The sequence below is a fragment of the Ostrinia nubilalis genome, chromosome W (genome assembly GCF_963855985.1).
Source record: "Ostrinia nubilalis chromosome W, ilOstNubi1.1, whole genome shotgun sequence".
Lineage (NCBI taxonomy): Eukaryota > Metazoa > Arthropoda > Insecta > Lepidoptera > Crambidae > Ostrinia > Ostrinia nubilalis.
The window spans coordinates 6,485,818-6,557,906 of record NC_087118.1 but is presented as its reverse complement, the minus strand read 5'-3'; the positions used below and the strand labels follow the sequence as shown (position 1 = coordinate 6,557,906).

General features: G+C 37.9%; 1 protein-coding gene and 1 long non-coding RNA gene across 2 annotated transcripts; one reads left to right on the top strand and one right to left on the bottom strand.

Moving 5' to 3' along the window:
* Positions 1-54,518: 54,518 nt before the first annotated feature.
* Positions 54,519-55,520, bottom strand: LOC135086420 (uncharacterized). Its single transcript, XM_063981149.1, has one exon. The coding sequence runs from the start codon at positions 55,518-55,520 to the stop codon at positions 54,519-54,521; it is 1,002 nt and encodes a 333-aa protein (XP_063837219.1).
* A 2,206-nt stretch (positions 55,521-57,726) lies between these two features.
* LOC135086373 (uncharacterized) lies at positions 57,727-62,853 on the top strand. Its single transcript, XR_010260453.1, has 3 exons — positions 57,727-58,126; positions 58,202-58,252; positions 62,134-62,853. It is a non-coding gene; the product is annotated as an uncharacterized LOC135086373 (long non-coding RNA).
* Positions 62,854-72,089: the final 9,236 nt, after the last annotated feature.

Here is a 72,089-nt window from a genome sequence, read left to right as displayed (position 1 = left end):
AAAATAATTATTATAGTATATTTCTATTCAGTTATGATCTGATTATTGCTATTATTTTATGGCAAAATTTATAAAGGAATTGTATGACAGTTTATTAGTAATAAGAACTTATTTAATAAAAATTGGCCCTTCTAAAAGAAAAGGAGAAATAATAAATAAAAAGCTTAACGAGGCCAAATTAATTGTTGATCAATATAATAATTATTTACATAATATAAGTAGAATCGAGAGATTAAACACAGATGAACAAACATTAATAAATACCTATTGTGACAATTTTATTAAATTATATAAGGAGATTTGTGAGTTGTGCAATCAAATCGATGCTATATGTGATTTAGCAAATATGGAGAATTTTGATTTAAAAGTTGCTTTGAGCTTATTGCCGGTCATGACGGACGAAATTACGGTGACAAGACAACTAATTGATGGCATAGAATATTATAGTTCAGTCATTAATAACGATTCCAAAAAGATATTAATTAATTTTGTATTTAAGAGTCGACTTTCACAAGGAGCGAAACTAAAGTTAGATAGCCAATACGACACAATTTCAGAGCTTTTGACTGATATGAAACATATTTTATTGCCACAGAAATCGGCAAGTTCTTTGCAAAAGCAATTACTTAATTTTCGGCAAAATGATATGTCGATTAACGATTATGGGAAAAAGCTTTCCGAAATGTTTGTTGACCTAACGGTTTCTCAATCCGATGGAAATAGCGAAAAATACAATGTTTTGAAAGAAATTAATGAAAAACAAGCCATTAGACAATTTAGTGACGGATTGCGAAATCGTAGGATCAGCACGATTATTTCAGCTCAGAGGTTCGGATCACTGAAGGATGCGATACAAGCTGCAGTCGACGAAGACGTAGCGGCCTCAAATACACAGCCCGAAATCATGTCGATGAGGTATACTCGTAATAATAATAATTTCCATTCAAGGCAACAATACAATAACAGGGGATTTGGAACCATGGGCCGAGGACGACAGCGAGGCCGTGGTCGTAATAACGACCGTAGATCGCATCCGTCCAGAGACACTCGGCAGGATGTTCAACAGCCTCAGTCGCAGCCAAGCGGATACCGATACCCTGCACATCGAGGAGGTAGAGGTAACTACCGAAATAATTATTTTAATAATAATTACAGGGGTAATAGACAGTTTAGAGGGCAAATCAGGACTGTCACTAATGATTCACAAGGTTCTCAGGCTTCACAGCCACAGCCCAGTACTTCAAGTCAGCATTATGAGCTAGAAAATGAGTTTTTTCGAGTCTAATAATTATAATATTTTGGCATGTGACAGTAGTTTTTTCGTAGAACTGTATCACAATAACAACTATGCGTTGACTTTCCTTTTAGATACAGGTGCATCAATTTCTGCTTTAAAATATAAACATGTTGCCCAGTTAGGTATTCCAGTGCATAGAGACAACATTATCATAAATGGAATAGGAGGCAAAGTTCAGGCAATCGGATACGTGTTTATGCAATTAACAGTACACGGGCAGTGCATTGAACACAAGTTTTATGTATTTGATTCCTTGCCTTGTAAGGCTCATGGAATTATCGGCCAAGACTTTTTAGGCAAACATAAATCTGTTATAGACTTTAATAATGAAACGTTGTAGTTACGACATAGCGATTCAACTGAAACTATCATTAAATTATTTAGTTCGAAAGACTTTTTAATGACTTTACCAGCAAGGTCAGAATCCATCCAATATGTAAACACGAACTTAACTGAGGAATGTGTTATATGAGTCGTATAAAACCAAAGGCGGCCATCTGCAGTTTGACTCATTGTCGGCAAAATGAAAAAAACGTTGTATACGCTAGATTTACTTTTTACAACAACAAGAATATTTTTAAAATAGTGCATTTTCTACGAATATTCAATGACACAACGTAAATCACATAGAATATTATAATTATAGACAAAAATCGTAATTATTTAATTCAGATTGCCGCCTTTGTCATTGAAAAATGAAGATTGCCGTATTTGGTACTGAACTAAGAGCAGAATGCCGTTTTTGTTACGAAGTTTTAAATAGGCAGCCATTTTGAAAATAAATAATATGCAGGGTTGTCAATCAAACGAAACAAGAAAAATATTACTCATTGTTTATTTAATAAAATAAAAATGTTTAGTCACATAAATGAGCCTCAAATTAGACTTTCTTACAAACAGTAATCAATTACTTTTCTCATTACAAATTTACTTATGACCACAAGATTTTAACTGTGAGTCGTATTTTCAAATACGCAGTTCGCTAGTATCAGCCAATAACTCTTCACAGTAATTAGTTTCAGTAGATGGAGCTGCTAATGCGGACTGTGAAGACAGCACATCTTTGTAAAATGATAAAGAAGCGATATCTACCCAGTCGTCTCCAAAATGTTTCTTTAACAACATTTTAACATCTTGTAACTTGTTTTTATTCAAAGCCTTAATATCACCGATTGTTTGTGGGATAATCATAGCAATATTTTTTTGCCTCTGACAAACGTTAACGGCTTTTCCTAGATCACTTTTGTAAAACAATTCCCCTCTGATAAGAACATTTCCCGCCTTTTTTGATCTTTTCAAAATAAACCTTTTGCATTCCTTAAATTTGATGGGCCAAGAGGTCGTATCTTTGACCACACTTTTAACAGAACTCCTCCAGTCTTTAACTGGACAGTCACTTCCTAGTTTGATTATTGTTGAAGTTTCAGAGATCACATCCATTATTTCATCAGGATGGACAATCGTTTCCATTTTCCTTAATTTTTTTTCAATTATTCCGAACTGTCGATCTGCTGGCATGTAGGAATGTCCAGTTACTGGAAACACTAATTCTATGCTCGATATATCTTGATTCTCTAATAGCCACTTACTACAAGCTCCTAAGACTATACAATTCTTATTTTGGCCTCCGCATCCGTCGGCGACCAAACGAATATTTCTGATATCTGTTTTATCAATTTGCGACAATCGATGATATAGGGCAGAAGCAACTAAATTCGAGTCCTTATTAAACTGATTTTCGGTGCAGCAATAAGCAAATACACGATCTTTTCCCAGTGAAGTATTTGACGATCCCACAACCATTGTGAGGTTAAAGAAGTATAACTGACGAGTGTAATAACTGATTTGATCCGGTAGTTTAGGGAGCGGCAAATTTTTTTGACAGTCAAACGAGATTGTTATAAGACCGTCACATTCTTCACGAAGTTTTTCAAAAAATGCTTTTGCTCTTAAGCAATGGACTCTCTTTTCGGTCATAAGTTGATTCTTTTTTCCTGTGTCTGTTTCAGCTTTAATCTTTTCAGACAATTGCAAGCATACTGAACACACGTCAGTTTTTGGAGTGCCGAATCCTATATTGTAACAGTTATTAAAGATATTTCTAAAATAAGATTGTTTTGTTCCAGGATAAAAATATTCACTTTTTACATACATATCGTATAGCTTTTTTATGTTCAGTTCTGAGGGTAGATATTTTCTTTCAGCAGATTTTGTCTTTCTGCAATAATGCGATTCTACGCAATTCAACTTTTGTATGAAGCTATGTATGGATTTCTTTTTATCTGCATATTTCAGAGATACCCGATCCCCTCCACGATGTTCTTTGAGCGATTCGCCTGTATAATAGAATCTATATAATACATAAGACACCCTGTGCTTCGTTATTCCAAAAATTGATAAGAAAAATTTTTGGCATATGGGGAACTTCTGGTGGTCAATAAATACAGAGTATTTTATGGTAGTTTGTTTCTTACCCTTATATCCTCGTTTTTGTTTAGCTGGCACAATAGAACAATGTTTCAAAATAAGAGCATCTTGATCAGCTTTTTTGTTTGTAATGTAAAATGCTTTGTGTAGCCTCATCAGTTGATTCATGTTTAGTTTACAGCACTGTAAGGACTTTGTGTCATGAGTGCATACTTTGAGTGGCAAACCTTTCGCTGAATACCTGTGGAGATTTTTATGAGTTCAAAAATAGCATGTAATTCTACAAAATAAAGCAAATAAATTATAGTTTCATAACAATAAAAATGCACTCTTAAAGATATTATATCGGACTTATCAATTTAAACCAAACAAGCCAAAACTCAAAAGGATTAAGAAGAAAGCTACTGAAAAGTTCCCCTTCTGGTTCCATGATTAGATCAGCTCGATTGTACCAAATTATTGTATTGTCATCCGATTTACATAGTACAATCTCCAAGTTTCAAATCGATACGATAATTAGGAGTAAGTTATAATCGATTTCCTAGATTTGTTTACATACTTAGTTAGTTACTTACATACACCGGAATTATAATAAGAATCTTAAAAAGCCCAGTTGTACGCGGACAACACGAATTTAAAATGGACAACCCTAGATTGAAACTAACCTCATTTTTTTGGCCACATTCTTCTTCCAGTTTTCTGTGTTTCTTCGCCGCTTTCTTGTGTATCTATTAGTCTCTGGTATTGGGTGACTCTCCATCTTCACTTTTATTATAAATTTAACTAAATGCAATGATTTAGACACCTATAATTCACTTTAAAAGGCACTGCAAATTAACGAACTTTCCGTAGATGCGCCATACTATCACGTGTAAATTGAAGGCTTCCTATTGGTTGAGAATACAATATTGCCATCTTTGTTTCTAAGTATCAGAAGATTGCCGGATTTGGTACTAAGGGCCATTTTAAACAGTTGTAACCATGGGAGATAGCCGTTTATGATTCCGAGAGAGTAGTTTATATAAATTTACTCAAGATTTCCAGTGTTGCCACTACCATAACTCAATTTTGACCAAAACGTCAGATTGCCACCTTTGGTTTTATACGACTCATATGCACTAATGAAATATCGGAAGGAGTTTTTGTTGCAAGTTCATTAGTAACTCCTCGTAATGGTAAAATACCCGTACGAATTTTGAATACGAATACTAAAGACATAACTTTATCAGAAATAAATCTCGATATTCATAGTTCTAAGGAGTATAACATTTGTGTTTTCGATAATAATGTGAAAAATGCATCGAGAGTCAAACAATTATTTTCCAAATTAAATTTAACTCATTTGAATAAAGAAGAAAAAATAAATATAGAGAGTTTGTGTGCTAAATATTCAGATATAAGTTATCAACAACAGATATTTACAGTCATCAAATAGAATTGAAACCAAACACTCAGTCAATTTATTCCAAACCATATAGATTACCTCATGCTTTACAAAAAGAAATTAAATGTCAAATTGATAATATGTTAACAGAAGGGATCATAGAACCTTGCCAAAGTGAATGGTCTAGCCCCATCTTATTAGTACCGAAAAAACAAGATAACAAAGGGAATAAAAAGTGGCGTTTGGTCATAGATTATAGAAAACTAAACAACGTAATTCATGATGACAAATTTCCGCTTCCGAATATAACGGAAATACTAGATTCTCTATCTGGCTGCATGTATTTTTCACATTTAGATTTACATCAAGGTTACTACAACGTGAATTTAGATCCAAACAGTCGCAAGTATACAGCGTTTTGTTCAGGTCAATTTCAAATGACTAGGATGCCAATGGGTCTTAAAACTAGCCCAAGTTCATTTTCCCGAATGATGACTATGGCTATGACAGGACTAACATATGAAAAATGTCTGGTGTATCAAGATGATTTAGTATGCTTTAGTAGATTTTTTTATTTTTGAAAGATTACGAAAGGTAAACTTAAAATGAAACCCACAAAAATGTAATTTTTTACAAAAGGAACTTCTTTATTTGGGTCATGTCGTCTCTTCAGATGGCGTTATACCAGATCCAAATAAAATAGAGGCAGTTAAAAATTATCCAGTGCCAACGAATGCAGACGAAATAAAACGGTTCGTTGCTTTCGTTAATTATTATCGTAAATTTATTCCTGATTTTGCAACAAAAGCATATCCACTAAATTATTTATGTAGAAAGAATGTAAAATTTAACTGGAATGAGGATTGTCAAAAATCATTTGAAATTTTAAAACAAAATGTTATCGCACACCCTGTATTACAATATCCCAATTTCTCAGAAAACAACGAATTTATTTTGCAAACCGACGCATCTGGTTATGGCGTCGGAGCAGTATTATGTAATGGCGATAGAAAACCTGTGGCATACGCTAGTCGCAGTTTAAATAAAGCAGAAAAAAGATATCCAACTATAGAAAAAGAGTTACTTGCGATTGTTTGGGCTGTAAAACATTAGTAGGGTAAAATTGGGGTATCTGGATCAAAAGCATTCAACACATCTAGTTTTCACTTTTCATTGATTCATGTATTCAACTATTCAGTTTTCATTTCTCATCGTACGAGGCTACGTACGATGAGTAATGAAAACTGAATAGTTGAATGAATCAATGAAAGAGTGAAAACAATGTGTGGAATGATTTCGATCCAGCTACCCCAATTTTACCAATTTTTTTAGTCTTTAGAGTTCAAAATAACATCACTAGTTTTCATCTTTTATTGATTCATGTTTCAATTATTTTCAACAGTTTTTATCATCGTACGATTTTCATTATCCATCTTTCAGTTTTAACTATTCATCTTATAAATTTCTCAATCTTAAAAAAAATATAATTTAGGTTTAGTTAAAATTAAACAGTTTGTTTTATTAATTACATTTATTTATCATTTAAAATATTCATAAAACAGTAACTAGATTCTATTAATTTACACAATATAATAATTAAAATAACACTACACTAAAATAATACAATAAAATCATATTGCTACATTTTTTTCATCGCACCATTTTTTTAAACATATTACATTTTTTAATGCGCAAATTTTCTCGTGGTTCACACAGTTGTATAATTTGGGATCATCTACACAATAAAGATTATAAAGAGTATTTAAAGGCGGGGCACCAAGATATGTTACATTCATAACATCATTTTGATTACATAAATTATGCACCCATTTAATATTTTCATCTCCTTTTACAAGAATATGTTTACCTTTTATATAAGGTACGATAATTCTTTGACATCGGCTCTGTACAATTTTAAGAATTAAAATTAATAATAACGATTAATCTTCATCCAAAGTGTTACAATTTTGTGAAGAAAAGCGCAAAACATCAAGAGTATTGTGTAACCAGTGTGAAACCTTCGAATTCCCAGCAAAAACTTGTGAAATAGCACGTAACGGTGTACACGAAAAAATCGGGTTAGATACAGATTCCAGAAAAGAACGATACAACAGTATAAATAGAAGGTCAGTCCAAATTTACCATAAGTGCAAAGAACTATTGGAAAACGATTATTTGCGAAATTGCAAAGTCTAACCTCAAAACTACAGGTCATTATGAATCATCCTACATTTGGAGGTACAATTAAGCGCCATCTATGAACGAGTTGCCGAACCACATCGTAACACTCATTCATTAGCAAATTAGACTGCCGCTGCTTGACAACAAGCATTACTATAGCTACTAATTAGGACACCTGCCACTAGAGGTCGCTTTTTCGCAAATAATTATAGATAACAATGGAAGAAATAATGAAAGTTCTGCAAAATATACAAAATGAATTAGCACAACAGAAGCAAGACATAAAGAGCATGGAGGAGAATATAAAAGAGGCTATAAATAAAAATATCGATGAAAAATTCTACCGCTTTGAAACAAAAACAAATCAACTCGAGCAAAAAATCGAAGAGCAACAAAAAACTATAGATTTTTTAGATAAGAAATTGAGAAGGAGAAATATAATTTTCTTTGGTGTTCCAGAAACAGAAAACAGTTATGAAGATCTGCTTAAGTCAATCCTAGACGTCATAAATAAAACAATGAAGATAGAATGCCCCAAATGGGAAATTGAAATAGTGGCCAGACTAGGAAAGAACAAAGGTAAAGTAAGACCAGTTGTTGTTACAACCACAACAACTAGCAGAAAACTAGAACTCTTAAAACAGAAGAGAACACTTGAAAATACAGGCATTTACATAAAGGAAGACTACTCACCAGCTGTTTTACAAAAACGAAAAGAGCTCCAAGAGGAACTCCAAAGAAAACGATTATCCGGAGAAAAAGTAATGCTTCGTTACGACAAAATAGTCCAGATAAAACCTCGAGATAAGCAAACCTATACACGCAAAGGTGCAAATTCAAATAAAAGATATTTATCAGAGTCACCGGAAGCTGTGCACACTCATGAAATACCAAATGAAGAACAGCCGAAACAAATACCCAAGAAAAATAAATCTCAGATTATAACGAATTTCTTGCGACCCTCACAGCTAAACCCAGCAGCGGCCAAAGCCTCTACAAGTCAAGATTATCAAGAACCTCCAAAAAACTAAGCAGCGTCCCCCCACCCCCACCTCTCCCAACACGGCTGGTCCCCGTGGGAGACGTAGACCAAAACCCTCTAGAGAAAACACATTATACAGATAATAATTCTGAGTACAGTAAACTCTACATAGCAACATATAATGTCAGAACGCTATTATCCTACTCTCGTCTTCTAGAACTAAGTGAAGCCTTGAAAGATATCAAATACGACGTCATTGGTCTTTCTGAAACTAGACGTTTTGGTAATTCTATAGAAGAACATGAAGACTTCATTCTCTATTACATGGGACAAACACCGGGGTTGTACGGAGTTGGATTTATTGTAAACAAGCGCCATAAGAAGAACATTGTATGTTTCAAGGGAATATCCGAACGAGTAGCTCTACTTCAGCTAAACTTCAACAATACTGAAATAAGCATAATTCAATGCTATGCACCTACAGAGTCAGCAAACGATAGAGAGATGGAGTGTTTCTATGCCACAGTGAACAAAGCTATAAAAATGTCAACAAAAAATATTATAGTAATGGGAGACTTCAATGCCAAAATTGGCCAACCAAAAACTGATGAATATTTAATAATGGAAAAGTATGGTTATGGTAGCAGAAATGACAGAGGCTCTAGACTCATAGAATTTGCCTATGAAAATAATTTAGCAATAATAAATACTTTCTTCAAAAAGAAACCCAGTAAAAGGTGGACTTGGAGATCACCAAATGGCTCAGTAAAAAATGAAGTAGACTACATATTAACTAATCTCCAAAGATATACCGAAGATATGCAAGTAATAAATGCGAATTATCCTAGCGATCATAGAATGGTGAGAGCGACATTACAGTTGCAACCTGCTAAGAAAAGCCGAATATCTTATGGGAAAAATACAAATAGTAATTTGAAAAACGATAAGGAAATACACGCCTATAAGGAATCCCTTCACGACAATTTATACCATCTCATTGCTTGTCAACAGAGCTACACAGTTCAACAAATCTACGATGAAATCGTATCTGCAATAAATGACAGTCTAAAAAAAGCTCAGGGATCTCTAAAACACAGAAGTAAAGAGTCTGTGTTATCAACTAACACAAAAAAATTAATTTCGAGACGAAAAGAGCTGCAAAAAATCAAACCAAAAACAAGAAGTATGAAAAACGAACTAAAAGCTCTATACAAGCTTATAAGCAAACGCATTAAATTTGATTATAATACCCATCGTCAAAGAACTTTTGAAAAACATATTACACAGACTCGAAGTTTAAAGAGAGCTCACAAAGAATTGACTTCCCATAAAAAGTGGATAGAGGGACTTGAAGCATCAAATAAAACAACCTACAATAGAAATGAAATACTTCAGGTAGCTACAAGTTTTTATAGAGATTTATACAGGTCCAAAAAACAAGAGTCTGCTCTAACCTTACCAAGAGAAACATCATCAAGAATACAAGATATAGACGTAGAAGAGGTAGCCAAGGCGATCAGTAAATTGAAGTTTGATAAAAGTCCAGGACCAGATAAAATAACAAATGAAGCTCTGAAATTGGCGCATTCCAACTTAATAATCCTTTTGACACAGCTCTTTAACTTGGTATTGAAAACAGCGACTACACCAAAACAATGGTCAGACTCAGATACAATTTTATTATACAAGAAAGGCGATCCAAATAATATAGGAAACTATCGTCCCATAAGCCTGCTACCTTCAATATATAAATTGTTTGCATCAATTTTAGAAAAAAGAATTAGAAACACTATTGAACAGCACCAACCCATAGAACAGGCAGGGTTCAGAAGAGGTTTCTCTACTGTGGATCATATCCACTCTATCGAAATGCTAATAGAAAAGTATCAAGAGTTCCAAAGGCCGCTCTACCTCGTGTTTATTGACTACCAGAAAGCTTTCGATTCCGTGTACCACCACTCAATATGGGAAGCTCTACAATCGCAAAATATTGAAACTGAATATTTGAAGGTTCTACAAAATATCTATCTGAATTGTAACAGCAGAGTGAGACTAGAGACGACAGGACCTCCAATAGCTATTGAAAGAGGAGTCAGACAGGGTGACCCTTTATCACCAACAATTTTTATAGCAGTGCTGCAATGGGTCATCGGAAATCTGGACTGGGGTAGAATCGGCTTAAACATAGATAACCAATACATTAGTCACTTGAGATTCGCCGACGATATTGTCTTAGTGTCCGAAAATACAACAGAATTGCAATCGATGATAAATGCTCTACACGCGGCAAGTCAACAGGTTGGCTTGGAAATAAATCGTAGCAAAACCAATATAATGACGAACCACAACAAAACTCCAGTTTACCTGGGAAATGAAATGCTAGAGTATGTTGACACTTATATATATCTGGGCAAACAAATGTCATTTCATAAGCAGAGAAACGAACAAGAAATAGAAAGAAGAGTTGCAAATGCATGGAAGAAATTTTGGACGTTAAAAGAAATTATGAAAAGTGAAATGCCAACTAAGATTAAACAGATAGTCATGGATACCTGTATTCTCCCATCGCTAACATACGCCAGTCAAACTTGGAAATTTACAAATAGAGTAGAAATGAAAATCAGAACCTGTCAACGGAGTATGGAGAGAAGCTTATTAAAAGTTAAAAAAATCCAAAAAATACCACACCAAGATATTAGGAAAAAGACAAAAGTCACAGATGCGCTATGTTATAGCAAGAAACTGAAGTGGCGCTGGGCCGGCCACATAGCTCGTCTGACAGATAATCGTTGGACTAAGCGATTAACTTCTTGGCTGGGTCCATCGGGTACAAGAAAGAGAGGAAGACCAACTACGCGATGGGCTAACGACATAGTGCAAGTGGCTGGCGAGCAATGGATGAACGTGGCAGGCGACAGGGACACTTGGCATTCTCTAGAGGAGGCCTTCACCTCCAACTAACGGGGGGTTCTTACTTCTTTTTTTGCTCAATAATAAAGTAACTTCTAAATATTAGTATGTTAATTATTAGCATGTTTATTAGTTTTATTAGCATGTTTATTAGTTTTATTGTTAATTTTGTGTATAGTAAGAAATAAAAGGCTTTTTTATTTTTTTTATTTTTATTTATTTATTTTATTTAATTCTTTGAAACTCTCTATAGTCAATATATCCTTCATTCCACCGATACCCTCTATTCTTTTCAATCCAGCAAACTTGCTTTTTCTCTTCAAGAGTCAGTGAACTAAATGGGTATGGAGGCTTGATCAAAAATAAGTGGGTACACTCTTGTGTAGCTATAGCAAATTCTTTTATTATAAATTCATTTCTATTATTTTTAAATCCTTGCAGATCTACAACTATATTGTTATTCATGTTTGTTTTGTTAAAGTATGACAGGTATGTCTTCCTTAACTGTTTGATAAATTCTGTAACTTAGTACTAGGGCACTATTTAAGTTGTGAGCCTCGACAACATAACGTGTTGTTAGACGACATCTGATACTTTTAATGAAAAGTTTGACATTTTTGACTACAACCTTATTCAAAACTTTTTATCATTTGAGCACGTTTTGTATTATTAACATTGAATTGAAAATTATCTTGACTACAAAAACATGGAATTGACTTGCGGAAATTTTTGCGCGAAGATTTATTATGACTTTCGACGTGGTTAATCAATACAAAACTGAAGCGTTCAGCTAAATTTCACTATTGGTGATAAAGATCTGTCCTTTACCATTGTAAAACGCTAGTTTAAGAAGTATAAATATTGTATGTCATTGGCTCACCAGTGAACTTTGCGAAAGTCGTCCAAAATGACTAATAGTGGCGGAAAACATTGATGTTGTCAGAAAAATGGAAGAGAAACCTCGTCATGTGATATATCGTAGGATTGAGATAATCCCAGGCATTAATTCCACTAGCAGTAATAAAATATTGTATGACCATATTATGGTTAATACGTTTTTTTCTCGCTGGATGTCACAAAATTTTTCAAACGCTCAATAGGACGCTTGTGTCGTTTATTCCTTGGAAATGTTTGATAAATACGTTTAAAAAGCTTTAAAAGCCGTTTTTAAAATTGTGACAGTTGACGAATTAAGGATCTATGCATAATGATCCTGAAAATAAACAGCTATCAAATATGGAGGTGTTTTAAGATGAACCAATTCCAACAAAAGTCCCATGCGCTCGGAACACTTTGAAACTTACGGTCGCCTATTTTTCCGAAATATCCGATTATATGACAGAAACGTCACAAGAGAAATTTAGAATGGTTAATTCTTAATAGTAAACAGCCACTTTTTTTCCAAAAGTCTTCAGTTTAATAAGGGAAACTGACCAGCATAGTCGAATCGCCATTCGTGACGAAAATGTGAGCTTTTACACGTCTCGTCAAACAACTGACTATTTGAACACTCAAAATATGAAATAAACAGGTCCAACGCTACAAAATTCTTGCTTGAAATCTAAACACTTCTTTTGGTACCCATATATTAAAATTAAATGCGTGAACAGCGATTTATGTAGCCAGAAGCAACTGTTGGTGCGGTCAAAAACCATGCTTTGGAGGTGCCTCAAGCTGAGTGGAAAAAATGCTATGAAAAGTGTTTCGGACACATTAAAAAGTACATAAATCATGAAAGACAATACCAATAAACGCAATCAATATCATTTTAATAATAAAGTACTTTGTTTTCATAGTTAGGCTTACAACTTAAATAGTGTCCCACGTACGATGTTATACTATCGGCTAAACACTGCCTTTTACTGAGCATAAATAATGCGTTTCTGTCTTATATAGTAAAGCAGGGAGGTAATTTGTGTAAGTACTAGCTTTTGCCCACGATTTCAACCGTATGAAATTCAGTTTGTCGTAAAAAAAAGACTATTTTTCAAAAATACATTTATTTAGGTACTTATAAAATATTATTTTCTTTACACCATTTATTTAGTAAAAATACATTTTTCAAAGCACATATATTATCATGAAATATACAACTTATGTTATCTGTTGAATCAAAATACTTATCATATAATGTTACTAAACTAGGACAATTTTTGTCTTCTAAATTAAAAATATAGTTACAATTAAACATTTCTCTTAGCCAAATTACTTTTTCACAACCTTTTACGAATATACACTTATTGTTAAAAAAAGAACCAATAACATTGCGATAATTTGCATAAGGAATAAAACCTTCATTCCAGTGAATACCTCTATTTTTTTCTATCCATGTTACTTGTATTCTTTCTTTTTTAGTTAAGTAATAAAATGGGAATGGTGATTTTATAATATGCATTACAAAAACTTGTTTATTCCATAAAATTGCAATTTCTTTGGGAATAAAATGATTTTGTTCATTCTTAAATCCTTGAACATCTACTATAATATTCATGATAGTTTTCTAACAATGTTGCTCAATGGTTTATATTCGAAGACGCGATCGTTTATAATCAGACAGTAAGCTGTTGTATTATTTGGTATCTCTTCAGAGCATTCAATTTCTAATCGTACATCTACTGGACCTGTTTTTATAGAATCATTTTGTCGAGAACAGTCGATCACAAATAATGAAGCTTTATCTTTAAATTGTTTTAGACTGAGCAAAGGCTCGATAGCGCTGTTGTAATACGACTGACGAAAGTTTGCATACATATCATATAATATACTATATTTACCCTCATCGAAATTCAAATTTAGCAAGTCATAGGGATAATATTGAGAATTTAAAAATAGCTTAATGTTGGTTACTTTACAGTGGTCAAACATAGATGAACTTAGAGCTGCATCATGTTTTCTATTTGTTTGTAAGCCAAAAATTACAAATCTAGGCTTTTCCAATTGAGAGGCAGTTTTGATTGACCATGAGTGCTTAGTAGTTTTCGGTAGTAGTGGATACTCATACAAATCCCAATTTCTGAATGCTAATTGCACTGCACGATCTTTTTCCAATTGTTTAAGTAATAACAATTTAGTACGATCTGAAACTTTTATATGAGGCATACGCCACTGAACTTTTCGAATTTCTATTTCCATATGATCATTTTTTTCTAAGATAACACAGTTTACAGCAGAACTGCTTCGTTGTAATATAAGTTCATGTCTAGAATTAATAATAATTTTATTGTAATCTTCAGCAAATCCTAAGAGTTTGTTCAATGGGATAATTACATTGAAATAGCCTTTTTTTAAAGTCGAACCATTCAAATTCTATCCCCAAACTGCTGCAGCTTTATTTTCACCATCATTCATAGATATGTATGATTTTATCGATGTAGTTATTCCAGCATTTTTAATACGATCAATTTCTACACCATTTAATTCATATCGTATATCTTGGAACAAAAATGTTATAGGATTGTTTATGAAATTAATATCCTTTTCTACTATTTTCCCACTCAGATCTTTTGAATACACTCTAACATAGCCTTCTATGTAGACAGAACTACTTGAAGGTAGCACATAAATATCTTGCTGATGGATTGGTATTCTAATTTCATCACCATCCTTAAAGCTGTTATTGTAAGGATTATAGCTATGAATTTCATAGCTCTCTATAGTATTATCATTATACGGAAGGTCGGTTATTTGCAACATTTTTCAATTTTAGTCCAAGTTCTTTTAAGAATGTTTTATTCTCTTTGCTGATTATTTTATTTTTTGCGAACCTCACACGTCTATTCTCTTTCACTTTAGGAACTGAAGTATTGTGCTTGATATTATGAGGCACATTTTTATAATACACAATCATGATTAAAGAGTACACAAAAATACTATTTATTTATTCAGAATATGTCTTTTATTATACTTTACTTATAACCATGAACTGTAACTTATTTACAATGAGTAATATTATGTTTAAAGTCTAAGGTGAAATGACATCAATACGCTTCTTTCTTATATTATATAAGGTGTTATTTTTTGTACTGATCATACTTTACCAACGCATCTAATAAAATCATACAAATACAACCCAAGTGTTTTTAAAAAAAAATTCAGGCTAGTTTTTGTTTTTACTTTTCCTAACAAAAAAAAGATATTATTTTTACAACCATCCTGTCTTCACTCACTGCCTCTCTCTCTTTCTTTACTCATTTCATTCATACGAGTACGAACAATGGCCGCGCGCATTCATTCAACGTTCACACACATAAAGGTTAGATTACACTAAACCTACGTTACCAAAAATTATCACTCGTGAGTATGTACGATGTTACGTCATGTTAATAGGTACTACGCGCTGGGAGAAACAAAATCTAGCTACATAAGTAGGTAAATAAGTGTATTTTCATTAGTGTAATAGCGGGGGACTTTTCCAACGAACCGAGGCGAATCATCCGCGTTAAACTAGAAATTTAGAAAAGGATAGAAATTGGAATTCAATATCTACGGTTTCGTAATGCCTACGCAATTTATTTAGAGACGTAATAAAAAATTGATAGGTAGGTACATACCTATCACTACTTCGCTTCGCGTCAGTGGAAATGCACCCTAATATTGAATATGATTATGTGTTGTAAATAAAACTCACTGATCAATTTTCCTGGTTTTAATTCCTAAATTATGATTTGCCATCACACTTTAGATTCATTGATTTTACTTATTCACACATTTACCTATTTTGAATGTTGTTATTTAAAGTTCCTAGGTTATTATTACACTAATCACAATACATTTTGAACGTCAAGCCTTTGTTGAATGTTCACGTAAACACTGTCTTGCACTGTCTAATCTAGCCACGATCGAATTGAGGTAATGCTTTCGGGCTGCACACTTGCTTGCTGTTCACTAGACACCACGTCGGATGTTGTATTCACAATTCGCGCACTAACTTTTTTACGGAAAAAGTCCCTTTCGCGTAAACAAGCACTCATCTATCCAAATCACACTGTAGGTATGTACCTAGGTAGACTTCCGCAATAACCATCGATAGAACTAGGTCGCGGTCGTGGCCCTTTGGCAACAACTCCTTGATAAGGCATTCCGTATTTTTACGCAAAAGCCGCCGTCTGCGGCGCTCGCATCTGGGTACCGCCAGCACTGTGCCGGTGATTGAAATTGAAATCCAGAACTTCGTCCTCGAAGCGCACGGAATCTCGTCAAGTCAGGATACGGCTGCGCTCCCTGAAGCGCTGCGCGGCTCCAAACAAGCAATGAAGGTTTTCGACTCGTCAATGTTTCTCGTCGGCCAGTTAGTGTGCCCGAAACATAATTTCACCTGCGTTTTGTTATTGATCAAGCGCGGCATTGTAATAAATCACACATACACTGCAATACGTTTGGGCGCATTGGACGGACTGGGACGATTATTTATGTTGTTGCGCTCCCGCATGCCGATCGGCGGCTCGGCGCGGGCTGTGGGCGCGGAGCGACTGGCATGGCAGCGAGCGATATCAATATGGCCGACTCACGCGGCGCGGCACGTGGCAGGTCGTTGCCCTCGGCCGGCTACTACGATAGTGCGTACAAACGAATACTCACCGCGCTCAAAGGATGATTTATTTTTTATTTTTTTCGAAACATTCTTTGTCGTTTTACTCGAAAACTAGCCTGAATTTTTTTTTAAAAACACTTGGGTTGTATTTGTATGATTTTATTAGATGCGTTGGTAAAGTATGATCAGTACAAAAAATAACACCTTATATACTCACTTTACTTTTCTTCCAAAATGATTTAAGAAAACTTAACCCTCCGTGTACGAGGTGACTAAAAGTTACGTCCCGTACCAGGTGGGGTATGACACACCCCAATATACAAAGTGATAAAATTTTCATTCAACATTTTTTTAGGTGGAATTTAATATTTAATATTGATTATTTACGTATGCTAATTAGGTTTAAGAAATGCACTGAGCTGAAAATATGTATTATAACATTTTTATCATAAAAAAACAAAAAGACACAATTTCCGTTGTTCTTGTTATTTAGGAATCAGTTTCCTATGTATAATTTTTAATTAGTGCCTTTAATTATGACAACCGTTTTTATTTAACAAAGTACAAGTATTCACTTATAATTTAAAAGTAAATTAAAAATTGGAAGGGTATAAATTTGTTTTGATCATCGGTTTTCAATTTACCACAATTCTGATGAAAGAAAATGAGTATGCTCAATGCATAAAATGGGAGCGTAACAATTTTATTTATTTATAAAATATTTTATTCCATTTCAGTAGCCCATAAATTGTATCACCAAGTATAAATTGTAGCCCATAAGTGTATGTTCACATACATCTTCGGATCTCAGTACTAAACTTCCAGATTCGCACTAAAAGTCATCTCATTTGACTAAAAGTGCTTGAAAATTTCAGATACCGTAAAAATCACGAAAAATAATATTTGTATTGAATTTTATTCAATTGACAAAGCTAAAAATATATAAATTACACCAAAACTGTTAGATTTTTTTTTTAAACTTTTTAACAACGTCCCGTACCAGGTGGGGTATGTGACACCCACACGCACTTCAAAGGCATGTAACTCAGTTGGTAGTCACCGCTGGACTGATTTTGCAACGCTGATCGAAGCAGCAGTGTCATAATTCCAGCTACTGAAAATTTCAAATTCAGCACTTGCAAATTTTTAAAATTGTTGCTATTTTTAAAGGACTGGGGTGTGTCACACCCCACCTCGTACAGCGAGGGTTAAACATAAATGACCACAGTTATACAGTGTGTCCGGGCATGTAGTGATCAAACTTTATGGGCCAAATCTAGGGACAATTTTATCGATAAAAACACTTCAAATATGGGGCTTGACCCATTTATCGCAAAATTACAAGGATTTAAGTTTTTAATTTTTAGTTTTCACCTTTTCCTTCAAAAACAAGTGAAAGCGTGGGTAGCTTAACATTAATAAGCAAATATTTTATATCACGCGATAGCCAATAAAATTATCTATTAGCAAAAGTAGAAAACAGATACAAGTTTCATACATTTTAAGGGAGTAAGAATGGATTTAATTAGAAAAAAACATGACTTTTTTCACTTATTTTTCAGTTATTTTCCAACACAAGAAAAACCAGGTCGTTAAGGTATGTTTTATTTGCATTGTATTATTAGTATTTGAGCTATTCTACAAAACGAATGTAAATTTATTAGTCTACGTCTATTAGTTTCGACGTAATTGTTGAACAAAGATACCCCTTCCCAGCGGTTTCCATAGTAATCGGAATAGGTTGTGTGATTCTTTCAGGCAGTGCATTTTCGCATGTCGCGTGCGCTATGGAAACTGCTGGGAAGGGGTATCTTTGTTCAACAATTACGTCGAAACTAATAGACGTAGACTAATAAATTTACATTCGTTTTGTAGAATAGCTCAAATACTAATAATACAATGCAAATAAAACATACCTTAACGACCTGGTTTTTCTTGTGTTGGAAAATAACTGAAAAAGAAGTGAAAAAAGTCATGTTTTTTTCTAATTAAATCCATTCTTACTCCCTTAAAATGTATGAAACTTGTATCTGTTTCTACTTCTGCTAATAGATAATTTTATTGGCTATCGCATGATATAAAATTTTTGCTTATTAGTGTTAAGCTACCCACACTTTCACACTTGTTTTTGAAGGAAGAGGTGAAAACTAAAAATTAAAAACTTAAATCCTCATAATTTTGCGAGAAATGGGTCAAGCCCCAAATTTGAAGTATTTTCATCGATAAAATTGTCCATAGATTACGCCCTTAAAGTTTGATCACTACAAGCCCGGACACACTGTATAAGTGATTTTTTTTAGATTAACATAATTATAATAAATATTTGTACCGATGTATCTTAAAAACTCTTTTGGTGGTTTCAAATTACCATAACTATCAAAATATTCAATGTAATCGTATATTTTACCATAGGCTACCCAATGTGTACCCAAGTTTTCTGAAGTGTCGAGATTAATTCGATGGGTGCCTGGAATAAAGCCGCAATAGCCATAGCAGCAGTTTTCCGATTAAGCGATTTTCGTAATCTGGGGGTCCCTATACACCTTGTGATTTTTTTTCAGAATTTTATCTTTGAAACTGGCTGATTTACCAAAAGCACTATGGATATTGAATCGTTATCCCCGGAAATTTGTTTACCAGAATAATCGTGGCATGTTCAATGTTAAAAGTTTTATTTCAAACTTCTACAAGTAACGGCCATTGCGGCTTTGTTCCCCGAAACAAACTATGTGTACCAAGTCACAATAAACATTACCTACTTGTACAATTTCTTTAAACTTTCTTAAGTAATAATACTTCATCGTGTTCTTCTATGCAATAAAAATATGTTGATTGGATTTACATTAAGCAATGCTGTGTACCTACCTGACAACTGCTGGAACACAGTAAATGCTGTCAACATTATTGTTATGGTGACAGACTTAGGAAGATAAAGGGGACTTAGGAAGAGAAGAAGGAGGGATATTTGGTTTATGTTCATTAAAGCTTATTTATAATAACAATATGTTTCGGCATTGGAGGTAGGAAGCCATAGTTTCTCTGTAGTTGAAGTTTCCTTCTACCTTGAGCCTGATCACAGTTTCCACCAGGTGTGATAAAGGGCAAAAGCTTCCTTGCTGAGAATAAAAACATGTTCTGTTCAGTTATTGTCTCTAAATCTGTTCTACGTAATGTAAACTTAGAAGATTGCCCATATTAATTCACTTTAAGAAAGTCAAAAACATTTAGCGACTTACCATTTTAGTGGAGCGATTACAAAAATAGTGGCCTATTAAGTACATGTTTTTTTGTATTATTATGAATGTCCAGAAAACTGCGCAGTTTTTAAAATTATTTTAGACCTATGAAAGTTCTCATTTTTTATTATTTAAACATTTAAGTTGAAATTTTGAGAATGTTCTGCTAAAAGCATTTTTTTTATGTTTCTAGCAAAAATTTTGAATCTTGCATCAAAGATAGGAAGGTGAATATTTTTTTCAAACATTTGCAATTAATAGCGATATTGTCAAAATAAAGAAATCTGAGATAAGTCAACCCGAAATAAAGATAAGTTTTTTTAAAGCCTACTAGGTCATGAAATTGAAAAAAAGTTACAAAATTATTGATAACTTCTAAACTACGAAAAAGCCGCGGGCAAAAGCGTGTAACATTATAATATTATCATTATGTACTAATGAATTCCACTACTTTATATAAAGATATTAACGAAACACTCTAGATATTCAACTTTGTACTCATTTCGATACGGACCATATGAACATATAATGTACACAGCATTCACCAGTACATTTTCCAAGTCGATCATTAAATTCAAGCAAACCGCTATTACTGTATTCGCCATACATCCTTCAGATCAGCGCACAACGCTGCAATGCACTATTGCTGTATGATTACTTTTGCACTTTTTACCGGAATAAAACCACAATGGACTCTTACGAAACCGACTTTCAATGTATGAAGCGGCAATATGTATTTCTACCTTTTTTAAGGTATATTCTAAGCACTATAACCTTATGCACATTATATGTTACTCCAGAAAAAATAACGCATCGTTTGATATACAAACCATTTGGATACGCCTCGTAGTTTAGTTATTATTCAAAAATTTCACTAAATCTCTTCTCCTGTAAAATTGTGTTTTGTCGATTGCGGCTTTATTCCAGGCACCCATCGAATTATACCGCATTCTAACGGGAAAGCTTTGCGTGGTAATTGATCTCTCATAAATACACCTCGAAAAAATGGAATGTTTTTTGTATGCTTTATTATATCGATATTAGTTAAAGCTCTATTAGGTAGCCGAGAACTTAGTTTTTTGGCTTTGTAACATAAATACCAAGACCATTTTTATAAGGTTTTAGATGTAATCCTCTACCAATACACACTGCTTCCATTTGTTTATTATGCCTTTCCAATTCTGACAGTTGTTTTTTCGCTGCTTTGTATTCATTTATTGCTTTCGTGATACCTGCAGCACCACCAACTAAACTTCCGGCTGCAGATAAACCAGCAAATATCGGAATTAATGGAAGAAAACCGCCAGTTTTAGGTATGGGTATGATTCGAGGTAGTTTAATTGGTATGCCTGATGTCAATTCTTGAGCAGTGGCATACGCTAATTTCATTAAACTTTTTTTACATTTTGGTTTTAACTTTTTGATATGTTTTTTAGTACTTAAAACGATATTTCTAAAAGATTTTTTTAAACCTTCTCCTACACTCGATTTTTTCTTTCTGATTGTACGTCTTTTTTCTATATTTTTCTCAATTAAATTTGTTTTTTGTTGCTTCATTTTAAATATTGTTTGACGTATTTTCAAGCGAATAGTCTATATTGTTTGAATAATTGTGTACAAATGATGCTTCATTAGTTGTAAGCTTATATTTATAGATAGAAAAAAATGTGTAATTATTTGTTCAGGACATCGGTTTTATTTATCCAAGTATTTTCAGTTGTTGGTAGACCCAGCCATTTGACGTAAAGACGTTCACCATTTCGTTTTAAAACTTTTTCAATTAAATATACATTATGATTTCTAGTTTTTTGAAGTTCTTCAGTGTAAAAAGCGCCTAATATTGGACGACCTTTTCCATCTTCTATTAAATATGATGGAGGATTCGTTCTGAGTATTTCAATAACTTTGAATATTTCTGTTGACCAATTAGGGGTATAACTTTTATCAAAACATGCCTTGTATTTACTAATTCTTACGTAATATCCAACTTTAAATTTTATATTTTCTTGATTTGTTTTTATGATTTACTGATACTGGAGTCTGGCCTATTGTCCTGTGGACGGTATTGTTGTTGTATTCATATACTTTGTTACATAGAACTTTATTTTTCCACTTATAACTTCCATTTAAGCTAAATTCTTTGTACAGTTTATTTTTCAAAGTTCTAATAAATCTTTCTATAATAGAAGCTTTTTTAGTGGAGTATGTGGAATAATGGTTTATCTTATACTTATCAATAATAGCCTTAAATTGATTATTGTAAAATTCTTTTCCACAATCATTCTGTAAGTTTTTTGGAACACGTCCATTTTTTAATATTCTTGCAAATGCTTTAGAAACACTCTCTTTGTTTTTTTGCTTTAGTGCAACAACCCATGCAAATTTGGAGAAACAATCTATAATTGCGAGAATATACTTATAACCATTATTTTTGTTGGACATTGATTGCATATCGATTAAATCTGCTTGCCATAAGTCATCTATATCTTTCAAAATTACATTTCTTCTAAGAAAATTTACTCGAGCACATTTATGAAGTTCGTTTACTACATCTGCTTTGCTCATAATGCTTATTTAGGTGTCCTACTAAATCTCTTAACTTAGCACTTTCTTCAAGTTTTTTAATTCGATTGGACAAATTTTGAATCAATTTACTAATGCTCAATATTTTTTGTAAAAGTTCATTCGGTATGACGCTTGCCTCACATTGATGTAGAGGTGGGCGCCGATACAAAATTGGCCAGCGGCGGCGCGCCGACTTTTTGACCTCGGCGGCGGCGGCGTCGGCGGCGTGACCTTGTTTGACCTTTGTTCATTAGTTTTAAATCCGGTTTTTTTAGTATCTGTCGTCAAGACTAATCAGGTGATTTGCAGTTGGTTGGGGTTTGAGCCACAATGGTTTACCCTAGTAAATTAGCTCTCTTGATCATAGATAGGTACTTTGATATTTGGATAGCGGGTTTGGCTGAGATCAGGTTCTCGTGTACTTCCTAAAGGCGAGCGTAACAATGTGCTGATAAAAGTACCTTTAACATGTATTTTTGAGCTCTTTGGAGGCACATAGTTAATGTTGGATTAGCTGACTGTCGGTGGAATATTATATTCAGTTCTGTTTTATTTATATTTATGGTCTTTCCATGTCATCCTACGGTCCAGGATTTTAATGCAGGTTGATTGCAGCAATGTGTCGAGGTCTAGATTGGCCGGAGGATAAGTTTCACGTCTTAAATGATAATATGGTGAGACTTCGGGGCTTAATTACATGCGCCACTTGGTCTGCCAAGCAGCTGACTTTGCAACAGTCTAGTCACTTTAAGATCACAGTTACATTTGAGGAATGCCGCAGCTTTCTGGTGTCTGGGCTACTTTACTAGTAGATGTAATAGAATATCGGACCAAGTACAGAGTCCTGGGGTACTCCAGCTTTGCAGCTAAAAAGAGAAGATTTTGTCACCGAGTTTGATTTAAAACTGTCTGTCACTGAGAAAAGAATCCATCAGCAGGTAGTAGAAGTGTGCTAGAAGGTACTTTTTAATTTCATAGAGTAGTCCTTTATGATAAACCCAGCTGAAGCCGCAGCGAAAGCAGACGTACAGGATTCTTTCTTTTCCAAACATTGTACTGATTATGGTTAGTATGGTTTTTGCCAAAATTTATGGTCGGGTATACTATATTACATGAGTCATACTTAGTCAAGGGAATAAACGAGCAAGAATGATCCTTTTCTATAATTTTAACAATACAAATGTCAGATTAATTGAGCGATAAGAGAATTCGTTAGGCGACTTGCCAGCCTTATGGATCATTTCCAAAGTTAAGAGACTTGCGAGGTTCTTCTCACTCAGTGTGGTCATTGTCAAGACCATGGACTTCATGGTGATCAGATCAAATGCAAGTGCTTTACGAGGGTCCATTTTGGCTATTTCTATAGCTTAGCCATCTCTCTTAGCGTTAGTTCTTTCGTTTCAGCCGAAAGACATCCTGCGCCGCTCGCATCCATGCACTTCTTGCGACCTTCCCCAAATCGTCGGTCCACCTTATGGGAGGCCTGCCCACGCTACGTCTTCCGGCTCGTGGTCGCCACTCAAAAACTTTACTGCCCCAGCGGCCATCAGTTCTACGAGATATGTGCCCCGTCCACTGCCACTTGATTTTAGCGATTCTGTGGGCTATGTCAGTCACTTTGTCCTCCTGCGTCTTTCGTCCTCAATTAGCGTAGTAGGAATCAATCTTCTAATTTGAACTTGAGGAGGGTAAGCGGAAACATGGCGATCAACTCCCCAGATAGTCAAGTACAAAAATGTCCATAAGTAGCATACGAAAAGATGCAAAATGAGCCCTCTCAAATCACAATGGGAAGGTTATTAAAGTATAGGGTAGTAAGGGATTATCCGTGTCAATGGGTTTAAATAAACCGGCTTGTCATGTAAAGCCTGGTCCGTGAGCACGCGCGAGCGATAAGGATGGGTAGCTTGGGGTCATTGGACAAAATTCTACGTGCTCACGGACCAGGCTTTAGCAAACGTCTGAGATTTTTCTTGTCAGTTCGCACTCGCCACTCATGTTTACCGGACCTAATAAGCGGAGAACACTTTGAGGGAGGTACTTTGTTTCCTTCCAGAGGTTGTGGTTCCCATTTGCATTCCGAGACATATTTGCCAATCTCGGTGTGAGTGATTCGCTTAAATTATAGTCCAATAGTGTGGGTTATCTGCCAGACGAAGGCGGGGATTTTTTTCTTGACAGCAAGAGGGACCGGCGCCTCTCGCGATCAATTAAGCAGTAACTTGAATAATGTACTTGATTAACTGTTTATATAGTTAGTATTAAGTTATTTAATCAATTTATTAGTATATCAACGTCATTAAGTTCGCCTTGAGTACCAATTTGTATGGCATTAAAGAATAAATATTATAGTTAGTTCTTCTGTTATAATATTGTTTACTGATGGGTCAAAAATGGGCCCTAACGTAGGCTATGGCGTGTAAGGAGAGCAGCCGAAGCTTAGGCTATCTCAAAGCCTGGGTAAATTTGCCTCTATCTTTCAGGCAGAAGTCTACGCCATTATTGAATGTGCGGAAGCTAACCTGCGAAAAAATTATGCCAACCACATAATTTACATTAACTCAGATAGTCAGGCCGCGCTGATGGCCTTAAACTCCATCTTAATCACTTCAAAGTTGGTAAAAAACTGCATGAGTCGACTGAATACCCTAGGAAAACGTAACAGAGTAACGCTGAGATGGGTTCCATGTCACGCGGGAATCGTGAAAATGGCCAGAGCGGGAGCGGAAGGAACACAATATGGTCCAGAACCCTTTTGTGGCATTTCCAAAAGCCTCGCTCGAATGACCCTGGAGAACATCTATTTAAACAAATCCTTTAAGGCATGGTCAGACACGCCAGGATTAACTCATTCCAAAGCTCTTATAAAAGCCTATGACAGAAAATGCTCTAAGCAGATCATAGGACTGAGTAGGATCAAAATGCACATCTTAGTTCGAGCCTTCACTGGACACTGCAGCTTAAACAAGCACTTGTCCATTATGGGACTGTCCGAATCAAGAACGTGCAGGATGTGCCAAGAGGCAGATGAAACGCTACTACACATTCTCACGGACTGCGGACCTTTGATGCGCAAGCGGAGCTTACACCTGGGCAAACACATCCTAAGCCAACAAGATGTAAAACATATCGCCCCCCAAAAGATACTGCAATTCCTAATGGATGCAGGACTGTAAGGAAAATAGCGGCGATCACAATAGATCGGTACCGGTCGCAGTTATACTAGGACTTTATTGAACTAGAATAGCCGCTTAACTCAATAAAAAAATAGTTATTCTGCGTTTGAAACACAAATTAGTACAGTATAGGAGAGGAATAAATTGCAAATAGTTTGTACAGTATCAGTATCGGCGCGCCGACAGCTGGTCGTCTGCGGCGGCGGCGTGAAAAAATTCACGGCGGCGGCGGCGCGCCGGCGTGGCGCCCACCTCTACATTGATGTAATGTTGTAATTCCACATCGTTTTGAGTGTAACACATTGTATTTTGCAGTAGAAAAATGACTATCACATTTAAAATCATTCATGCTTGACAGACTGTTATGAAATGACTGAGCTTACTTAGTTTTTATGTTTTTATAATACCTGCCTCCTTCAATTCTTCAATTACACTGCACAACAGCATTTTTGTTGCATGGAATGTTTTTTATGGATCTAGCTGCATTTTCTACCCTGATTCCAAATCTGCACTTAGATTTTCGCTAGCAGCTCTACTTTTTCAGATGTGAAGGGTAGCTATTTTTATCAAAAAAACATGGTTTTCGTTCATATAACTATTTATTTAACTATCTAATTAGTACAAAACTTTCTTTTATGTGACTTTCTTGAATGAGTTCGAGTGTTACTACTGTTCTGGATAATCCAACAGTATTCAGCCATCATACTTTCACTCCAATAGCCCTGGTACCGCTCCTCTATGGCGCAAATATCCTGATGAAAGCGTTCTCACTGCTCCTCGCTTAAATCTCCAAGATTTTCAGGAATTCGATCAAGGTGGCTATGAAGGAAATACATCTTAATGCTCATGTCGTATTTAAGTTGCTGAAAGTATAGTACTAACTGATTGACGTGGTCAGGAAAATTGACGGACTACTTATTTCCCAAAAAGTTTTTTACGAACCAAACAAACTCATTCCATGCATTTTTTTCAGCGTTTGTCATACTTTCAGTAAATTTTACATCGTTTATTAATTTTCTAAGTTGTGGTCCATCGAAAATTTCAGTTTTTAACTTCTCAGCACTCAATTTTCGAAACGATCCATTCGTTGAACATTTTTGTGCGGACGTACTGTAGTACAGTACCTGAGGTGTACTTGGTTGGGGTTTTAGTGTATCAGTTGAACGCAGGACAGGTCTAGTAACTGACGGCACATTAGAATAAACCCACTTAGAATTATTTTAGCGATTAATTCCTGTTATGTTTACAACGCAGAAATAACAGTCGTCGTGGTGGTTTGACGGTTCACGCCAAATCATAGGACTAATAAGGTTCAAGGGATCCCTCTTGTTATTTTTCCATAATCGTAAAGACTCCACACACGTTTTACACACTATATTCGGTATCCAGGGCTTGTTATTTGTTTCCAACAGACGTTGAAAGTACTCCAAATAGGCATTTTTCACGAAGTCTGACACATTTAAACGGAATTTTTTGAATGTATATCTGCCACAAATGTGACAAATCTATTTGGATTGTTTACACAGGTCCTTCTAGACGAAGTCGTTGCAAAAAAAAGAAACAGAAACTAGTAAGACGTTGACGATAGCGATATCAGCAGTCAAATGGAGAGTACATTTTAAGAGGGTACCTGTATCTCCTAAACTAGAGCTGCTGGAAAAAATCTGAGTGTAGATTTAAAATCAGCGAGCCTAAATTAGTAAACAACAAGAGAAAAATCTCATGCAACAAAAAAAAAGTTCGATTTTGTTGTGCAGTGTTATTGATATAATTTCATTATCATGATTAGTATTTCCAGCGCTTTGGGAAGCAATCAGTAACTTGAGCCTTTCGATCAATTCGTTAGGGTCATCCCATTCCCAATATATGTAATCTGTATGACTTTTATACTTTTTATGTATCGGAATATAACCACCACTTTTTTCATTTGATGACAGATCTGCAATTTCTTCACTGTCATGATGTTGATCGAACAGTAGTGGTCTGATAATATGACGATATTTTACTCCTTTGTCACCTTTAATTTGCCCTGTTGCTTTAAAATTTCGCTTATGAACGTTTGTTTTATTAAGTATGTCTTTATAAACTATTTTATCTTGTTCTGTTACAACACTGAGGTCAGGCTTATTCCGCATGAGAAGTTCCTTTAAACCGGGAGTAAATGTATAAGGTTTATCATCGACAGTGAACACATATTTTTTATCTGAGTTCTGTAAATCATTTTTGAGAGAAAAGTACACTTTCGAGTTACCTATTAATAGGTCTTTGTTTTCTTTTCGTATGCCGAATGGAACGTTTATGTTATTATCATAAATATCTAGAACGTCTTCTTTTTTCAATGATATTAACGTATTATCAAAATTCTGTAAGCTTTTTTCATTATTATCATCATCATCATCATCATCACTATAGCCATAATAATCTGAACTATTATTTAAATCTGTAGTGATTAATTCTGCAAAGTCGTTCTTATCTTTAGTTTCATTTTTAGACAAATCGATAGACACATTTAATGTTCGTTTATCTTCATTATCGTTCCCTTTTATAAGGGTATCTAAATTATCAGTCACAGGTTTGAATATCTTTTTAAATTTTAAATTAGCAGCATCTTCTTCATTTTTAATTTTTTTAATTTTATTTTTAATAGTATCCACTGCACTTGTGCCGTGTGGGGACGGCCGTAAAAGAATACTTTTCCCCACCGCCCACAGGAGGCGTGTCGTAAGAGGCGACAAACTCCTGTAGCACCGGACGGGCAGCAGCGTCTGCGTGCGAAACCAAGTAAAAAACTGCGATCGCCAACCCGCCTGCCAAGCGTGGCGATTAGGGCAAAACCCTCCAAATGGTGGCACAAACAAAAAAACGGCCCCTAGTCCCCGGCGGCCCCACTATCCCGGACCACGGTAGCGGTCACGGTAACGGTGGGGCAAGGGGTGCGAAGAATCCCCGGGGGATGCCAAGCTACCAACACCGACGACCTCTGGCCCTGGCAACCTATAACGCTCGCACACTGCGTACAGACGTGAAGCTAATGGAACTCGAGGAAGAATTGAGCAGGTTACGGTGGGATATCGTAGGATTATGTGAAGTCCGAAGAGAGGGAGAGGACACCATAATTCTCAAATCCGGAAACCTGCTCTATAACCGGGAGGGCGACCAGCAGTCCCAGGGTGGTGTCGGGTTTATCGTCCACAAGTCCCTTGTCAACAACGTGGTCCAGATCGAGAGTGTTTCGGCGAGGGTAGCGTACCTGATACTCAGAATCACCAAACGGTATTCGCTGAAGGTCATACAGGTATACGCACCGACCACGGAACACCCCGACGACGAAGTGGAGACTATGTATGAGGATATTTCCAGAGCCATACATAGCTCCCGGTCCCATTTTACCGTTGTGATGGGGGACTTCAACGCGAGGCTAGGTAAACGAAGCGATAATGAGCCGAAAGTGGGGCAATTTGGGTATAGAGAGAGGAACGCACGTGGCCAACTGCTGGCTGGCTTTATGGAGAAGGAGGGCCTCTTTATGATGAACTCCTTCTTCAGAAAGCCAAAACAGCGAAAGTGGACATGGCTGCATCCCAATGGCGCTACAAAAAATGAGATAGACTTCATCTTGTCGACGAAGAAGCATATATTCAATGATGTCTCTGTGATCAATTCGGTCAAAACAGGAAGCGATCACCGAATGGTAAGAGGCACATTGAATATCAGACCCAAGCTCGAGAGATGTCGACTGATGAAGTCTACGCTCCGCCCAGCGCCCATCCAACTCCAAAACCCCGAAAGCTTTCAGCTCGAGTTGCAAAATCGTTTCGAATGCCTAGGAGACTGCGAAAATGTGGACGAATACAATGACAGGTTCGTGGAAATTGTCCAAACGACTGGGTCTAAGTTCTTTAAAACCCGTCGTTCAAAAGGAACCAAAAAGATCTCTGACCTCACCAATCAACTCATGGAAGAGAGACGGAACTTGGTTTTGCAGTCCTCTGAAGATGCTGCTCAGTATCGGCGCCTTAACAGACAGATCTCCAAGTCTTTGACTCGCGACCTACGCCAATTTAATACAGACCGTATTAAAGAGGCGATTGAGCGAAACAAAGGCTCTAAAGTGTTCGCAAGAGATCTGTCTGTTGGCCAAAGTCAACTGACCAAGCTGAAGACAGAGGATGGCAGAGCCATTTCGTCGGGGCCGGAGATATTGGAAGAGGTTGAGAAGTTCTACGGACAATTATACACGACTGTACGCGCACCTGTCACAAATCTAGCCGAAGACCCAAGAGCTAGACTGACCCGACACTATACCGAAGATATCCCGGACGTCAGTCTGTACGAGATTAGAATGGCTCTCAAACAGCTGAAGAACAACAAGGCACCGGGTGATGATGGAATCACGGCTGAGCTTTTGAAGGCAGGCGGAACGCCGGTACTAAGGGCTCTTCAGAAGCTGTTCAATTCCGTCATCCTCGAAGGAAAAACGCCTACGACATGGCACAGAAGTGTGGTGGTACTCTTCTTCAAAAAAGGTGACAAAACCTTGTTGAAGAATTATAGACCCATCTCACTTCTGAGCCATGTCTACAAGCTGTTTTCGAGAGTCATTACGAATCGTCTCGCTCGCAGGCTCGACGACTTCCAGCCTCCCGAACAAGCCGGTTTCCGAAAAGGCTTTAGTACCATAGACCACATACATACGCTAAGGCAGATTATACAGAAGACCGAGGAGTATAATCAACCACTTTGCCTGGCGTTTGTGGATTATGAAAAAGCCTTCGATTCGGTCGAGACCTGGGCAGTGCTACAGTCTCTCCAAAGGTGCCAAATTGACTATCGATATATCGAAGTGTTAAGGGGTTTGTACAAAAACGCCACAATGTCGGTCCGCCTCCAGGATCGGGACTCGAAACCTATCCAGTTGCAGCGAGGGGTAAGACAGGGAGACGTCATATCTCCAAAACTGTTTACCACCGCCCTGGAAGATGTCTTCAAGCTTCTGGACTGGAACGGATTTGGCATAAATATCAACGGCGAGTACATCACCCACCTTCGATTCGCGGACGATATCGTAGTCATGGCTGAGACCTTGGAGGATCTAGGCACAATGCTCGATGGCCTCAGTAGAGCCTCTCAACAAGTGGGCCTCAGAATGAACATGGACAAGACAAAAATCATGTCTAATGTCCGTGTTGCACCCACTCCTCTGAAGGTTGGAGACTCTACACTCGAAGTTGTTGACAATTATGTATACCTGGGACAAACAGTCCAGTTAGGTAGGTCCAACTTCGAGAAAGAGGTCAATCGTCGAATCCAACTCGGATGGGCAGCGTTCGGGAAGCTTCGCCATATACTCACGTCCGAAATACCGCAGTGTCTTAAGTCGAAAGTATTTGACCAATGCGTGTTGCCAGTGATGGTATACGGATCTGAGACGTGGTCGCTTACTATGGGCCTCATAAGAAGGCTCAAGGTCACCCAAAGGGCGATGGAGCGGGCTATGCTCGGAGTTTCCCTGCGTGATCGAATCAGAAATGAGGAGATCCGCAGGAGAACCAAAGTAACCGACATAGCTCGCAGAATTGCTAAAATCAAGTGGCAGTGGGCGGGGCACATAGCTCGTAGAGACGATGGCCGTTGGGGCAGGAAAGTTCTCGAGTGGCGACCACGGGCTGGAAGACGTAGCGTGGGCAGGCCTCCTACTAGGTGGACCGACGATCTGGTAAAGGTCGCGGGAAGAGCCTGGATGCGGGCAGCGCAGGACCGTTCATTGTGGAAAACCTTGGGGGAGGCCTTTGTCCAGCAGTGGACGTCATTTGGCTGAAAAGAAAGAAGAAGAAGTATCCACTGATTTAATAAGCTGTGTTTTTATTTCATAATCCATATTTATTTCAGTATTATAAAAGTATTAGTATATAATTTTCGATTGTTGTGTACAATTATTAGAATCGTAATGTCATTTTTCATCAAAATTATTGCTTATATAGATATCCTGTGATTTTTCATAGGATATTTCACATGTTCTATACAGGGTGTTGATTTCAATCCTCGCCATATTTATTTAGGTGATCTATTATGACTTATATAAACGCATTATCCACCAAAAAAAAAATTACAAACTAAAGTAGAATTTTTAGCGAATATTTTCCGTGCGACATCAACTGTACTGTGGCTCGTAATACTGCAATACGTTTCAACTGCGGCACCCATCGAGCTACGCGGATCGCTCGCTTATCATGTCTGATAGTCTACTGAAGGAAGCCACGTAAAATAGGTAGTGTAAATAGGTATTTTTGTTTGACTAACTAAAGTTAAAGTTCGTTTTAAATTAGTTTGCTGTTTCCTATGTGTGTGTGTGTATTGGAGCGTACCTACGCGCTTTCCGCCACTACCTACCGCAATCGCGGGAGTATTTTGTACACAAAATTACCAGATTATTTACTCCCTACATTAAAAAAAACACATTCCTTTAAGTTTAGAACTAGGTACCTACTCACCGATGCGACTTCAGATGCGTTTCCACGTGCCCTCCCGTAACAGTAAACCATGTTTACGTACTCACGAGCACTGTACGTATGGTTTGGCATCTTCCTAACACTCACTCACTATTATTACACTCACTCTCACACTTTCACACACTAAATACCTACTCAAAACCGCACGAGAAAACAATCAAAAATCGCAAATTTGCAATTAGAAAAGTGCATTCGATGAAATACGTCCATCGAATGTCGTCGTGAATCGGTAGTTATCGTTATTCTTCATTTTCAACTACTTTACGTAATTTTTAACATCAGAAAAGTTTAATTTCGTCAGTTTAGTACAGGAAGTCTATCAACGAATGAGAATGTAAAAGCGGCGGGAAAAATACTTTGTTTAATCTTTGTGAACTAAAGATTCGTCCTATCATTAATGCTCTTAAAGCAAGCTTTCAAAACACTCAAATGCAAATAATTTGTAGATCTTTAATTACTAATCGTTATTATTAAAACGATAAGAATATCAATAAATTTTGGTAGTTATTTCGTGTAATGAAATTACATTCATTTAAAATAATCCCGAACATGATGATGAATTATTTTATGTAAGTTATGAAGAATGGAAGTCTAACCTGAACCTAACTAACATTCGTTCAGGGTATTTAAATTAAACGCCGATAGAAATGAAATTACGTTATTACGGTAGTAGGAAGTAATAAGTACTAGAAAACAGTTATCAAGCAGAGAGGAAGAGAAAAGCAAGAAATAAGAAAATAGCGATTGAGTACTAGGTATTCTAAATACGAGCTAGATTTCGCGGAGCGTGCGCGCGGCCTCTCTGCGTGGATAGCAAAATCGGACTGATGAACAGAGAAAATCGATGATCCACGATTGAGCGCCGGCCGCCCGATGACGCTCGAAACACGAAGATGGGGAAGTACCTATTCCGTGCGAGCCCGATGTCCGTGCCGCGCGCAAGGCGGTGGTATTATTGTATTCAATTACAAGTCACCGCTCCAAATGAAAGATATGAAATTTTCTTTTAAGATATGAAATTTTGTTTAGGTACTGAAATCAATCGAGTTTAAAAACAAAATCTTGTCTTATCTCCTATCGAAAGTGAAGGAACAAGAGTTTGCCAGTGTGTTATTTCTAGGTGTTCAGTTTGCGGTATTATGTAAGTTAAGTTTTATTTTAATAATTACTATCGTAAAGACGTAAAAGTTATTAAGGTAGAGAGCTGGAAATGTAAGGAATAACGAACCTGTATGAAAGAGCATTATTGTCATCTGTTTACAGTACTTTTGAATGATAAGTAGGTACAAGCTTATCACACACATAATTAAAAGCATGGTTTAATAAAAAAATAATAATAATGTAGGTTCTGTAAAAAAAATTATTTTGCGGAAGGAAGCAAATTCGTGTAAAAGGTTTTTTTATTAATTAAAGAGTACTTAATTAATTAGTTTTTAGAACAACAAATAAACTCGTAACATGATAAGGTGTAAGTAACTAATTTACTCATTACATTTTTAGGGTAGATTTGGATTAAGCTCTGTCCAGTAGTCGTCTTTGAACTCACAGCTGATTGTGGCTGATAGTTGACTGACTCATGGGCGAGCGCGGGTAGTGGGGCGCGGGACGGGGGGCGCAGCGCTTGCCCGGGTCACCGGGTGAGTGCCGCGCGCCGTTTGCGTTGGGGGACTATTCTGCACTGTAGTGGTCGATTATGGAAATCGTAGATATTTAAAAAATAATAATAAAAAATTTGGAAGTCAGTTTTTTTGCTGATTCGTGATCAGAATAAGCTACTTAATCTACTCCCTAAATATGGCGGGTATTGAAATCAACACCCTGTATATGGATAAAAGTATCAAAACCTTTTCTGTACCTTCCTTTATTCATATCACAATCTTTATTTATCAACAAAAAATTAAATTTATCTTTCCATATTGTAGAACAAAGTTTTTTGAATTTAATCCACTCAATATCTGTTGTTACATGTTCCTTATGAATATGTTTTAAATTTGTCTCATCTTGCTTAAATATTATCAGAAGATTAGCATTGTCTCGAATTAATTGTTTAGGAACCTTTGAATATGTCTGTGATAAGTAAAAACAATCTATTTGTTTATGTCTTCCCATAGTAAAATAATTACGAATATTATTCTGATTTTCACATATTACATCATCAAATATCATTATTGTATTTCGAAAGGCATCACTTGGTGGTATTACGTCTTCGTTATTATTGAAAATAAAAAACTTTGCGTCAGGAACTCGCTTCATAATCTGATCTAAGAAACAATATTTAGGTTGGAAAGCTGTTTTAGAATACAGGTAAATATTTTTGAATTTAAGACCATTTTCATGAAGTAATAAATTAAGCATTACATTTGTTTTGCCACAATTCGATGGACCACACATTATACATCGAATAGTATCAGGGAGCAGAGTACTATGCTTTGATCTTTGTTCAACATTTTCTGTTTTTATATTATGTACTTCTAAAGTGTCAGGTTGTTTAATGAATTTCATTATGAAAGTGTTACAAATTAAACCTTACCCAGCTTTATATACCTAGTTGCTGGGGCCCAGCCTTGATAAAATAAAACCATATTATTTTCTTAATAAATATTTTATTATTATTATTATTATTCATATTACAATGAGATAAGATACAATCAATTTTGTAAATAAGTACATTTATAAAAGACTAGTACAATAATATTTTCACAAATATATTTACATAATTTATAACATAACTAATACAATTCATTTAACGAACATTTGTCGCTCTATTTTATTATACAAGTCCTATAATTATTATGGTATTATGTATAATGAATACAGATATCGGTAAGTAAATCAGAATATTGTATCACAATGACCCCATGGTAAGGTATGAATTTTATCTCGCTTAATTTGTCTTTTATCATCTTTACCATCTAGAAGCTTCTTATTCACCTGCTGTGTGTATAACTCATGCTTAATGGATCTTATCAATTTCATGTTACATCTAGTATGCGTGTTATTAAAAAGCGTTTCTTTATAATCCTCAAATTTCAAGTTATTAGTAACTACTTTAGTTATACCTTTTGCTTTTTTAATATTTGATTTGTCACTTTGAATACTATATAATTTAGCTCTAAGACCAACAAACTCGTAAATAATATTGCCACCCATTTCATCTTTGAATAATCCTGGTACTTTTTCATTTATCTTTGGTATGTTATACATATTTTTTAAAGCAAAATTACTTGTATCAAATTGTGAAATATTGTCATACATATCTTTATAAAAATCATCGGTAAATATTAAATATAATAAACTATCAGTATCTGTGTAACAAAGTTGAGCCTGATCTTTATATTTTTCTTTAATGAAATCATAATGAAATTGATACATATGTTGCTTAGCAAACTCTAGAACTGTAAATCCAATGTAGATTGGTTTGTCCATTACACATTTTTAACGATTGAGCTGGATAGCCACAAAGTTCTCTGAAAAAATACTTATACTGTTCAGATTTGGTTTTGTGAGTAACTTTTCTGCTGTAAGATGCTTATTAGTTTTATTCTCAGTATCAATCCATCTAGTTACCAACTTAACTTCAACTTGTTTTCGTTTATTTTCAATTGTTTTTCCAAAAATAGAATTATTAAGCAATTTAAAGAAATCTTTTTCAAATGCCGTGTTTGATGATTGTCGGAGAGAGGTGTTAAGATCAATATAAGGTTTTAAAAAGTTTTCTTGTTTAAAACAGAGTATGCGATGTATATTCATTAACACTAGTCCATGTTTTAAGCATTGTTTCAGGTATACATAATGAATAACATAATTGAATTTATCATAAAGGTTTGCGATTAATTTTTCACTTTTTCCTCCAGGAGGTTTCATTTTTTCCATGGCAAAAGGAAGGTCTTGATGGTTTTCATGTAAATGATCTGGATATAATAAGTCAACTTCTAAAATATAACCAAAGTCACTGTCATCAGAAATATTCATCACATTAAAGTTACTGATTTCTTGAACTGATAAAAATTTAAATTCAGAGATAGGATATTTTTTTGTCATCGCATATCCATACAAATTATTGCAGTCTAAATAAATCAAAAAAGATGACTGCTGAGATTTATCATAGTCTTAAGGATCAGAGGTGAGAGTGCTTTTTAAAAGTAATGTACGGCACCAGCAGATATCGATTTATTACATAACTGGAACCAATAATTCCACAAATCAAATTAACGTAATAAAGAAATATGCCTATGGCAGAAATAATGATCTAGGTCACAAATATCACAGTCCCTGAACCGAGAGAACGTCCGTCACAGCCAAGCGCTCGAGCAAAGTGTCGCGGTGCGCCGGCGGCCGGTTTCTCGTGCCTTCCCACTCTAACACAGAATCGAACGATATGACGTCACGCTGACGTAGCGGGTGTTATTTCTAAGACGGCCGTTCCTGATCGTGCGGCGTCCTCGACCGCTGCCTGCTCCCCATCAGCCACGGCTTCTTCCGCGCGCAGCATAACCTCGCCGACGTTTGAAAACTGGTCTGCGCAGCTCGGACCCGCCAAAGGCTGGTCATCGCAGCCCTGGTCCGCAGGAAGCTGATGCTCGGAGCCCTGAGGTGCAGCTTGAGGCTGACCCTCACCAGATTGGTTCACCCATGTTCGGTTCCATGGTTGTCATCTGGAATGTCAGTGGTGTATGTTCAAAGTATGACAGTTACAAGGAACCAAAGTGAAACCGTCGTTTCTTGAAGTTAAAATTCACAAAATTTAGGAAGATTACAGTCTTTTAGCACAATCCCATGCGTGCACTCATGTAATTGCGATAAGAGACCCAAAATTGATGTTAAAAATAACTGAACTCAGAGAGTGAATAATAAAAAAAATCAATTAGTGAAAATAAAATTACAAATGTGGGAAATAAATGGGTAGTCCTACGAATAATAGCTTCGGAATGCTATTATCCGTAGATTAGTTAGAACAGTAAGCACAAAAGAGGCCCAAAGTTTGCATAATGTGCTTACTAACCCGTTGCCGTCAGCAGAGGCCATATTTGCATGCCAACACTACGCCTTGGGTATTAAAAACCCGCGGCGTCTGCCTGGACACAGCCAGAAACTGATAGAGGCCATATTTGCATGTCAAAACCAACACTACGCATCAGGTATTAAAAACCATCAACGTTTGCCTGGACAGAGCCAGAAACTGACAGAGGCCGTATTTGCATGTCAAAATCAACACTACGCATCAGGTATTAAAAACCATCAACGTCTGCCTGGACAAAGCCAGAAACTTACAGAGGCCGTTTTTGCATGTCAAAATCAACACTACGCATCAGGTATTAAAAACCATCAACGTCTGCCTGGACAAAGCCAGAAACTGACAGAGGCCGTATTTGCATGTCAAAATCAACACTACGCTTCAGGTATTAAAAACCAGTCAGCGTCTGCCTGGACAAAACCAGAAACTGACAGAGGCCGTATTTGCATGTCAAAATCAACACTACGCTTCAGGTATTAAAAACCAGTCAGCGTCTGCCTGGACAAAACCAGAAACTGACAGAGGCCGTATTTGCATGTCAAAATCAACACTACGCTTCAGGTATTAAAAACCAGTCAGCGTCTGCCTGGACAAAGCCAGAAACTGACAGAGGCCGTATTTGCATGTCAAGTGAAGATTCGCCATCCTCCAAGAATGCTCTGCAAACCCCTGGAGTCCACTCGCCGCGCCACGAGCCCGTGTGCTCGGCGGCCTCCTGGGTTTTTCGAAGCAGAACCCAGCCAGCAACTCCAAGTCATAGCGGTGATGCGCCAGCGCCCGTTTAAACTTGTATGGGCAGCACGTTCACTTCAAAATACACGCTCGGCCTTCCTCTGCACATCAAATATCAAAAATTATGCACATATTCGTCAGGATCGTCTTCTTCGATGTTCGCTTGCGAACCGAACATTGCTCGTTCGTTCGCCGAACGCTCGCCGCTCCCTCCGGTCACGCCACCCGCGGGCAATGTCCGTGAGTATACAAGGGCAGATAAGAAAAGAAAGACAAAAGTTACAGGACCTTGTTTGTAGCAAGCCAGACAAAGCACCAATATTCCTGTTCACTACGTCCTCCCTGGTAGATGCGCGAGTCGCGCTGCTGCTCCTGCTCCATGCCCCCAGGGCCACCGGATCCACAGGAATGCGGCTCTTGGAATCCAGCAAAGGCAGCGCACGACACTCAGGGTCAGGGCGAGATATTGTCAAACCACACATGTAATGCAATAAATGATTTGATTTGATTTGGAGTCGACGGTAGTACTACTGACGAAGACGTGGGAAGGTTACCCACTACATAATTATTTTGTTTGGTCAAACCAAAATTTTCACCAAGACATGGTCTTGTGATCCATCACGAAAACCACAAGAACCATCGCGTTGCTTACAAGATTTTTAAAAGTCGTCAAGTACGAAGTTGATTCGACCTCCTGACTTCCGATTCCTCGCATCAAACGATAAGCCGGGATTCTATTAAAACGCTTCAAAACTGATTCGGAAATTAACGAAATGTCCGACCCGCTGTCAATCAAAATATTAACGGGTACTTTTTGCACTAATAATGCGGGTATTATGTTATGCCACTGAGCTGGGATTCGACTCTAGGCAAAAACCCACACTTGAAGACCGACTCCCACTCGAATTCCCCAACTCTGCTTTTGAAAGTAAGAATCGACAAAATGACCAATACAAAACGTGCAATATTTATTACTAGGCTTGTTCTTACTCGGACACTGAACGGATCGCTCCGAACTAGTACCTACAATTGGCCAAAAATGTAGTTAGGTAGTTCATTTTAGTACACTGATTTTTTTAATCAGATCGGACGAAAAACGTCTTTATTACTATCACCTTTAAGTACAATGTCGCAAAATACTCGCAACACACTCACAGAGCCGAATCCATCTCGCACGCGTGCGCTTGTCACCAATTTAACGTCTCGTTCACACCTATTTATTCGTGATCGGCTGTACTAAAGTGAACTAAAGGAATTGCTTCCTATAAGTACATAGTACATGTACTACACAAGCCTATTTATTACTCCTCCCATCATCCGGTGTCGACGGTGACGGTTTCGCAGTCGCGTCGCGCTGTAGGACCGCACTCTCCGTATTTAGTTTCCTTTGGGCAGTGCCACCCTTTTTATTGCCCATACTGCCGCAAATGAGACACGTAACGATTCCATCACAAACAAGCTCCAGAAAAAACATTGGACGGTGTCACTTACAGTTGCAATCCACCCTCAAACGAGTCAATTCGCGACGAAATTTTTCCAAACACATCGTCGCGCGAGCTATGGCGGCGGCCGTACGAACTGTCACAGCGCCTACAAAAATCACTATGAGGGCTACGTGAATATTCACGATTCCCAATAGGACTACGACGCGGAGTGCGTACACATCGCCTAGGTGACCTACCTCGATACTCAAAACTCAATCGATGCACACGTTCATTTAACGGCGGCATTCGATATTCGAACAAACCCGACGTTTAACTAACTTTTATCACGACACTGTCTACAAGAATAATCACGTTCTTTTTTTAATCTAGACGAACGCCTGGTCATCTATATTATATAAAGCTCGATTCCTACTCACTGACTGACTGACTGACTGATCAGGGGTATTTTTGGGGTATTTAGAGGGGAGGGGGGTAAAATTGTTGGTGTTTGTTTTTAACTAGATTTTTTGACTGACAGCTTTACCACATTTTTTGAACCAAAAAACAAAATGGCGGCACTTTTTGAAACACAAACTTTTCTGTCTTTGGTCCTGAATTTTTTCTTTTTTGGTGGTTTGTTGGGGTTGCCAAGATGTGTTAAAAATTTTGAGAAAAAATTAGAAAAACAAAATGGCCGCGGCGCCATCTTGGATTGAAAATGCGATTTCGGGGTGTTTTTAGGGAGGTGTCACTCAGAGATGCGCAATTGTTTTTGAAAATTTCTTTTGAGTTTTTGTGACTTATATAGTCTGCTTCAAGGCCACATTTACAGATTATCAAAAAACAAGATGGCGGCTGAGCCGTCGGCCATTTTGTTGCGATCAAAAAATTCCCAAACTTTGGTAGCAATTTTCCGGCAGATGGCGACACCGGAGTGGGGTACAATGTTCCGGGCGATTGTTGGTCTGTTATTCGAGTGTTGCCATGAATCGGAAAAAACTACCATTTTGGAAGAAAATTTTCCACCACGGCCCCGGATAGTAGAAAATGGAAATTTCCAAAAATTCCAAAAACTTGGTATGCAGTTTGGTGACGTTTGGGGACCCGAATGACATTTCACCATTTTTATGAAAAAAGTCTGGCAACACTGAAAGTTATGGGGAAAAGTTTTTTTTGCGACATGGGTGTCTTTAAAGTTAGTGACAGACAGAAAGAATAATGGCAGAAAAAAAATAAAAATGAGGTTTGGTCGGATATACGACCCAGATTATGGGAAAAATCCGAAATGTCAAAAAATCAAGATGGCGGCGGCGTGGGCGGCCATTTTGTAAAAAGTTGAAAATTTCGAAATGTTGGAATTCATTTTTCGAGTAGTTGGCAACATTTTGGAAAATTGAGTTGTATGAGGCGGTTGTGTCTCTTGTCGAGAGGTTTCGCTTGGGTGAAGAAATTTCTCCAGTGTTGCCATACCTGAGGAGATTTGGTCCAAAAATGTCGAAAGTAGAAATAACGACTTCCAGTCGAAAATTTGGATGACGCCTCCTGCAAAGGGGTCGTGCAAATGACATTTGACCATTTACATCTCGATCACCTGGCAACACTGGGAGCTACGGGGAAAAGTATTTTTTTCGACATGGGTGTCTTTAAAGTTAAGGACGGACAGAAGGAGATATGGGAGGAAATGTCTAAAAATGGGGTTTGGTCGGTTATACGATCCAGACTATGGGAAAAATCCGAAAACATGGAAAATCAAGATGGCGACCGAGTGAGCGGCCATTTTGTAAAAAGTTTCAGATTTCTGATTTTTCAAATGCATTTTTCGGGCAGTTGGCAACATTTGGGAAAGTCGAGTTGTATGGGGCGATTACGTAGTTTGTCAAGGAGTATCGTTTGGGAAAACAAAAATTTCCAGTGTTGCCATACTTTGAGAGATTTGGTCAAAAAATGTAAAAAATGGAAATAACGACTTCCGGTCAGAAATTTGGATGACGCCTCCTGCAAATAGGTCAAACTAATGACATTTGACTATTTTTATCTCGATCACCTGGCAACACTGGGAGTTAGGGGAACTCAAAATTTTGGGACTTGGGTGGTTTTAAGGAATTGTTTCACGGGACTGGGTGAGGATAGAAAAAAATGAAAAATAGGGTTCGGCGCGGAAAATCGTCCAGATTAAGGGAAAAATGCAAAATTTTGGAAATCCAAGATGGCCGCCAAGCAGTTACCCATTTTCCAAATGGAACTGAGTTTTCCATACAAATTGTATGCAGGGGGGCTTGGTTAACGTAGAAAAAGGCGAGGCCGAAGGCCGAGCGATAGTTTAAAGCCTGTGAGTCGCCATAGATTTATTTTTAATGCGTCAAAAAAGGACTAGAGCCCAGTGACAGACAGAAAGGCGAGGCCGAAGGCCGAGCGATGGTTCAAATCCCGAGAGTTACCATAGTTAAACTTGTGTTGCGTCAAAAAAGCACAAGAGCACAGTGACAGACAATAAACACCCCCTGTAATTTTTGCGAGGCCGAAGGCCGAGCTCCGAATGCGAGGCCGCAGGCCGAGCGCCGCGTAGGGCGAAGCCCGGAGCGGCCAGCATCGCAGATCTAGCTTTTGTAGCCCGCGTAGCGGGCGACCAAAGCTAGTCTTAACTTTTAAAACTGCACTGATAATCACAAACTAAGGCAAAAATAGATGGCAAAAACGGTTAGAACGCGTGGTCAATCCCACTTCTGATCTTAAGGATCAGAGGTGAGAGTGCTTTTTAAAAGTAATGTACGGCACCAGCAGATATCGATTTATTACATAACTGGAACCAATAATTCCACAAATCAAATTAACGTAATAAAGAAATATGCCTATGGCAGAAATAATGATCTAGGTCACAAATATCACAGTCCCTGAACCGAGAGAACGTCCGTCACAGCCAAGCGCTCGAGCAAAGTGTCGCGGTGCGCCGGCGGCCGGTTTCTCGTGCCTTCCCACTCTAACACAGAATCGAACGATATGACGTCACGCTGACGTAGCGGGTGTTATTTCTAAGAATAGTTTGTAAGTATTTATTACATGCTTTAGCATATCGTAGAGAACACTGTGCAAGGCCTCCACGTATACCCTTTTCAAGCATTTGGTACATTTCAATATCATGAATCAGCTCTAATCGAACATTAGTGTAAAAGAGCATTGCATCCCAACTCAAACTAGGTGATGTTATATAATATGCAGGGTCGAGTTTATAATGTAATAGACTAACTTTTCTAAATTTTTCAAATATATCACATAGTAGTAAAACATCTGACTTTACATATAAATCAGTATATTCACCAAGGTTTTTGATACTGTAACGCAACACCGTATGCCAGCCTATGCCTGCCTCGCCAAGCCAGCGCCAAGCCAGCGCTAAGCCAGCGCCAAGCCAGCGCTAAGCCAGCGCTAAGCCAGCGCTAAGCCAGCGCTAAGCCAGCGCTAAGCCAGCGCTAAGCCAGCGCCAAGCCAGCGCCAAGCCAATGCCAAGCCAACGCCGCCACATCCGTAATGCAGAGTACGCCATTTGACTACATCCGCTATAAGACTGTGACGTCACTACCGGTTGGTTATCGATGGCCACACCATTTGGGTGGGGGTTTTGTATTATATAGCTGAGGAGCTCATTTTCCGGGGCATTCGATACCGAATACTAAGTTAAGCTGAAACTCTGTCCGATTACTGTGCGAAATATAAAAAGTTGACTTGTAAGCAAGTGTTTCCATTCCCTTCTGTTTCACTCAGAAGTGGGATATGAAACGTAATCGTCCTGGAGATGGAGGCTACGGGGTCCGGCCACCTGGATGGAATTCTTCAAACCGAGAACCAAACCAAAACGAAAACGAAGATGACCGTGATTTATCACTACCCCCGGCAAGAAAATTATTGAAGCATCTTTTGGAAAATGAAGTGGACAGGGCGATACGTGATAGAACAAGAAACTGTGCTCATCGTGCTGCATCGCTCATACCAGAATTTGACCCAGACGGAGAAGAAAAAAGTATCTACGTGATTGAAGAAAATCGATCAGCTTGGAAATATACACGACTAGCTTTCCGCCCGCGGCTTCGCCCGCGTGGAATTTTGTCTGTCACAGAAAAACAATATCGCGCGCGTATTTACTCATCGTTTAGACCTGGACTACGACAAACATTTTAAAACCAAAATCAGCTCAATCGGCCCAGTCGTTCTCGAGTTATAATCAGACTAACGAACATCAATTCATTTTTATTTATACAGGGTGGAAACGATAAGTGATCTCACTCGATAATTTCTAAACCATACAAGATATCGAAAAACTGGTTACTGACCCTGAAAGTGCTTTACGAACTCTTTCAAACGGTACCAATAACAGGTTACAGAATAAACTGGAAGTATCTGAAAATTTAATTTTTCCAGCTTCCATACTAAATGTATGCCAACCACACAATATTAAGTGTAATTTTTTAAAATTAAATAATGAACCCAAAAAAAAATCGTAAATTGCATTTTTATTTAAAATTATTCAAGGAAAAAATTAGTTTTAGGCTTTACTTGCTATAAAGTGTTGTATCAAGTATCAAGAGATGAGTGCCATGACTGTGGTAGTACTAAATGTATGGGGGATGGAAACATTGGATTTTTGGATAGATCCAGTTTATTCTGTAACTTAATATTGACACCGTTGGATAGAGCTCGTGAAGCACTTTTAGGATCAGTAACCAGTTTTACGATACCTTTTGTAGTTTATGAGGCTGTACCAAATGTATGGAAGCCGGAAACATTGAATTTTCGGATAGATCCAGTTTATTCTGTAACCTGTTATTGGTGCCGTTTGAAAGAGCTCGTAAAGCACTTTCAGGATCAGGAACCAGTTTTTCGATATCTTGTATGGTTTAGAAATAATCGAGTGAGATCACTTATCGTTTCCACCCTGTATAGATAGATAGATGATAGCTAGCGGCCGCCCGCGACTTCGTACGCGTGGATCCCGTTTTACCCCCTTCATTAAGCGGTTTAGATTTTTTTCATACAAATGTTTTTTCCCGCTAACTCCCGTTCCCGTAAGATTTTTGCAATATCCTGTTGTAACTAAGCTTTAAGTTTACTAAGGTACCTGCATGCCAAATTTCAAGCGTCTATCTTACGCAGTTTAGATTTTTTCATACATATGTTTTTTCCCGCTAACTCCCGTTCCCGTGGGAATTTTGCGGTATCCTGTTGTACCTAAGCTTTAAGTTAACTAAGGTACCTGCATACCAAATTTCAAGCGTCTAACTTAAGCGGTTTAGATTTTTCATACAAAAGTATTTTCCCGCTAATTCCCGTTCCCGTGGGAATTTCGAGAATTCCTTTCTTAGTGCACCTCTACGGTACCTAAACTACGTCCCTTCCAAATTTCAAGTGCCTACGTTTAGCCGTTTAGGCTGTGCGTTGATCTGTCAGTCAGTCAGTCAGTTTCTCCTTTTATATATTTAGATATTTAGAAGATAGATGATAGCTAGCGGCCGCCCGCGACTTCGTACGCGTGGATCCCGTTTTACCCCCTTCATCTATCTTAAGCGGTTTAGATTTTTTTCATACAAATGTTTTTTCCCGCTAACTCCCGTTCCCGTAGGAATTTTGCAATATCCTGTTGTAACTAAGCTTTAAGTTTACTAAGGTACCTGCATGCCAAATTTCAAGCGTCTATCTTACGCAGTTTAGATTTTTTCATACATATGTTTTTTCCCGCTAACTCCCGTTCCCGTGGGAATTTTGCGGTATCCTGTTGTACCTAAGCTTTAAGTTTACTAAGGTACCTGCATACCAAATTTCAAGCGTCTAACTTAAGCGGTTTAGATTTTTCATACAAAAGTATTTTCCCGCTAATTCCCGTTCCCGTGGGAATTTCGGGAATTCCTTTCTTAGTGCACCTCTACGGTACCTAAACTACGTCCCTTCCAAATTTCAAGTGCCTACGTTTAACCGTTTAGGCTGTGCGTTGATCTGTCAGTCAGTCATTCAGTTTCTCCTTTATATTTAGATTCGAACGATAACATCAAGGTGGTGAACACTGATGGAAAGGACGTCGTGTGGAAAGCTGGTCAAGTCCTGACGCGCGCCTTGAGCTGCGAGGAGCCAACAGTAAGCCAGGTCAGTAGCCAAGCCATGTCATCTTATGATTTCTGTTTATTTAAAGTGCCAAGCCAGTCTCAACTCAAAAGTGCCTCGCATAATATGTTAGATTCGGGTTCACTACTCCATTTCGAAAAACTTCTCGTCGAATAACAATACATCGATGACACTTCGTCGAAAAATAATATGTCGAACGATAAATTAATCGACTGCTTAACATTTCGAAGAACATTTGATCGATGCTACACTTCATCGAAAGACTTTCTACCGATGATACGATTAATCGTGAAACACTTTATCGAATGACAATAAATCGATGCCTTATTTAATCGAGGAACACTTAATCGAATGACAATAAGTCGATGCCTTATATAATCGATGGATAAATAAATCGTAGCCTCTTTTCATCGGATGCACGTATGGTAAATGTATATCGCAAATCAACAAATAGAAGTGTTTGCTATAAAGTAAGGTCCGGGCGTTTTCTTAAGGGGGCGTCCATAAATTACGTGAGGCTTTTAGGGGAGGGAGGGGGTCAACGAAAACCTCACTAAATCTCACGTGGGGGAGAGGGGGGGTCTCGGAAAATATCACGTAATTTTTCCCGCAAGAAATAGAGTAAAATTGCCAGAAAACTGGGTTATTGAAGTAAAAAAAAAAGATTTTTTTTATGATGATAATGACAATTTATTCCAAACCGTCTAATCAAATTAAACTAAAAATGCCTCCGTCTGCATTTGTAAACACTAAAGATGCAGAATAAATGTCGAAATTACGAAAATTCGAAATTTAAAAAAAAAACGTCATCGGCATCGCTATTGCATAATAAATTGGCCAAGTGCGTGTCGTCCCACGCGCAGTGTAGGGTTCCGTAGTTGTCTGTCGTTACCACAATATATTTCAGAAGCAAGCAATTACTTCATCTAAAGTCACTTTTCATATTTTCTTCTAAGGAATTTTTACTGGTTAAGAAATTGTATAATACATGAGTCAAATTACTATTACTCTTAAACTAAGTAATGTATCTTAACCGTTATAGTTTTCCTTGAAAAAATTCATCCCCACTTTACATGCAGGGGAGCTACCCTAGAAAGGATGATGGGCATATTGGGCGTTAAACCAACAGAAACAAAAAGTATACTAAATTAAAGCTTAATACTAGTACTTCATTTCATAGGATGACAACAATCCTGAAATACGCGGGGATACGGAGATAGAGGTCGTTGAATATGCAAAGTTTCCATAGTATTTCACATCACATTAGGGTAATAAAAATAGTATTAGGTCAATTATATTGCTTTTATCTATCATACTGAGACTATTGTATCATATCTTACTATCGATTCTATCGATTTTGTAAGTATGTATACCGAATAAATCATAATCGATTATTCGATTGCAATAATCGATTATATTGCTGAAAATAAGGAATTGAATTAACAATCAAATGATAGTAATGATGGTAATCAATAAAATCGATTAATCGAATAGTTAATCGATAAATCGTTATTTGGCAATATCGATTAATAATCGATCCGTGATCGATTATGCGACAACACTACAACTTAACTGGTAGAAATCCCATTGAAACATGACTGTGTTCATGTCATTTCTCTAAATGGTACCTAGGTATGGTCGTACGCTTATAATGTAGAACATGGTTTAAATGGATAAATAACTTAATGTATTTAAAATGTAAGTAGATAAGTAAGGTACCAGCTTTTGCCTGCGGCGTCGTCCGCATGCGAGGCGTTATATTAATTAATAATATTTTTTGTTTGCGCAATAAAACACCTATCACTATTACACATTATGTCAATTTCCAAGCAAACCCGGGAGTTTTTGGTAGTTATTTATATGAAAATACATTTCTGATATTAAGTCCTAACAAATAATAGTAGTTACATTTCTGTTGGTTTTACGCCCAGATTCCATAGAAAAGTGCCCATCATCCTTTTATTTTACCGTTTTGTCGGCGTGATTAATATACATACCTTCACAAAATTACAGCTCCCCAGTGCCAATAGTTTCCAAGCAAAACCTCGGACAGACATATCGAAACTAAAAGGGTTCCTTGTCAGGACTACGAAACCCTAAAAAATGACATTACATAAGTATGAAAATATTATGTATTCGTAGGTAAAGTAACCAATAGTCAAATTTGACAGATGTCAAATGACAAGTGGTTAAATAACAGAAGAAAATGTTTTTTAACAATGTTTAACTTGACTTTTAGTACATTTTTTAACTATTAGTTTACATTTTTCATTAATATTTAACCATTAGTAGCAAAATTTAACAATTACTTATTTTAACTATGAATCAAAAAACTAGTCCTAGGTTAAAGCAATTGCTTATCTTACTAAACGACGGGAAGCTACGGAACCCTGCACTGCGCGTGGCACGACACTGGGTTACTGATTTTTTCATATAAATCTAATATACTCGAAGCATAGACATTGCAAAATAGGCATTTATTAAATATCACGTGAGATTAGGGGGGTGGGGGAGGGGGTCAGGCAAAATCTCACCAAATCTCACCAAGGGGGGCGGGGGGGTTGAAAAATGGCCAAAATTGTCTCACGTAATTTATGGACGCCCCCTAACAACTTTATTTTAATCTACCCACCCTATCCTATTATTATTTTTACATTTAGTTGCAATCGTGCAGATTACTTCGTAGTTGTCCGAGAGCATTAGCATTGATTATTACATTCGTTTGCAAAGTTAATTAGACAGCCAAAATGTCCGATCCCGAATTAAAAATAGAAAAATCTGTGCGTGGTAAAGACGTGTTGCTATTAGAAGGCTACCAGTTTTGTGTCAACAAAAAGGACAATAATAAATATTACTGGTCCTGTGCGCAAAAAGGGGCAAAACAATGCAGAAGCACGTTAATGACAACATATTCTAGCGAGCAAGGGCATTCCATCAGTAAACCTATGAGTGAACATTCACATTCCCCTGACGCAGCTGCTTCGGACGTGATACATCTCAAAAATCGTCTGAAGCGAGATGCTGCTACTAGTTTTGCTGCGCCTACTCAACTAATCCATAATAATTTAGCACAAGTACCGAGCACGAGCGCATGCTCCGTTCCCAATAAAAACGCTTTAAGACAGATTGTACGACGTGCGCGAAAAAAGAGTATTCCTGTGGAGCCTCGAACATTAGCAGAAATAAATATACCTGACGAAATGAAGGTAAATTGACTGTTATTTCTAGCGATCCTTATTTTAATTCGGGCATTATTTGTCATGGTATTTTCTAATATGTAATGTATGATTAGTATTTTTCAAGTAAATTAGTATTACCATTCATACGTCTTTAATTGTTCATACCGTAGGTTTTTCAGTAGTATAATATATTTACAAAAAACTTAAAATTACTTAAAAACTAAAATTTAAAAATTACTTAATAAATATATTATGTTACTAGCGGCCGCCCGCGACTTCGTACGCGTGGATCCCGTTTTACCCCCTTCATCTATCTTACGCGGTTTAGATTTTTCATACAAATGTTTTTTCCCGCTAACTCCCGTTCCCGTGGGAATTTTGCAATATTCTGTTGTAACTAAGCTTTCAGTTTACTAAGGTACCTGCATGCCAAATTTCAAGCGTCTAACTTAAGCAGTTTAGATTTTTCATACAAAAGGATTTTCCCGCCGCCCGTGCCCGTGGGAATTCCTAAGTATCCTATAACCTGCCCAGGAGTACGAAGAATAATTGTACCAAGTTTCGTTAAAATCCGTCAAGTAGTTTTTGTTTCTATAAGGAACATACAGACAGACAGACAGACAGACAGACAGACAGACAGACAAAAATTTTACTGATTGCATTTTTGGCATCAGTATTGATCACTAATCACCCCCTGATAGTTATTTTGAAAATATATTTCATGTACAGAATTGACCTCTCTACAGATTTATTATAAGTATAGATTTACAAAATATTTACAAAAAAAATTAAGCTATGGTTTATAATTAAATGTTTACTTTTTTATTCCAGGTCGTTGAAGGAGAACCTTTTCTAGCACGTGACGTTACATACGGAGAAAATAAACGCATAATAATGTTTTGCACAAGGAAAAATTTGGAGATTCTTCATGAGTCAACAACATGGATAATGGACGGGACATTTCAATCCTGTCCTAGTTTGTTTACACAGATAGATAGATAGATAGATAAATGGTTTATTTGCAAAACACATTGACACACAAGAAGCAAAACGTAAGATTAATAAACACAGGAGTAGCAGGAAAGATATAGTACATTACAAAGAAAAAGAAAGAAAATCCTGCACGCTAAGGTATAAGTGTGCCGCAGCGATGCAAAAAAGCAGAGAGCTCAGTGTAGACACTGCTCTGAAATGAGCAGAACACTGATTTTCAGCTCTTGCTTGAAAAAAAAAGAAGGAAAAAAAAGAAGGAAGACACACGTGTATGGTAGAGAATAAGGTGGTGAAAATGTTGTAATATTGTAAACCTACATAAATATCAGAAATTAGGGAAATATAATAACTATAACTATTGTCCTTATATGGTTTATACATACATATACTATCTGTCTATGAAAAGGAGTATGAGACTTAATAGTGTAAAATGGAGAATTTAGTTACCTACTTTATATCCACAATAATTTTACATGGCTGAAAATGATGATGACGATGAATATAATATAATATTTTTACATAAATAACAAATACAAAATAATGAGGCATTCAGTGTGCAGGTGTATGATAATGAATGATATACCCACATTTATGTTTATGATTAAAAACAATAATAAAATAATGAAATCATATCCACTCAAGCCACCACAGGCTAACTCCGCCTCCCAGGCACAAGTGCTTTAGGCAACTTAATCCGCGTCATTTCTTTTTGTGCATCAAGTATAATTGTTTTAAATTTTGATTTAAAGGTGTTCTTACAATGAATGCGTCTAAGAGGGGGGGGCAAGTCATTCCAACACCTAGTTGCCTGGTGGCGGAAACTGCCCGCGAAAGCGACAGTTTTATGTTTATGTACAGCCAATGGGGCCCGCATGGATCTAGATGTTCCGTCACCGTATCTTTCATGGAAGTTACGAAATTGCAATTTAGCGAACAGATATTCAGGCTTTCCAAATTTGACTATGTCAAACATGAGAGATGCCAAATGCAGTCGCCTACGATTTTCCATGTTGAGCATAGAAGCATTGGCCAAGTATGGTGACACGTGTGTGCGTGGAGGTATATCAAAACAGAAACGACAGCATGCGTTCTGTATACGCTGGATGACTCGTTTGGATTTACCAAGCAAACGAGGTCCATAAACTAGGTCACCATAGTTAAGCCTTGATAGAATCAGTGACTCACAAAGTGTTATTCGGGACTTCTCACTTAGGAAATCGCGTATTTTGTACAGTATTCCCAGTCTATAGAAACAGCTCCTCGCAAGGCCTATCACATGGCTCTCGTAACGCATCTCACTGTCGAACAAAACGCCAAGGTTCCTTGCTTCGCTGACATGCTCGACTATTGTGCCCTTGACATAGATTTTGGGGCCACTACTTATGATTTTATTAATTTGAGTCTTAGTACCAAGAACCATGAATTTCGACTTGGCCGGATTGAGCCTAAGAGCGTTTCCATCGGACCAACTCGCTATGGCTTCCAAGTCTTCATTCATGTGGCGTTCCGCCAAGGATATGTTATCGGGAGTGGTCCCTATGTACAGCTGCACATCGTCTGCATAGCAATGATAGTTGCAATGCTTAACAGTCTGAGCAAGATCGGAACTGTAAATAATAAAGAGAAGTGGCCCAAGTATGGAACCTTGCGGGACTCCACGGTCAACTGTTTTAGGAGTTGATAATAAATGAGATCCATCTGGTCTTCGTAGTTTTACAGATTGAACCCGGTCTTTGAGGTAACTTGCGAACCATTTGATGGCCTGCGGGTCCAAACCATAGTATGTTAACTTCGCCAACAGCAACGATGTATCAATGCAGTCAAAAGCACGGGAAAAATCGAGCAAAGTTAGGATGGTACCAAGTCCAGCGTCGAGGTCTGCCAGAATGTTATCCGTGACATCAAGTAAACTCGTAACTGTACCACGACCCCTGCGAAATCCTGACTGAAACGGGGGCAAAATGTCATTGCTCTCAACATATTTCATAAGTTGTGAGTGGATAGCTTTCTCCAGAATCTTCGACATAAAAGGTAAAATACTTATAGGTCTTAGGTCTTTAGCATCTTTGGGATAATCTACCTTAGGCAATGGGGTTATTATTGCTTCCTTCCATTGTGAGGGGACTTTACCTGTGCGAATCGAAGCATTTATAATGTGCGTAATTATTGGAAGGGTTCTAGGGAGGGTGAGTAAAAGCATGTCTCTAGATATTCCGTCACTTCCAGTCGCATTCGATTTAGTGCTTCTAATGTACTTAGAGACCTCAACCTCACTAACGGGCTCAAGACTGAAAGTAGGTGAAGGCAATTTAAATTTGTGTGTATTAAAATATTTTATTTGAGATGGAGGCACTGATGGTGAATCCAGTGTGCCCAGAAAGTGGTCGTTTATAACATTGGCATTGTCAAAAGTCTCAGGCAGACACTCGCTTTTACTGGGATTTAATAAAATTCTTTCCTTCATATTTTTCCAGAATATTTTGCTATTATCAACATTAGAGTTAATTAGGTGGTTATAATAAGCGCGCTTTTCATTCCGAATGCTCACTGATACCAGGCTTTTAAGGTCTTTGTAATATCTCCCATGTACGTCAGTGCCTGTTTTTCGGTACACACCATAAGCATCATTGCGCAAGCTAATCATGAACTTTATCGTATCCGTTATCCAGGGCAATTGAGGTTTAGATTTTGTCCTCACAGTCCTAATAGGAGCATGTTTATTCAGTAAGCCTAACAATAGTGAGTTAAATCTATCAACCATATGGTCCACGTGTGACAGTTTATAAATATCTTCCCAATCTATCAGCAGTACATCAGTGTTTAATTGCAATAGGTCTATATTCCTCAAAGGCCGGTAAGTTAGAACACTAGAGCGCATTTTAGTTCTCTTCAGCTTTACGCTTAGATTGATCATTGCATGCCCAAGGTTTCCTGTAATATTTGAAACAGATATTTCACATGTTTTGCAGTTAGTGCAAACAAGATCGATCAGCGTACTACTATTAACCGAAAAATGAGTCGGCTCATTGACCACCTGCCGCAAACCCATGCACTCCAGGAATTGTTGCATTTTGACCACATTGGGGTTAGCATCATCCAACATATTCACATTAAAATCACCCATTAGTGCTACGTAGTCGTTGGCTGAGAAATGAGTCACTGATTCCGTTATTGCGTCTATGAATAGCTCAATATTCATCCAGGGGGGTCTGTATGCTGTACCTATAGCCACACTGTACGAGTTTGCCTTCACCAACATCCACATCTGCTCAATATCGGCAGAGGGGTGCCTAACAAAACGCACACGTATGTCACTTTTAACAGGCCTGGCTCACTGCGCGCGGTACATCCGATAATTACCTACAGCGAAGCGCCCCGCCGGCGGGTATTATATCAGTCGAGTGTCACGCGCGCGCCCGTCAGGACGCTGGCGTGCGTTGTAGTACCTAATTCTATGATCGAAGTATTATTTAAAAATGGACATAAAGAGAAAGAAATGTTATTGTGCGGCGTTCGAGTGTTTAAATTCGAAAATAAATCTACCGGATTTATCTTTTTTTTCGCTTCCCAAAGATGCTGAAAGGTATGTTGGCCATGTAGGTAATCAATAAATCTTAGGATAGTATAGGAACCTAACCTACCATGACTACTGCTCATAAAGAATGCGTTCGTTCGTTTCAGCCAAATGACGTCCACTGCTGGACAAAGGCCTCTCCCAAAGTTTTCCATAATGAATGCGTACTTACCTACATACGTACCTCATTACAAATAAGTAGATTAATTATTTTTTCACTAGACAGCAACCCTAACAGCGTAAGAAGAGTTCAGAGGCACGCGATAGAAAGAGACAAAACTTGTAGGTGAATAAAATTGTAGGTACGTAGTGCTGTGCGAGCTGAATTCCACTGTATCGCGTCGTAGCAAGACTCGCATTTATTTAAATCGTCTTGCGGAGTAATCCTTCTGTACCTGTACTATTACTTATTCTGTGCTTTTAACATAAAAAGCAACTCCGCCCCCTCTCCCTCCGCGGACGTGGGAAGGGCGCGGGGCGTTACGCAGACGATAGCCTGGAACCACCGGCGCCCGCGCCTCCTCGCCGGCGGATAGCCAGGTCTCATTTATTGCTACTATATCAGCATCAAAACGGTTCATTGCAATAAGGAAATCATCGTGACCTGTGTTGAGTGAACCCGCATTATACAGAGCTAATTTAAGAAACTTAGATTTATTATTCATTTTTATACACTTTATTAAAAAATCGATTAAATAGGTTATAATTTCTGAGCTTTAGTTTGTAAAGGATCGCCACAGCACACTTTGAAAACATAGCAAAAATCCAAAAATACAAGTTACACACAACCATCCCGGGTAGTACAATAGAAAGAGCAAAATTTGTTAAAACAAGAATAAGTGTTTTCCACAGCAATTTTACACACCATTTCATAGCTACTATCTCAGAGTTAAAAATGAAGTAATTACCTTTGTGAATAACAATAAAAACAGTAAAATGACAAAATGAAATAATAATATGACAAATGTATACAATTGTGCTAGGATATGCCTTAATATTAATTCGATAACTACATATTATGTGATCTCTCAGCTCCTGTCTGTAAAACATTGCTGCAACACACCTCGAATACATAGCAAAAAGCCAGAAATACACACAACATGCAATAAACTCGGGCATCAGCACAATCACGCCCACCAAAAAAGTGTACATATATAAAAAAGGTACACAATTCAATAAAGGCAAAGCAACAATTTTCCATAGCAATTTCAAACAAAGTTTCACAGCCAGTGACACAGAGCCAATAGGCACCGCTTGGTATATATGAAGTGCATTGTGGCGAATAGTAATTTCTAATCTAATTATTTGTAGAACCAACGGCAGCCTCACCAAAAACCCTGACCAGGTCCGACTCCGAGCGCACGCGCAAGCGAGGGCTATCTCTAGTGGGATATTGCCTGGCATATATTCGGCCATCCCTCGTCCATACATAGCGCCAGTTCAGTTGGTTAGCCAAATCACGCGTACGGCGAAAAAGCGCTCTATTCAGCTTAGTCAGTCTTTCGTTTACATAGAAACGACGCGAAGGTTCCGGTAGCCCCAAGCCCTCCGTTGTAGCGCCGCGCCTCACTCTCGCAGCTTGCAGAAGTTGGTCGCGTACGGCCCGGCGGGACAGTCGCACAACTATGTGGCGCGGCCGCCGGGGCGCGGCAGGTTCTGCCGCGGCCTCAAGTACTCTTCCTACTCGGTCGACACTTACGATGTCCTGCTGACCGAGACCAACACCGAGCTTACTCGCCAAAGTCATTATGACATGGGACAAGCTTTCGCCTTTGACTTCAGGTACGCAGGATATTTCTAAGTCGTTCAGCAGTAAATCCTGATCGCGGTCATTTAGCTCTGCCTTTATGTTTTCAATTGATGTCAAAACTGATTTATCAAGTTCCTTTTCTAAACCCTCGGTCCTGCCGCTCTCCAGTGTGTTCATCCGAACCTCCAGTTGGTCAATACGGTTCTCACATTCACTGACCCTGCCTGTCAATGCTGTCACCTTTTCATTCAGCTGCTCGATTTGAGCACGGTTGGTCCGAATTTCAGTCAGCATCTCCTCCCTAAAGGCCCTCAACTCCAGCAAGATAGCTTGTCGGTCTGTTAAATCAAGGGTCTGATTATGGGCCGTATCATTTAGGTTTTCCGCTGTCGAAATGTTTAGCTCAATAGGGCTCCCTGTAGCCGCTCCCCGGTGATAAGTAATTCCTCCGTGGAAGCCTCGCACGGGAGTGTTCGTGTTGTCAATCTTAGGCAGGTTGCTCATGCATTCGACGCATCGCCATGCTCCTTTGCGCTCCTCTGTATACATTTTATCAAAATGCATTTCGGGAACATTGGCGCAAGTCAAATCATAACTTTGATTACATCCCCGACATAACAAGTGTTTTTCATTTTTTAAATCACTTCGACAGCCCGCACAGATGATGTTTTTAGTAGACATGATTATTTTTGTATAAAAACACAAGGAGCAAGCCAAAAACAAAAAATAAAAATACAAAAAGTAATTGATTGACTAGTCTTGAAGTATGAGCCCAGACCGATACACGGCGCGCTGCGCCACCGATACTTTACGGTAACGGGCGAAATTGTGTATCTTAATAATGACGTAAATTCACTAGCGGACGGTGAACCGGTTTGACTAGTCACGTAGGCAATGACCGACGAATTTGCACTTAACGAGAATCACTGTCGCCCGTCGCCGTTTAAAATCACTGTTTGTTTTTGTTTCACTACTTCGCAACCATGGCACTTCTATATCGTTTGTATTTATAGATCGAGGAGACTGGTGCAGGGGAACACTCTTGTAAATTATTAGATATACACGATTCACGCCTATGTTGGTAATGATTCAGTATCAAGAAGGACTGTTCCTGTGGTGTATTGTTTATTATGCAATAAGACCGAAGAAACTTATATGACGTTATTTAAAGAATTAAAATCATTTGCTCTGGAACATGAAATCTCTTTAAATCCACAGCATATTGTAACGGATTTCGAAATAGCGGTAATTAACGTTATTAAAATAGAATTCCCGGAATCGACACACAATGGGTGCTTTTTTCACCTAGGACAAAATATTTGGCGCAAAATCCAATCGTGCCAATTGGCGGGAAAATACGGGAAAGAGAGTGATTTTGCTTTAAAATTGCGTCACATAGCTGCTTTGGCTTATCTTCCTCCTGAGGAAATACCGGAAGCCTTTACAAGTATTAAAGATCATGTGTTACCGGAAGAAGCCGAAAGGGTTATTGAATGGTTCGAGACGTATTATGTATATGGAAAGATCTCGTCTCGACCCAAAGGAAACAACGTGTGTGTTACTAGAAGAGCTCCATTATTTCCTCCATCATTATGGTCCGTACACAGGAGCAATACGTTAAATCTACCTAGGACCCAAAACAAGGTGGAAGCCTGGCACCGCCGTTGGAACGGCCTTCTGAGTAAGACTCGTTTTGGCTTATACACCACAATTACATTTTTTCAAAAAGAACAGATGTCGAGCAATCACCTAATTGAAAAAGCTCGTGTCAGTGTTGAAAGAACACCCCCCAGAAAGAAGTGTACAAGAAAAAGTCACGCAATCCAGAAAATTTGCGATAATAAAGACAATTTGGATACACTGCAGTTTTTGCGCTCTATTGCCAATCATATCGAATTTTAAATAAATAAATGTAAACATACAGGATTTTGTAATCAATATCCAATTTATTTTTATTTTTAATCTTGGCATTTTTCAAAATGATTGAAAATCGAATTCGCAGGTAAAGGTTAAGGCTTATTTTCGCGTACCATTATGCCTATTAAGCTTTGTAGTTAACTGTGTGTACGTATTTTTCTATGAACGAAGCAAAATATCTACGTGTGCCAATTTTGAAACAACTTTGATAACAATAATTAAATATGAAAAAATAATATATACTTAGTTTTCTTTACATAAATAGTTGCTGATTCTGAGTCGCTCCTAAAAATTGGATACTGATTACAAAATCAACCTGTAGGTAAGCCATGAATATAAATTTTAAATATTATGAAGGTTAATAAATTACAATTTATAGTTTTTTTTTTTTTGCAAAAATAATGATAAATATCTTTTTTTTTACCCTGAAAGGTAACTCCCAAAGACAAATAAGTGCTGTTGTCGAATCTTTTCATTTCTATCATTGATAATAATTATAATTTATAAAATAATATTTTTTGCAAAAATTTGACTGATTTTGAAAAGTAATCTAAAAATCTTTACTCAATTTACTTAATTAAACTACATTTTGGTAATACAAATTATACTTAACTAATTCAATATATTTGTGTTTCATTTCTTCACCTGGTAAGTACCTATACAGACTGTGCGAACTATATTTTTCAGTCAAGAAACTTGTTTTTTTTAAGTCATACTTATTAGTTTAAAAAAAAACACACAAAAAAGGCTTAACCTTTATTTTAAATGTGCAACCCCTCTATGCACCCCAACAATGCTATGATAATTATCTGCATGTCAATTTGCTTCCAAACCGTTTGTTAAGAAGAGCCATCTATTGGAGCGCGTGAGAAGCTCCAACCAAAGATCAATGGCAATACTATCACCGAGCACACCGCATCGATTACGTCACGCGATGTCAAGAAACCACAACAGATGGCGCTGAAGCACACCTATATAAACGATTGCACGGACGCTTAACGTCTCTCATTCTCATTTGAACTTTCAACTGAAATATTGTAAACGCTTTATTGTAAAGTAATAAATCCCAGTATATCTTCAAAGTCGCCTGATTTACCCGTGTTGATCCATACACACAAGAAGATTAGGAGTCACAGACAATAGCTAGAAATTAGAAGCCTAGGAACACACTCTGAACACGCAAACATTGGACCTTCAGAGCCGCATCATCCATCATCACATCGAGGGATCAGCAAAGGGTCTGGCCAAATCGTTCCTTTTTTCCCCCATCTTATCCCATTTCAATTTTACTAAAGCTGTGCTTGTTCCTCTAGGTACCGTGTTGTGCTTCCTCACGAGTCACGTACGCAGTTTACAGGAATTTGGTGAGTACCCACTTTTATAAATCGTCAAAATGAGTGTTGAAAACGTAACCGTTCGTTGTAAATCTCCTAATTTGTGCGTAGATTCTGATGATACTGTAATTAGAGAATTAAATAAAAAACGCGGTTCAATCAAGGGTAGACTGACGTTATTCGTAAAATTTGTAAATTCTTTTCATAGCCACTCTCGTCCTAGCGATAAACAATTAACCGAATTAAAATTGCGTAGTGAATTAGCCAAATCATTATTTAGTGAATTTAATAGCATTCAAAGCTCCATCGAAATGCTCATGGTGTTAGATAGTGAAACTGCAATTCAGTTAGAACATCGTGAATCATTTGAAAATATTTATTACGAAACCATGGCAGAAGCAGAAAGTTTAATAAAACGTTTTAGCCTTTCTGATTCATCTAGTGCTAGTTCTAGGTGTGAAGCTTCGATAAATATTAAGCTTCCTACTATTTCACTACCCTCCTTTGACGGGTCGTTTGAAAATTGGTTAGAGTTCAGGGATACCTACCTTTCTATGATTCACAACTCCACCCAGCTTGATGACATTCGTAAATTCCATTATTTGCGTACATCGCTAACTAGTCAGGCAGCTCAAGTTATTAAATCAATAGAATGCACATCAGAAAACTACACAATAGCTTGGGATTTGCTCAATGAGAGGTATAATAACGTCAAGTTGCTGGTACATAATCATGTGAAGTCTTTATTTACCATTCAAAATCTAAATAAAGAGACTTCATTTCATTTAAGGAAATTAATTGATATAGTTTCAAAGAATTTACGTGCCTTAAAGACACTCGGGGAACCTATAGAATATTGGGATACACTTATTATTTATATCATTACCTCCAAATTAGACGCAGTAGTTGAGAAAGAGTGGGAGGAACATAAAAATAATTTATTTACGCAGCATCATAAACGCATTAAGTTAGACGATCTCATTACATTCTTGAAAAATAAGGCAGACACTTTAGAAATGATTAAAGCGCATAATTCTTCATCATTTTCTAATAGTAAAGTCCCTTTTGATAACAATAAAAAACCTCAACAACAATCGCAACAAAAATCACATATTTTCGCTTCAACAAAAAATAATGTGAATTCCAAAAGTACCCGCACATGCTCATTATGCAGCGGAAATCATTCGCTTTATTCTTGTACTAAGTTTTTGGATTTAAACGTTAAAGAGAGATTAGAATTCGTTAATAATAAAAGGTTATGTGTTAATTGTTTACGAGCTGGACATTTCGCTTCAAATTGTTATTTTGGTCCGTGTAAACAGTGCAGTAGAAAACACAACAGTTTATTGCACAGTAACAATAATGATAAAGTAGAAAACGCATTAGTATCAGTCGTGGAGTGCCAACCGGATTCGAACCCCGTACTGCACTCGTCGGCAGTGTTACATACAGCCGAACCGACACGAAACAAGAATTCGAACAATAGTTTGTATACGCAGGCGTCAGAAACTGTTTTATTATCCACAGCTTTAGTGGAGATAGCAGGTAATGACAATGTATATCATAAGGCTCGCGCTTTGTTAGATAGCGGCAGTCAACACTGTTTAATTACAGAAAATTTACGTAAAAAATTAAAAGTCGATTCGATACAGTCCACATATAATATCACAGGAATAGGGCATTCACACACTCAGTCAACAGAGTTGTGCGAAATTAAGGTCAGGTCATTAAACGGTGATTATAATACTCGCTGTAAATGTATAGTTTTGAAACATATAACTTCAAATTTACCAACAGTTCCATTACATTATAACTCTTTAGACATTCCGAATAATATTCAGTTAGCCGATTCGTTATTTTATTTACCGTCAAAAATTGACTTATTGATTGGGGCTGACGTGTTTTGGGAATTGTTGATAGAAGGTAAAATGCGTTTACAGGCAGGTCCTTACCTACAAAACACTACGCTAGGTTGGATTATTTCAGGCATTGTTTATAATTCAAAATCAATAAATAATAAAAGCCGTGTGGTGACGGCAGAGGAGAATACATTTGTCACCAACCCCTACTCTTCCCGCGGATGTCGTAAGAGGCGACTTAGGGACTACACATCAAACAGAGAACGGGCAGCAGCGCTCTCTGAAAAACATCAATCTTTTAAACTGCGATCTCCTACTCGCTTGAAGCATTAACTTATTTACATAATATTCGCGTACCGCGTCATGTTGTAGGAACGTGTGACCATTCTAGGATCGAATTACACATATTTACGGATGCGAGCGAGGCTGCATACGGTGCGTGCGCTTATGTTCGGACGTGCAATAGTAATGATGACGTCATCACGGTGAGATTATTATGTTCGAAGAGCCGCGTCGCGCCAGTGAAACCGGTTAGCATTCCACGGCTCGAGTTATGCGGTGCACTATTGGGAGCTAGATTGTATGATAAAATAATTAAATCACTTCGATTGAACTTTGACAAAGTTGTTTTTTGGACAGATTCTACTATAGTTCTCAGATGGTTGCAAATGTCACCACATCAGTTAAAGACTTTTGTTCAGAATCGCGTTGTTGAGATAAATGAGTTGACAAGCAACACAATTTGGCTGCATGTAAACTCGTCAAATAATCCAGCTGACCTAGTTTCCCGTGGAGTTCTTTTAAATGAATTGAGTTCATCAACTTTATGGTGGAACGGACCCACCTTTTTATTTGAAGATAGCATAAAATGGTCACAAAATCAAAATAATATTTTACAGAACTTAAATGATTTACCTGAGTTAAAACTTCCCACTACAAACTTGTTGTGTAGTAGCGATTCTAATTTACCTATCATTGATTTCAGCCGATTTTCTAAACTAAATCGATTACAAAGAACTTGTGCTTATGTAATGCGTTTTATACATAACATACGAACAAAATCTATTGATGAGCGGTTACACGGGCCGTTATCAGTAGAAGAACTTGATAAATCCTTATTGTTTATAGTTAGACAGGCACAAATGGAATCGTTTCCTGAAGAATACAATGCGCTTTTTAATAATCTTTCTATAAATAAATCAAAACGTAATATTTCCAGTTTAAATATATTTTTAGATGCTGACAAAATCATAAGAGTCGGGGGCAGATTAGTTAATTCTGAATTTTCATATGACAAAAAGCACCCCATTTTATTGTGTAGTAAACATATCTTTACCTATTTATTATTTCAAAGTCAACATTTAAAATTATTGCACGCTGGGCCTCAATTAATTTTATCTCATATCAGAGACAATTGGTGGCCACTAGGCGGTAGAAACTTAGCAAAAAAAGTCGTTAACCAGTGTGTCATATGTTGTCGTTTGAAAGGTAAAATAGTACAACCAATCATGGGTAACTTACCAACTGAACGAGTAACTGCAAATTTTCCTTTCATAAACTGTGGAGTAGACTATGCTGGACCTTTATTTATTTTAAATAAGAAAGGTAGGGGTTCCAGACTAGAAAAATGTTATTTATGTCTGTTTATATGTTTTTCAACTCGAGCGATACACTTGGAACTAGTAACTAGTTTGTCTTCACAGAGTTATATTTTAGCACTGAAACGATTTATTTCCCGGAGAGGAAAACCTTATCAAATATTTTCCGATAATGGACGTAACTTTGTAGGAACAGCTCGTGAATTTTCAGATTTTTTAAAGAGTAATTCTCAGTCTATCATTGATTACGCTTCAGATAATCACATTAAATTTAAATTCATTCCCCCTTACGCGCCTCATTTTGCCGGTTTATGGGAAGCTGGGATCAAGTCCTGTAAGCACCATATAACACGTGTGGTAGGAAATGTAAACATGACTTATGAGGAATTCAGCACAGTTTTGGTACAAATTGAAGCTGTCCTGAATTCCCGCCCTATGTATCCTTTATCCTCAGACCCCAACGACTACTCTCCACTCACTCCTGCCCACTTCACTATTGGTCGGCCGCTGACTGCACCTGCAGAGAGTGATGTTACCGCTGCAACCACGCACACACTCAATCGTTACCAGCGAGTTGAACAGCTGAGGCAGACATTTTGGAGGAGATGGTCTACAGAGTACATATCAGAGCTTCAGAAACGTACTAAATGGCAACAGAAAACTGAAGACTTGCAAACTGGAACATTGGTTGTCATAAAGGACGATAACCTTCCGCCGCTGAAATGGCGGTTAGGACGCATAATAACTCTGATTTCAGGCAGTGACGGCGTACCAAGGGTTGCTGTCATTCGGACGGCCACGGGCGTCATACACAGGGCATTCTCAAAGATATGCCCACTTCCGGTCGCTGAGGTGCCAGGTTCGAGGCTCGGCGCGTGACACGACGTGAGCTGAGATGTTGAGAGGGAGTCTCTCAAGGCCCGCCGGAATGTTAAGAAGAGCCATCTATTGGAGCGCGTGAGAAGCTCCAACCAAAGATCAATGGCAATACTATCACCGAGCACACCGCATCGATTACGTCACGCGATGTCAAGAAACCACAACAGATGGCGCTGAAGCACACCTATATAAACGATTGCACGGACGCTTAACGTCTCTCATTCTCATTTGAACTTTCAACTGAAATATTGTAAACGCTTTATTGTAAAGTAATAAATCCCAGTATATCTTCAAAGTCGCCTGATTTACCCGTGTTGATCCATACACACAAGAAGATTAGGAGTCACAGACAATAGCTAGAAATTAGAAGCCTAGGAACACACTCTGAACACGCAAACACCGTTATTTAAAGCCAGACTATTATCGACCAAATGGGATATCGAATTAAAATAATTCGATCATTTGACATATCGATCAAAAGTAATTAGATGAAATAAACTATCGACGAAATGTTATGTCGACCTACTGTATTTCGATCATTTAAACTGTCGACTAAAAGCCATTCGATGAAATGAACCATCGACGTAACAACTTTCGGGTAAGTAACGAATCGTTCAAACAAACAATTGACGAGGTGTCATCGACGTATCGTAATTCGACGAGAAGTTTTTCGAAATGGAGTAGTGAACCCGTTAGATTCACATTATGTCTCATCGGTAGACTAAAAGTCCGACCCTATGATAGGTGGTGTTTCGCTGACCGATATAAGGATAGGAAAATTAAATGAAAACGAGCGTAGTAGTTTGATTCCTTTAATAATGCAGTATGAAGATAGTTTTGCAAGTAGTACAAACGGCATAGGATGTACAGATTTAGTTCAAATTAAAATTAAACTCGCCACTGATCAGCCCATATATCGACAACCTTATAGATTATCATTGTGAGCAAGAGATACTAAAGTCTTAAAGTTTCGGAATTATTAGATGCCGGTATTATTATAAAAGAATCTGATTCTAATTAAGCATCGCCCGTAATATTAGTAAAGAAAAAGAACGGCGACAGCAGGCTTTGCGTAGATTATCGTGCCCTGAACACTGTAACGATAAAATATAGGAAGATCACATTTCAAAATTAGCCGGTAAGGTAAATTTTACTTGTCTCGATATGGTACAAGGGTATTCATCAGGTTTTACTGTCTCCTGAAGACTCTCACAAAAGTGCTTTTATTATTATGTCAGCAAGGACAATTCGAATATGTAAGCAAGGACAATTCGAATATGCCCGCGTTCCCTTCAGTCTAGCCAGTTCACCGGCTGTTTTTATGCCTTTTATTAATAAACTCGTGAACGCTAACCAAAACGGAACGGCATCTAATACTGACGGTCCTCAAAACGAAATCCTGGCGTTTTTAGATGATCTCTTATTGCCCTCGGTAGATGTCGATTCAGGAATTCAAATATTACAAATAGTGTTGCAAAAGTTCTAAATAAAAAAAAAATGCTCCTTTTAACGAAATAAAGTACACCTAATTAGGTCATGAAATTTCACAACACGGATTACATCCTGCAGAATCAAAGTTGACTGCAGTTTCACAATTTCCAGCACCCGTCCGGTTTTTGTAGTTATTTTCGAAAAGTTATTTACAAGTTCGCACAACTAGCCCGTCCGTTAACTGATCTAAACAAAATAAAAAAAATACTTGTGTTTGGAATACTTTTGAAATAGTAAGTAAACAAATCGCCAGTTTTGAGGAACTGAAAAAGTGTATTTGCGCTAAGCCGGTTTTAGCATTATAAGATTCCGCCTTGCCGACAGAAATACGTACAGATGCATGCAAAGCAAGAATAGCGGGTACTTATATTATTACAACGAAAATCTGATGAAACTTTACGACCTGTCATTTACTTTAGCGGCGTTACTTACTTGTAAGGAAAAGAGCATGTATCATACTTAGCTACGAACTCGAAACATTGGCGGTAGTCGAGTCGTTACGAAAATTTCGTGTGTATGTAGTAGGTAAACATGTCAAAATTGTAACTGACTGTACTGCAGTGCGAGCTACTTTAACGAAGCGTGATATTATCCTACGAATCGCAAGGTTGTGGTTATTTTTTTTACTCAATATTATGATATAAGTAAGTGTTGAATACAAACCAGGCGAGAGGATGCGTCACGTCGATGTCGATGCCCTGAGTCGTCATACAGTTACAAGTTTCAGATTGGTTTCATACAGTTCAAGATAAGATAACATTTATTTCCAAGAATATGGTACAGTGGTTTGATCATAAAATAGTTACTTAATAAAGCACATTTTAGTAAATAATTAAAAATACAATGAAGTGATTAATTCCGATTCCATTATTATGTCTAGGTTATATATTTAAATTTAAAATAATACTACACAATATGATTCATAAAATACACATTACAATGTCAACCTTTATTCCTTTGGAGTTCTTATGGAGTAGAAGCACTTAGCTAACAGCCATTTGTTTAAAGTGTGTCTAAATTTATTTAATGTTTCAAGTCTCAGTAAACCTCAGTAAATTTCAGTCACAAGGGGATTTAATTTAAAATTATACTTGATCAGTTAAAAAGTAGTACGGCAGGCCTCGATATAACAAAAGATTTTGTGTTGATAAATGATATGTTTTACCGAAAAACACTATACGGGAATCGTCTTGTAGTAATTCCCATTAATTGGTAAGATTCAATAAGATGCTCCAGAACAGTTAGGTGGTAAATACCTAGTTCAAATGCATCATGACGAAAAAGGGCACGGTAGGATTAAAAGGTTGCATACCTAGAATTGATCAAAACTGATTTTTGGTTTCCTAAAATGTCACGATTTATTCGTAAATATGTAACAGTTTTTTTACATTGTGCCTAAAAGAAAGGCGAACATGGCAATAAGGAAGGTATGTTGCACCCTGTTCCCAAACCAACCGAGCCTTTTCGAATGGTCCACGTAGACTATCTTGGTCCATTCTGCAGAAAAAAATAAAAAGGGCAAGCGTATAAATGTTAGTGATAACCGACGCATTTTGTAAATTTGTTATTGCGGGACCAACTCGAACAGTAAACTCAATAGAAACTATCAGAGTACTAAAAAGGATTTTAGTTTGTTTGGATATTTTTACTAGTACTAGATATTTTAGGAAATTTGGAACAGATAGACAGTTTAAACATACGTTGACAGCTATTTCATGCCCGCGTGCTAATGGCTACAAACAGAACTATCCGCAATGCTTTGCGTGCTACGGACCCGGGCGAGGCTGCGGGTAACGGGTCCAATTCGTTGCCTGATGTAGTCTGGGGTATAAACAATACCATTAATGAAACTACTGGGTTTAAACCATATGAGTTGATGTTTTCTCGTAGTGGTAGGTCAGTATGCGATGTTTCTATACCGGGGCGTGTTGTTGAAACCACACAAGAGCAAACCTGCGAAAGCAAGTGATCGTATAACAAAAGCTAGTGCCAGGATGAAACGTAATTTTGATAAACGTCAAAAAAACGCTCATGTTTGTAAGGAAGGTGATCTGGTGCTTTGGAGACAGGCTCCTACTAGTAGTACTGCTAAGGCCAATACTAAGCTACATAGCTCTATTCTAGTCCCTATATTATAACCAAAGTTGTTGGCAATGATAGGTACAAACTCAGAAGCATCAAGGGTTTAAGATACAAAAGTTTTACGGCATTAGTTTCTGCAGACTCTTTGTGGCCTTACCAAAGTATAGCTCCTGTGTCTGACAGTGCCAGCAGCTCGGACGAGCAGTTGGAGACTGAAGATTTAATAGATCTGCTATGGAAAGCTAATCACAAACCTCTCTGTTCCCATTGCGGGAGCAATTGTTTCAGGATGGCCGATTGTAACGCAACACCGTATGCCAGCCTATGCCTGCCTCGCCAAGCCAGCGCCAAGCCAGCGCTAAGCCAGCGCCAAGCCAGCGCTAAGCCAGCGCTAAGCCAGCGCTAAGCCAGCGCTAAGCCAGCGCTAAGCCAGCGCCAAGCCAGCGCCAAGCCAATGCCAAGCCAACGCCGCCACATCCGTAATGCAGAGTACGCCATTTGACTACATCCGCTATAAGACTGTGACGTCACTACCGGTTGGTTATCGATGGCCACACCATTTGGGTGGGGGTTTTGTATTATATAGCTGAGGAGCTCATTTTCCGGGGCATTCGATACCGAATACTAAGTTAAGCTGAAACTCTGTCCGATTACTGTGCGAAATATAAAAAGTTGACTTGTAAGCAAGTGTTTCCATTCCCTTCTGTTTCAATACCAAAGCATTTCCATACTGTGCAAGCATGTTTATAATCAGAATCGGATATATGAGTTTCATTCAAAGAATTAAAAAAACTGGACTTTGAAGGAAGTTTGGTTTCCTCAAATTTTGACCACTTGTCTATATAGTCATATGGATAGACACCTTTTCTTTGGAGTAATTTGTATTGTTCCTGATTATTAAACTCTCATGATAAATGTTTGAAATCACTCGTACTTAAACTGCTACTCAACTTATCAAGGCTTGAACTCAAAAATTGGTAAGAATCGATAAACTTGAGCTCAATAGGTCGTTCATTTTCTGATATGTCAATAATTTTTGTAACAGATAGATACTTTTCTTTTGATTTAGGAATTATTTTCACACTGCCTTTATATTTCATTAATTCTTCAATAAACAAGTGTAAATCATACCCAACCAGGTTATGAAATACTACTGGTATGAATGGACATACTCTGTACATCAAATTACAATGTGAATGAGCTGCTCCTCTAAACTCACCAGTTACATGATCATGATCTCGTACTTTATCATCGAGAAGTACTTCATTACAGATGTGACAAACAGTAGCTTTTTTATATTTATATTCTTGATCATAAGTTAGAGGTAACATTGGTTTTGTATCTGATAATGTATTGTTAATAATTTCAGCATCTTTAATTAGTGATTTAATGAATACTTCAACACAATCAATACCCCTATATGAAACATATTTGTTTAAATTTTGATCATGTGAACAACAAATATAATAACCAAAACTAGATGGTTGATGTTTTTGCAATGTTTCAATGTATTCAGATTTTTGTTCTTTGTAATCTAATAATAGACATTCAAAGTCTGCATAAATCACAAAGTTGATTTTTTGTTGTCTTTCATAATGCGTAAATTTTAAAATAGAACCTTTTTTAGGTAAAATAGTTAAAACTTTATTGCACTTATGCAATCGAAACTTTGATTTACTCCCAAAGAACTGTAAACATGATTCACATAAAAAAAGTTGTCTTTATGTGATGTAATCTGATGTTTCACTAATCGAGCAAGATCTTTGATTAAACAGTAATGTCCTTTATTATAATGCTCGATATATAATAAATTGAAGTGTTCAATTTTTCTGTTTTTTGTCAGGTATAGAGGCCCAGTAATATGACATCTGTTATCTAAACCATAAATATTAATGCTTATATCAGGATTATTACTTTCAAATAATCTAATATCTACAAAAGTAGGTGGGAAATTCATTTCATTGATATTAAGAAAAGAAGAATAATGTGGATATGAGTTTACTCTTCACACATTATTCTTCGCAGGAAAAAGTCCAGCAATTATACTCCATAGAAAACAATGATCATCCTTGTTCTGTACATTAATACAACTTTTTGTCACTTTTATCGCTTTTGGTAGATCAATAAATGTGCCACCTCTCATAGGACTGTATTTATTTATATTTATTTCTAAATGACTTATGCCTGCAAAACTCCAACCAGATTCACAATGCTCGAATTCAGCTAATTTGGTTTGAAACTTTTCAACTAAATTTGTGAATAGTTCATCTAATTCAGTAGACTGATAAACTGTTTCAAACTTTGTATTAAAGGATTTCAGTTGCTGCTCGTTTGATTTTGGTAAGATAAAATAAGCAAATAATTCAAAGTTTAATTTAATGCATCCATGCTTCATCTGCGATATATTTATTAACTTAATAATATTATTTGCATTGCCTCTCATAAACGCCTCAGGTGTGAGGTACTCATCTTTCTGAGAGGGGCTTAAACGATAAGTCACTATGCGATTTTTAAATGCAGTAGCGACTATATCGATGTTATCAAATTCAGTCTTTATTAAACTTCTAGATTTATGTAAATTTGTTTTCAAATGATATCTGTATTCATTTCTAGACATTTTTATTCGACATTTTTCACATAAAATGTTTGTATCCACTTCATTGCTTTGGTGGGAGAGCGAGGTAGAACGCGATAAAGCTGAGAAAGAAATAAAAAACAATATAATATTACATACCAATATTTTTATACTATTATTATTAGATTAAGTTTTCAATATAATAAACATTGCTTGGTTAAGTACATTTATTTTATTATTTAGTTTTATGAAAAGAAGTGTTTATAGAATTATTACAAGTGATTGAACATGTTTAAAAAATCTTAGATATAAAGTAACTTTAACAAGTTAGTATGTGGAATAACCACTAATAATGTCTGGACGACAATTTTTAAATTCATGTCTCGTAGCTTTAATGAACTGAGTAAGATGCGTCCAGTTTCAGGGCGAGCGAAAGGGTGTGTTACTTATATGCGTTTAACGCTGTAACGCTGCCAATTCGCTCATTGCACGGTCTGTCCCGGCCGCTTGCTTTGGTGTTGGCCTTGAGGGAGAGCGCTGGTTGTGTAGATCCTCAAGGCAAGCCTGACTGTTATCCTTCTCGTGGTTGCCGCCTGTTTTTGGTCTGGTTCCTTATGAAACAGACGTAACGGAAATAGTCAGACGCATCCCATGCTCCTTAACACCCTTTTCCTACCCCAATCCTGCTTTGCTTTTGCATTTCCTTCCTCTCCTAGGGATACCACAAACCTTGAGGTCCTTAGCCTCCTCAAAAAGTGTGGTCATGGCTACCTTGGGAAAGTACCATGGACGATTTCCCCCTAATTCAAGGTGTGATGCGAACCGTGCCGATGAACGCGTGGCTGAGAGGGAGCTCAGTCTTGAACGGTGCCTGCCCGAGACCAGAGCGATTCGGTGCAGTATTCAGCTCTTCCCTGGGCATGCGGGGCTCTGCCGAGGGTGACCGATTACTTCCCTAGCTACTCGTGGGAACTTTTATGAATACCTTTTCCATAAAAACACCCAAAACTCCTCCCTTAGGGGAACAATTGGACAGGCCTGACGGAGAGCCTTCATTGACCTCCAAATCGCCTTGCTCCAAAATTTCGGAGAGTCTCTCGGCTATGTCTGTGGGGGGCACTAGTGCTGAACCACAAACAGAGTCGACAAAGACCCCGAAGGACACAAAGCGTGCCAGGCTTTGTGGTGCGGCCAGGAAGAGGTTCCGGAGGCTGATTGCAGCGGAACTTGGTGCTGAACAAGCCCTTGCTCTCTGCAGGAAGCCCTGGGATCAAATTCCGGTCGACAATCCTCCTCCCGATCCAAAGGCGAAAAAACGCCTACGTTCGGAGGAAGAATCCCCGCGGGAACAGCCGAAGAAAACCTCTAGGCTGGACGTCACGGCAACCCCCCTCCCTAAGGTACGATACAGCGTTGTAGCTGGCGCCGTGCGAGTGGGTGTCCGAAATTCGGCCCCCATGAGCGAGGACCAGATGCGACTGCTGCATGACGCCCTTCTCGAGTCCATCGCCAAGATGGCCGGGAAGAAGGGAGTCCCGCGACCAAGATTTGCTGGTTTCTCCTACAAGACGGGGTGGGTCCTGGTTAACTGTGAGAACCAGGAAAGCCATGACTGGCTTGTAGGAGAGATCAGGCAAATCAAACCGTGGCCTGAGGCGGAACTCTCGACCATACCCGAGAGCGAACTGCCTAGGCCACAGGTGGGGACCACTTTCATACCCATCAGCGAGGCGGCAACGGTCGAAAAGGCTTTGCCGCTGCTGGAGGCGCAGAATGATGGTCTCAACCCGGGGCTTTGGCGAGTTCTCCATAAGCGGGCCGAGGCGGGAGGGACTGTGGTGACCTTCTCGTTGGACGATCCGTCGGCGGAGACTCTCCGTGCAAATAACGGCAGAGCTGGCCTTGGCTTTAAATATGTAATATTTAATGTCAGGGGGGGCTCTGCCGCGGAACAGCCCAACGTGGAAACACCTAGGCCGTCGACTTCTGCTGGAGTGCAAGAGGCAACGAGGAGCCCTGCGGGGACCTCGCGCCAAAGGCCTCCGCTGAGGTCGACCAAAGGCCGGGGTGGAGCCACGAGGGGCGGCACAAGTCGTAGGGGGGTAAGAGGAGACGGAGGGAATAGAGGACGTCCACGTCCCCTACCCAAGAAGCCTCACACACCCGCCCTACGCTAAGCCAATGGCTCCCTACAACAGCAGAGCGAGGATCTTGCAGGGTAACCTCCATCATGCAGCAGCTGCGACTGCGGTGGTGGAGTGTTGCTTTGCCAAACAGAACATAGACCTCGCTCTGATCCAAGAACCTTGGATATCCAACGGCAACATCCAGGGGCTAGGGGCCGCCGGTAAGATTCTCTTCAATAATGGTGGCTATAGACCCAGGGCGTGCATCGTTCATAACAAAAATATTGACCTTTTACCTGTTCCAGAGCTTTGCAATGACGACCTGGTCGCAGGATACATCAATCTCCAAGGGTGGAGTGGGGCTAGAGTAATCGTCTGCTCAGCCTACCTCCCCGGTGATAAGCCCAATCCCACAGAAGACCTGGTGAACGTTGTGGCCTACGCACAAAGACACAACGCCGACCTGCTTGTGGGATGCGATGCCAATGCCCACCACACCTCGTGGGGGAGCACCGACATCAACAAAAGAGGTGAGTTACTTTATGACTTCCTTCTATCTAACAATCTGCATACACTTAACCTAGGATGCACACCGACCTTTGTAACGTGTAACAGACAAGAAGTTCTTGACATAACTTTCGCAACGAATGCCTTAGCCAGGCACGTCATCGACTGGCAGGTAAGTAATGAAAACTCTATGTCAGATCACCGACACATTCGATTTAACCTGGAAGCATCGCTGCCAAGGCGAATCGAAACCTACAGGGATCCAAGGGCTACTGACTGGGACCATTTCAGGGACCAGTTAAAAACCAACCTTGATGTGATCCCAAAAATCATCAGAACTGTGGAGTGCTTAGAATTAGCAGTGGAGGTAGTCACAGTAGGAATAACCAAAGCCTACGAGGACAGCTGCCCTGTGAAAACCAAAGCATCCACAAGTAAAGTCTCATGGTGGAACTCTAAGCTGCAAAAGCTACGAGAAGAAACCAGGAGACTCTTTAATAGAGCTAAAAAATCCCATGAATGGGACACATATAAGAAAGCTCTAACCAAATATAACACTGAGATCAGGAAAGCAAAGAGAGCATCGTGGAGGAAACTGTGCGAGGATGTCGAAAGTCTTCCTCGAGCAGCAAGACTCCAAAAAATGATCTCCAAAACTCCTGTTAGGCAGATTGGGCTTCTGAAAAGACCCGATGGAACTTTCACTTCATGTGAAAACGACACATTGGAGCTGCTGGCAGCAACCCACTT

Coding starts and splice junctions, on each gene's coding strand:
- LOC135086420 (XM_063981149.1), bottom strand. CDS start 55,520: ATGTATACAGAGGAGCGCAAAGGAGCATGGCGATGCGTCGAATGCATG.